General features: G+C 38.3%; 1 protein-coding gene across 1 annotated transcript; it reads right to left on the bottom strand.

Moving 5' to 3' along the window:
- Positions 1 to 27,091: 27,091 nt before the first annotated feature.
- PUS1 (tRNA pseudouridine synthase 1) lies at positions 27,092 to 57,159 on the bottom strand. Its single transcript, XM_035732537.2, has 9 exons — positions 56,634 to 57,159; positions 53,894 to 53,987; positions 52,081 to 52,149; positions 51,965 to 52,031; positions 48,887 to 49,106; positions 38,654 to 38,864; positions 38,202 to 38,321; positions 36,883 to 36,953; positions 27,092 to 33,105 (listed from the first exon to the last, which is right to left on the bottom strand). Exons 1-9 carry the CDS (start codon positions 56,843 to 56,845, stop codon positions 32,883 to 32,885), a joined length of 1,287 nt encoding a protein of 428 aa, XP_035587225.2. The 5' UTR covers positions 56,846 to 57,159; the 3' UTR covers positions 27,092 to 32,882.
- Positions 57,160 to 64,039: the final 6,880 nt, after the last annotated feature.

Here is a 64,039-nt window from a genome sequence, read left to right as displayed (position 1 = left end):
TGGGAGATCTAAACGCCAAAGTCGGAATAGACAACACCGGATATGAAGATATTGTAGTGTGGCGTCGATTCGCGATTGACTGTAATCACCATTACATGAAGACTACGTGCCAGTTAACCGATAAGACCCCCTGTAGGCCAGATATCAGAAAGCAGTTGATGGCTGTAGTCGAGATGTATTTGTTGGTGATCTCGTGGTATCGAAAGAATACCATGATCGTGCTAAAGGAGTACAACTGTAGTTAATGAGCGTAACCGAATTCGTGCAAGGTCATTAAACCAATTGCGTTCTCTTGATAAAAATAAGTCACTACAATATCATGGGACGACATGGACTGAGAGAGAGAAACGAAAATAGGGAAAGATTTACAAATCTGTGTACATTCGACATATTGGTCATAGGCGGCATACGTATAGACCGAGCTACATGGATCTCACCGGACCACATCACAGAGAACCAGATGGATCATATTTGCATCAATAAAAAATTCCGAAGGACAGTGGAAGATGTGAGAACCAGGAGAGGAGCTGACATAGCTTCAGAACACCACCTAGTTGTAGCCAGTTTAAAACTGAAGCTAAAGAAAAACTTGACAACTAGACAAACAGCGCTACAAAGGTTCAATACAGCCTTCCTTCGAGATACAAACAAAATCAACGAATTCAAGATAGCTCTCAACAACAGGTTCCGAGCCTAACAGGATCTACTGAAAGAAGAAGAAACTACTATGGAGGAAAATTTGAAAGGCATCAAAGAAGCATTAACTCCAACGTGTCAAGAGGTTCTGGGCCTAAAAAGCATCATCATAAGGAATGGATCTCTATAGAAACACTGGGCAGGATCAAAGAAAGGATGAACAAGAAGACAGCAATTAACAACAGACGAACGCAAGCTGAGTACACAGTGAAGAAGAGCATTAAAGCCGACAAGCAGAAATACGTGGAACAGCTAGCAACGACAGCGGAAAAAGCTGCAACCGAAAGAAATACGAAACAGCTTTACGATACAACGAAGAAACTAGCAGGGAAATATAGTAAACTATAGAGACTGGTCAAGGACAAAGAAGGAAGACCAATCACTGGAATTCAAAGACAGCGGAACAGATGGGTAGAGTACTTGAAGGAACTCTTGAATAGGCCGGCTCCAATGTATCCACCGGACGTCGAAGCAGCACATACAGATCTTCCTATAGATGTTAATCCAGCAACGACGGAAGAAATCAGAATGGGCATCAGACAAATCAAGAGCGGGAAAGCAGTAGGATCCGACCATATACCAGCTGCAGCACTGAAGTCAGACATCGAAATAACTACAAACATGCTTTACCTTCTATTCAAAAAGATTTGGGAGGAGGGACAAGTGTGGATGGACTGGAAAGAAGGACACCTCATCAAGACCCCGAAGCAAGGAGATTTGAGCAGGTGTGAAAACTACATAGGCATCACACTACTGTCAGTACCAGGGAAAGTCTTAAACAGAGTGTTGCTGAACCAGATGAAAGACGCAGTAGACGCCCAACTTCGAGATCAACAGGCTGGATTCCGTAAGGATCGGTCGTGCACAGACCATATTGTGACACGGTGGATCATCGTCGAACAACCAGTTGAGTGGAACCCGTCACTGTACACCAACTCCATTGACTATTGAAAGGCATTTGACAGTATAGATAGGAGGACGTTATGGAAACTTCTTCGACACCACGGAGTTCCTGAGAAGATTGTCAACATTATCCGGAACTCATACGACGGACTACAGTGCGAAGTCGTGCATGGAGGACAGCTGACAGATGCATTCCAAATAAGGGCCGAAGTCAGACAAGGCTGTATACCCTCTCACTTCCTCTTTCTTCTGATGGTCGACTGGATTATGAAGACCTCGACATTTGAGGGAAAACGCGGAACACAATGGACAGCTCATAAACAATTAGACGATTCGGACTTCACAGATGACCTGGCATTCTTATCCCATACACACGAACAAATGCAGATGAAGACAGCCAGTGTAGCAGCAGTCTCTGCATCTGTAGGCCTCAACATACACAAGGGGAAAACCAAGGTTCTAAAATATAGCACGGAGAAAAGCAATCCAATCACACTTGATGGCGGAACTCTGGAAGATGTAGAATCCTTCACATACTTGAGCAGCATCATCGATGAACAAGGAGGATCAGATGCAAACGTAAATGTGAGGATTGGCAAAGCAAGGACTGCAGTCCTACAAATGAAGGACATATGGAACTCAAAACAACTTTCAACCAATATCAGAGTCACAATCGTCAAGACGAACGTCAAAGCGGTCCTACTGTACTGAGCTGAAACTTGAAGAACTACAACAACCACCATCAAGACGGTACAAGTATTTATAAATGGTTGTCTACGCAAGATACTCAACATCCATTGATCGGATATCATCATCAACAGCCTACTGTGGGAGAAAACAAACCAGCTTCCAGACGAAAAGGAAATTAAGAAAAGACGATGGAAATGGATAGGACATACATTACGGAAATCATCGAACTGCATCTCACGAAGCAAGCGCTAGCTTGAAATCCTGACAGGAAACGGAAAGGATGAAGACCAAAGAACAAAATGAGCCGGGAATTTGGAGCAGGCATCAAAAGGATGAATAACAACTGGAAGGACCTGGAAAGGGTTGCCCAGGACAGGATTGGACGGAGAACTCTGGTGAGCGGCCTATGCTCTTTCACGAGGAGTGAAAGGCGTAAGTAGGTAAGTAAATCAAGCTACATGCAATAACTTCTTATGGAAAGTTTATAATGAGTCATATTCCTGCCTGAAGTTTCATAAGCAGTCTCAACTTTAAAATTATTTTTCTGGTCTTGTTCATTATTTTTAAATTGTCATACACGTCAGAAACCTGCATGCTAACCTGGCCCGTACGTGCGTTGCACTATATCTTCATGTCTTCTAAATTTAGGAATCATCTGAATCGCCTTTAACATTTATCAATAAACCCATCATAGTCGTTGTTGCTAATCGTATTTGGATTTATGGATTGGTTTATCATATTAGCAGCCTAAAATGCGAACATAGTTTAAATAATAAAGTTACAAGTTTAGGTGCTATCAACCGCACTAGTATAATAACTAAACTCTTAGGTAGTTGTTGGCTAAACAAACATTTAAAATCAAAACACCGGAACCTACTACTAAAGTTAACATTAGACGTATATTTTTGAATTGAAATTTATAATATAATTAGGCAGGTCGGATTCCTTAACGTTACAGATTTCTGATAATTTCGAATCAGCTAAAGCAACAATACCTACTTTTCCACTGTCTCATCCTCAATCAACACTATAACTAGTTAAACATAATAGTTTCAGGATATCGTCATAAAGCATTGTCATGACTTGACAATCACGTAATATGACTGACAAAATTGATGAAACTATTAACAAAGTCGGTCAAAAAATTGACTTATAATTATCATTAAATAGTGTTTTCTCGGTATCTTCAATCACTACAGATGATTAGAGTATGCTTCTCTATCAGTTGCTCATTCAGTAATTATCTCAAAACCTTGTCAGTCTAATTGAAGGTTTAGCGACACAATCATGCATGCAAATAATCAGTATAAGCAGTCGAGCAAATTTCCTGCAAACTGAAAACATCAATGTCGAATTTACCCCAACACTGACTAAGGTTCAAGCCATTATCATAGACATGAGTTGGGAGTGTACTCCCCTTGGTTACAACTTACGTACTCCCTGATAATCACATGAGCATCAATCACTGTTAATCATTTTGTAAAAACTTATTTAGCCGAATACATCTTGCAGTACCACATCACCTAGAAATGTGGCACATAGGCTTAACTGATTTCAGTAACTTATAATCACCATATCTCAATTGAATCTTGTTCCGTCTTATGATAAACTGCATACTTGCAACTAACTTGTATGCACCATCAGCCGGCAAGTATAAATATAAATAAATAGTTTATGGCAACGCAGAACATTGAGTCTAGAGCATGTCTCTTACGAATACACTCACGTTTAACGATTTGTTCTTAGCTATCTGTCCAAAACTCATATAATTATCACTCACGTATTTAAATTTTGTTTTGATAACCATTCATGCGTATTAGTAGTATTACTAAATTCTACCACGGTCAAGTAGAAATGATGTTGCAAAATCTCTCCGTAACTAAATAAACCTTATCAAACTAACTGGAACACTAGTTGGAATTCTTCTCCACGGTAATACTTTTGTTCCTTCAGTTAGCGTACTAATACAGATGCAATTGGAAATCAACTCATATGAACAACTTACTAGCATAATCGTTATTCGATTTCATAATTTAAACCAAAACTAATACCAATATTAACATTTCTACAATATTGATTGCTTTTAATATTTCTAAACACAAAATAATTACTACCTATACGTTAAGTTATTAACCAACGGCTATTAACACGCATATTATTATTATTATTATTGTTATTATTATTATTATTATTGTAATATCAGTTTATAAAGAACAAATAATCTTCACCCCAAAATTTTATTTTAAGAGTGCTAAGCATGAAAGCAGATATTTCAGACTTATAAGTCGTATTTGGCGATCAGAGGCTGCCGCCGCCATTTTAATATAACTTTCAGTTTATCAGTACATGGAGGATACCTATTATTCATGACAAAATCCGGCGCACGAAAATCTGTGGAATTAAGAATTATTTGAAATATAGTATGAACTAAAAATCCCAGAAATAACGTAATCGGATCAAGAAGTACTAGATGAGCACAAACGAATGTATTGTATTTAGAATTCGAAATCAAACATTCTACAAGTACAAAGAAATCATCAGTTCATTCAAACACCACATCCGCCACAGCTTAAATTGGAGTCTTAGTGCTTGTAATTGATTGTACGTCTTCTCCTTAAGTTCATCCTGTGTCTGTCCGAGTTTGTTAAATAAAGACTCTGTATTATCTAGAATTCACTCATTAGTATTAGAATTAACAATCGAAATCGAAACAGACTCACTTGCTTCCTGGGATTGTGTATAATCCCCATGTCGGTTGAGTACTGAAACTACTGCTACCTAGAATTTGAGCCATAGAAATTCAGACTATCCTCCCCCACGAAATAATGTCGGATCTTCATATCCCCAAGTTATTAATAATGTGGCTTCATTTAAAAAATATTTCTTACATTGATTATAATATACATTGGAAGTGAATTTGTGATAAGGATGAACAGCATTTGATATGAAATCATCTGAATTGTGATCAAAATCGAGCTCACTTAATACTCGTGCTTCGCATTGAACAAGATTCCCACAACAAACAAATGCTTTATGAGGACAAATAATATTCCATATGACACCAAGATTTGATTCTTCTGAAATAGTTTCCTCAAATTTATTAACAATGTCATTGCAGAGCAAAGGATCGTTAGACAAATAAGCATCTATCAAAACTACATCAGATTCTCGATCATAATTATGTTCACTCAACACATTTTCTTCAGATTTGTAAGAAATTTCATCAGAAATATGTGAATCATTATGAAAAACTATATTTGGTACAATAACATGAGAAGTCTGACAAATTGATTGATTAGAAAATGTTGTCTCACAAGGATTCTGAGTTTCATTTAACTCTGAACTGCTATATGACTCTACACTGTCTTTTGAAATCGTTGATAAAGACAAATGACCATTATAAATACTCAACTTAATAGAATCAGAATTACAAGACCTAATATTAGTTGCAGCAAGATGAACAGTAATGTTTCAAACTGACTGAATATGCCCAATATCGCCACATTTAAAGCACTTAGAATTACGAAATTTACATGAATTAAAAGAGTGGAACTTGCCACAGGACAAACATTTGTGGAGATATGACTGACAAGCTTATTTTGTAAATAGTTTTCAATGTTATTTCTATTTGTTTTGTCAATTTTTCACTGTATGTACATTTATCATTAAATGACTGTACGTGTTGTTTTAGTCAATGACCCTGAACACTTTTTCCGTTGTAATTCGAACATAGCGTGACATATACTTACTGGCTAACAAATACATTACTACTCACACATCCCTCGTTCTATTTCCATTTGTGATTGAATTAGCTGAATTCTAAATCAAATATTATCATTATTTATAGACTGTAATTGGAATACATCACATTCTATGTGGGATTATATCACTAGAGAGTTCGCCAACCTGCTTGGAATTATCAAACATTTATAATTGTGGATTTACATTACCGGACCTAATCAGAACACGCAGCGTTTGGTCAATTTAAGTAACGTCCCTAATTTTTATTGTATTTGTAACAATTAACTGTATATATTAATATTACTATTGATCTTTAGTAACTTTGTTTATACTTTTTGCGTTCATATTTGTCTGGTCCACCACAATTATTCGGTGAGCCTCGATTATTTTTTTATAGACATTTACTATATATATCTACATAATTTTTTTATTATTATTAATCGGCACGACACCATATTTTTGTTTTTGTCATTATGAACTCTCCGGGTAAACTTATTGATATTGATAGTTCACCGACCAACCTTCTAAACTCTCCACAACCAGAGGATAATGTTTTAAACTCAATCAACGCTATCTGGGAACTAAGATTACCAACGTACGGTGTTAATAATCCTAGGATCTGGTTTGCACAGGTTGAGGCATTATTTTTGTCGAGAGGTATACGCTCGCAAGCGACAAAATATGCATACATTGTTGGAGCATTACCCATAGAGGTGGCAGCAGAAGTCGGAGACCTGATAGATAACGTACCAGAAACGGACCCCTATGACAAAATAAAAGCCGCAGTAATCCACCGTACTTCGCAGTCTGATGAAAAACGCTTACAGCAACTACTCACCGCATGCGAGTTAGGGGACAAAAGACCTTCACAGTTGCTTAGACATATGAGACAACTAGCAGGTTCATGCAAGTTAGACGAAGCATTACTTAAGCAGATGTGGTTACAAAGGTTACCTTATAGCGTCAGACAAATTCTCAGCGTATCAGGAGCCTCTGTTAGTCTTGATGATTTAGCAGACATGGCCGATAGGATGATAGAAATATATCCCGATAGTCGGGGAATTTACGCAGTACAACCCGCCAGTAGAGATGCTATGAACCCTACTCTTGACATGCAGCATCAAATGGCACACTTAACACGTCAGCTAGCATCACTGCAGGCGACTATCTCCACCATCCGTTCTCGACGCCCCAGATCTAGGTCCAGAAGGAGATCATTATCCAGACATCGTCATAGGTCACCTAAGCGGGCAGCTGGGATGTGTTGGTATCATTCGAATCATGGCGAGAAAGCACGTCGTTGCACAAAACCGTGCAACTTCACGACAAGCAAGTCAGACCATCAGGGAAACGAAGTGGTCAGACAGTAATAGCGGCAGCTGTTACTGGCCAACATGTCAGCCGCCTTTTCCACATCAGGGATCGTATTTCTGGCTCAGACTTTTTAGTCGATACGGGAGCAGAAATCAGCATCATCCCACTCTATCTCTCACGCAGACAACATACGATAAGCACTAAATTGTCCTTGGTAGCAGCTAACGAATCAGTTATCAAAACTTATGGAGAACAATCTCTTATATTAGATCTCGGGCTCCGTAGAAGATTCACATGGGTATTCATAGTTGCTGAAGTCAAACGACCCATTCTCGTGGCCGATTTTCTTAGTGCGTACAACCTTTTAGTTGATATGACCAACAAGAGATTAGTCGACATAAACACACGTTTACAGGTAAATTGTACACTCTCCAACGACAACGAGATCCATGGTGTTCGAATAATGAAACCTGTGAACAATATCTTCAACGACATTCTAACAGAATACCAGTGCATTACGAAACCAGATTACCAAAAGGAAGGTAACCCACAGCTGGTACAACACCATACCACTACCACCGGACCACCTATTAGCGCCAGGGCGAGGAGATTACCACCAAGCAAGTTGCAAGTAGCGAAAAGAGAATTCGAACACATGATGCAACTTGGTATTATCAGACCATCCAACAGCCCCTGGGCCTCGCCGTTACACATGGTACCTAAGAAGGACCAAGATTGGCGTCCGTGTGGTGACTATCGACGATTAAACAACCAAACCATCCCGGATAGGTATCCTATTCCACATATACATGACTTCGCGTTAAATTTACATGGTAAATGCATCTTCTCGAAACTCGACCTCGTGTGTGCATACCATCAAATTCCAATGGCACCGGAAGACATTGAGAAAACAGCCATAATAACACCTTTTGGTTTGTTTGAGTTTCTAAGGATGCCATTCGGATTGAAAAACGCTGCGCAGACATTCCAACGATTCATGGATGATGTCACAAGAGGTTTAGACTTCGTATTTGCCTACACCGACGATGTTCTCATTGCAAGCTCATCTTTAGAAGAGCATATCCAACATGTCCAGACCCTTTTTGATCGTTTTAAAAAACACGGCGTCGTCATCAATCCTTCGAAATGCATATTCGCAGTCCCAGCCTTAGAGTTTTTAGGACATTACATTGACTCTCAAGGCATCAAACCACTCCCAGAGAAGGTTGAAGCTATTACCAATTATCCCGAACCAACCTCGGTGAAGTCATTACGACGCTTCCTCGGTATGTGTAATTTTTATCGCCGCTTCTTACCACATTGTGCTGAAGTATTACAGCCATTAACCGACCTGTTGAAAACCGACAAAAAAGGTACGAAGATAGAGAAGAGTCAGACATTCAACCTACCCCCTGACGCCAAAACAGCGTTTGAAAAAGCAAAGTCGATGATAGCTAATGCCACCATGCTACAATATCTAAATACTGACCCCACAACCCACTTAATTCTGTGTACCGATGCATCTCAAAAAGCAGTCGGGGCAGTATTACAACAACAGGTAAACAATATGACTACCCCCATAGCGTTTTTCTCCAAAAGATTGTCACCAGCCCAGGAACGCTATAGTACCTTTGGACGGGAGTTACTTGCTATCTACTTAGCCGTTAAACACTTTAACTTTTTACTACAAGGACGAACTTTTACCATCATGACCGATCACAAACCTTTATGTTACTCATTCCACACATCGTACGACCGACATTCACCTCGCGAAGCACGACAACTGGATTACATATCCCAGTTTACGACAGATATACAATTTGTCAAAGGACACACCAACGTCGTAGCTGACGCATTGTCACGTAAGGACGTAAATACCCTGTTACGTAAACAAGACATCGATCTAGAAACCATCGCAAAACTACAAGTAGACGATGCAGATTTGAAGGTCTGCCAGGAGAAGTCTAACTTGAACCTTAAACCAGTACCCATTCCTTTCTCAAATACATCTATCATTTGCGATGTTTCAACGGGTAACAATCGCCCTTTCGTACCTCTAGCATGTCGTCGACAAGTATTTCGTCAACTGCATGACCTTTCTCATCCAGGAATCAGAGCCACAATCAAATTGGTTACTGAGCGTTTTGTGTGGCCAAAAATCAATTGAGATATAAAACGATGGACGCGAAGCTGCCTACAATGTCAACGCAGCAAGATTCAGAAGCACACGATCAGTCCAGTTGGCAAGTATCCCCTGCCGGAAAAACGTTTTCAGCATATCCACTTAGACATAGTTGGTCCATTGCCACCATCTAATTCATTCACTCATATTCTCACTGCGGTGGACAGGTTCACAAGATGGGCCATAGCATGCCCTATTGCTGATACTTCTGCAGAAACAGTAGCCAGCGTATTCCTTGACCGTTGGATAGCAAATTACGGAGTACCTTCTATCGTCACTACCGACCGGGGTCCCCAATTTCAATCTGTCCTTTTCCAGGAGTTTACTAAACTTCTAGGGGTCAACCACATTAAAACCACAGCTTACCACCCAGCAGCTAATGGCATGGTTGAAAGATTCCATCGCCAATTAAAAAGCTCACTGATGGCGCAAGCTGACTCATCAAAGTGGAGCGATGCCTTACCGCTTGTACTCCTTGGTATTCGTTCAACTATAAAGGAAGACATTGGATGTACAGCCGCCGAGTTAGTCTATGGCACAACTCTAACGTTACCCGGCCAACTAGTCAACTATGAACCTACAACGCACGGGGATTCTACTCACTTCGCAAGCCGCCTATTACAAATGATGCAGAACATTAGAGCAATACCACCTCGAGAATACAGCAACCGAGTCCATCTCGATAAACATTTAGAAACATGCAAGTTTGTCTTTGTTCGAGTTGATGCTGTTAAAAAGCCATTGAAACAACCTTATGAAGGACCATATCAAGTAATTAAAAGAACGACCAAACACTTCATAATCAACAAGTGTGGAAAGAAAGAGACTATCGCTATCGATAGAATAAAGCCTGCTTTCTACGAAGCACAACTTGACAAAGAACATACTATTTCACTGAACCAACCCCGTCCAGCAACCACCACTTCAGCAGACATGGAAGAAAAACTGAGTATCAAACCTACTTGTTTAACGCGCTCAGGCAGAGCTGTAAAAAAACCCAAACACTATGTACATTTCGCCGTATAAAAAAAATCTAAACAAACAATTACTGATGTACTATACGATTATACTCACCCGATTGTTCCCAACAAAACCCATGATTTTTTTCTTTTTTTTTACAGTGTACATAATTAACCATATTTTTTTCCCCCACAATTATTCGTTTTGTCACATTTTTTTTTATAGAAAAAAATTTGTTACAATAATAAACGAGTAAACTCTATTTAATTATTCATTTGTGGTACACACACAAAAAAATAATAAACAGTTCATTTTTTTTGGGGTTCAGTAACAGTTCTGTACATTAGTGTCATTGTTAGCAAACGAAGCTTTTAAATGACGGTATTCTCATTACTTTTGTTTGTCATGCTATGCCACATCACCGCTATTTTCACACAATAACACACTGTATATTATTAACGTACATGTCATACGCATCTCCATATTGTTTATTGGTTATTATTGTAAATAATAATTTTTTTTTGTATAAAAATTTTTATTATAGTTATTGTAACCAGTGTTACCTCCGGACACTCTGGGGGGAGCTATGTGGAGATATGACTGACAAGCTTATTTTGTAAATAGTTTTCAATGTTATTTCTATTTGTTTTGTCAATTTTTCACTGTATGTACATTTATCATTAAATGACTGTACGTGTTGTTTTAGTCAATGACCCTGAACACTTTTTCCGTTGTAATTCGAACATAGCGTGACATATACTTACTGGCTAACAAATACATTACTACTCACACATCCCTCGTTCTATTTCCATTTGTGATTGAATTAGCTGAATTCTAAATCAAATATTATCATTATTTATAGACTGTAATTGGAATACATCACATTCTATGTGGGATTATATCACTAGAGAGTTCGCCAACCTGCTTGGAATTATCAAACATTTATAATTGTGGATTTACATTACCGGACCTAATCAGAACACGCAGCGTTTGGTCAATTTAAGTAACGTCCCTAATTTTTATTGTATTTGTAACAATTAACTGTATATATTAATATTACTATTGATCTTTAGTAACTTTGTTTATACTTTTTGCGTTCATATTTGTCTGGTCCACCACACATTGACCAAACTTGTGAACTGCATCCAAACTCCTCAATGAATTATATGCACAACCTTGAGTATGCACTGGGTTGGGATGACATGATCTCATGTCATGGCTTGACCATGCAGGAGTGGTCCCTGCGGAATGTTATCTCATATCTTTTATCCATATTAAATATATTGTTCTTTCTCTAGCCTAAGCTTGTTCCGCATCATGTATTGGTAGTTGTTACGATACAGTGAGTTGTTGTAGACGATGATGTTACTTCCACGTAAGATCTCCTAGATTAGGTAGTTATATCATGAAAAATCTACAATATTAGGATTAGGTCTATTATTAGAGCAGTACTAATATCATAGTAGAACATTGTGGTGGACCAGACAATATACGAACTCAAAAAGTATCAACAGAGTTATTAAGGACAAATAGTAATGGTAATATATATAAGTTAAATGTCATAAACACAATAGAAATGAGGGAAATTACTTAGTTCACCAGGTTAGTGCGTGTTCTGATTTGATCTGGCGCCAAATATCCACAATTATAGATGGTTGATAATTCCAGTAAGTTTGACAAACTACCCAGTGATATGATCCAACGTAGGATGTGATATATTCCAATTACAGTCTATAAATGTAGATAGTATTTGATTTAGACTTCGGTTAACTCAATCACAAGTGAATGTAGAACGAGGGGTATGTGCGTAACAATGTATTTGTTAGCGGTCAACAGAATGTCATGCTATGAAAGTTACACAACGGAAAGTATGTTCAAGGTCATACACTTGAACAACACGTACAGTCATTTAATGGTAAATGTACATGCAGTGAAAAATTGACAAAATAAATACAAATAACATTAAAAACTATTTATAAAATAAGCTTGTCAGGCATGTCTCCACACCATAATTCTACAGTTGTTCCCTAAAACTATAAGAATACATATTGACTCAATTGCAATACAATGTTTTCCACTAAGGGGAGTGAAATTCGGCAAGGCGAATAAGCTCAGTTAAGCACAAGATTTTTATCATGTCCACCGCCAGAATCTGTGAGATAAAATGAAAGGGATGCAACAATCATAGCATTCCCAACGTCAGAAAGTCGATTCCAAATTTATAACTGTAACCAATATGATAATAATTACTAATTAACTAAAAATTAAACAATTTATTTGTAGAGACAGTCGATAACAAGAGACAAGAAATGAAAGGAAAAATAAGAGGATAGTCATGGAAAACAACATGTATATAGGAATTGTTTAATAAAGTCATACAGGTACATGCATGTGGACTCTACATTAGCCATTTTCGAAGCATATCTCTGCGTCGCTTCATTACTGGCTGCTTCAGGGATCCTTTAATTAAAATATATTTCTAGCAACAGCGTCATCGAATAATGTATATTCGTCATATTTTTAATGGTGAGGTCAACGTGGTCCGGTGCATCAAGTGATACTCTGTGAGTCCATCACTTGTCTTAACACTATTTTTGATGAGTCCCTCCTCTAACCATATAGGACGATGTGACCGACTGATGGTACGGTGCAACTATATTAGCTGTTTTAGTCGTTAACTTGCTTGCCTTATTTCCATTTCGATGATTGCTAATCATTTGTGAACTATATAGAAGTGATTGACAATTCCTTGCAATTTGGTAGCACATACAGAGAAACTTAACATGGGTAGTTATGCCTCTAACTTCTTCATTCCCTTCATAATTTTTTTTCCATTTGACGTTGCTTGAGTCAGATATTTACCACTCGGATTCGATTCTAGCACACCGATTCCTCCATCACACGCATACTTTATATGAGACACTTGTTAACCATCCTATTGTGTTGTAAACTTCTAAGAAATTTTTATTAGACGTGGAAAGTCACTCGATTTGATTGTCTGCGATTTGGGGGTCATGATAGTTGTGGTAGAGACAACACACATGAATATCAACTCTTTTCCAATTACTGTTTGTTTGTGTGCACTAAAGCTATCCAACCTTACTTCGGTAGGATATTTTATCCAACCTGTATAGAGTTGAATTTGAGTGTCACCATATACATTTGTAACTGGCTCAACCAGCTTTTCGTGCGTCAATTTTAAGTTCATTACTAATTTCTCTTTTACTAGCTTTTACTTTACAGATCATATTTTTCTGATCTTAATTTTTCTGTACACCAGCTATCCAATCTCTTTAATTGTATTTTTCAGCTAGGTTTGGCAATATTCTATTCTTTTTAAGTTAATCTAACGTCATTTGTTTTCTGTTATCAATTCGTAATATAATAGGTCTTGAAGTGCTTTGCACTGTTTTACGTTTATATTCGTCTTTCTGACACAGTTTTGTAGTTACTAGTTCGTAGATCAGGGCGGTTATTACTAAAGATTCTGTTTTCTCCTTCGTCGCAAAACTGATATTATTTGACCATGTGACTGAACTTGTTTTAATACTCATACGTTTTGCTCCATATTTATCTTATTTTACAATCTCATCTGTGGGACTATCTTTCTCAAAATAGGATGTTAGGCACCTAAGCAGGTTTGCAATTTCAATTATCCGACTTTTTACTTCTCTCGACTTTGCATGCGTTTATGATCGTTGACTTCGCTTTCTCATGCGACAAACTAATTATGATTTTTATAAGTGATATTGAAGATCACATAATACTTTAATTACATGACGAACTTTTTTGCGATAACGCACAACTCATCTACATATTCAATATGGAATAGGGTTTACATTTTTATATTTTTGTTCATTATCTTTATTCCAAAGTACATTTTATCAAATCTTTCCTTGAGAAATTCTTGAAATAAAAGACTGAATGATACTTCCATGTCTAAAACTCCAACTCATTTTGGAAAAGGAATTCGGCCCTGTTGAATGCCTTTCAAATAACCATATAAACTACCAAAGATTCTTCAAAGAGCCACAAAAAGATCAACCATAAATTGCAACAGTGAGGAATTGGACTGGGTAACAAATATCCGATTAAAAGAAGAGTATACTCGTTTCTTATAGAAATTGAAAAATTTGCAAACGGAAAATCGAACGGAGGAAAGATCCGAACTAGATAAGAATGAAAAGCGCACGTAAAACAAATTTAGCAAAAAATAGTAAAATGACGATAAGAAAAAAAAACACAAGACTAACATAGAAAAGAAAAAACAGCGTAAATGAAGATGTTATATTCACAAATGATAAAATTGAATTAAGCAGAATGGGCATATATGGTAAAAAGAGATGAGCAAACAGATAGACAATGTGTTGAAGCCCAGAGCGAACAGTACTGAGTTCGAGTGTCCGAGTGGCCATCAACTCTGAGGTGCAGGTACATCCAGCTGACGAGTCCCAAATACGACGAAACGTGCCTCCTGTATTCCACTGCTACTCACCACCCATCATCTCTGTTTAGATTGCTTGTGACTTAAGGCAATATCGGGGTAATCTGGATACTTTGTCATTTTCTTGTTTATAATCATTGTGAGTTCAAGCATCGGTACTGTTTTTTAGTCATTTCTTCAAGTATTTTCGAGTTTTAGCCATTTCTACAATCTAAAATACACAATTCATTTAGCTTGCGACTCATATTTATACTGATACTCAAATCCAGTGCTAATTACCCCCAAACAATTAAAGTGTGATTAGATACAATATCTACCTTAATTGCATAATTTGTTCGGATTTACATTGTTTTATTGGCGCTATATATTGTTTTCCATTTAGATCAGAATGCTAGATGTATGTTAATAACACTTGGACGACATTCCAGCAGGAAGTACTTAGGGTGCAGACTGCTTAACGAAGATACAAATTGTCTTTAATACAAATTGGGATTTGTTAAATGCTTTTGGATGTATTAAGACTAAAAATCTTTTGTGATTCGGAACTTAAATACAACAAATTAATATTTAGATTGAGATCATGAACCGATTGATGTTAGACCACCATTAGAAACCTGGAAACACTGGACGGTTGTTTCGTCCTGTCGTTGGACTCCTCAGCAGTGGGCATCTACGATTGTTTGAGGTTAGACATCGACACCATTGGATGCTGGCTCAGTGGTCCAGTAGGTTGAGCGTTCGAGCGCGGGACTGAAGGCCCTTGGTTCTAATTCCATGAGCGGGATCGTAGGTGCGCACTGTCGGGGAGCCCCACAATAGGACGAAACGGCCGTCCAGTGTTTCTAGGTTTCCAATGGTGGTCTAACATCAATTAGTTCATGATCTCAATCAAAAACTTAATAATCTCCACAACCCCTATACTGAAAATTAGTATTTGTTTAAAAAATTGAAATTAAGTATGTTCCGAACAGGACAAATAATTCTCGAAGTTCATAATATGTAGTATTATATATGTAACGACCGAAATGCCAATATTTGGTTTAAACGCATAACTAACGACCCAAAATTAATTCGATTAGACCAGGGAAAGTTCTTCTGTATAACGTGCAAAACGTTTTTGAGTTACTTGTCTTAAATCAAATCAAAACACAAACTCTGTGCTCATTTTAAAAAGCTCTAATTTATGAGGACAAATTATATCGAAAATAAAAAACACTTCAAACGATACGGCCTGTGCTATATAGTCAAGGGTTTCTCTCGCACAAATGGGAGTGCCAAACGACAAACGAAAGAGTTAATACACGAGAGTTCAATACCTGAGGATCACTAAGAATATTCCCAACAAGATAGGATCAGATATCTATCTGCGGGGATTCCAGCAAGCTCCCCAAGCAGACAGTAAAAGGTTAACAGTCAAAAACTGAACAACGCCGTGACCTTGAGCCTAGTCAAACGCGACCGAATTGTCTATAGTCCGGCAACACGCAACTAAAAATTAGGTAACAGAAGGCAAGTCTTTAATCAAAGTCACGTAGTAAAAGTTCAGACGAGGAAGAATGAAGAACACAAAGTGAATAAAAGAGATCTGGATAAAGGTTAAAGTACACAACAGGAAGAAGAGACAAAAAAATGATAGTACTGCCCAACGAAGTGCTGTGGGGGGATTTCTAGCGTTTTCTTTCCATTACAATATCTATACGTACAATTTGAGCAATAAATTAAAAACCTCCGATGTTAGCGCTTTCCATTGAAAAGTTTGTCGCAAACAAAGAATCGTGGCTAATCGAGAGACTTCAATGACACACAGGAGCAGCAGATCTATTCACTCAGAATACAAAAGACTAGATGGCTGTGAATGAGTCTCGTAACCTTTCAGGTTTACCATGAGAAACATGACAATCAATCATAAAGTTGGTTATTGCAACAAAAAGTAGTAGCTATGGCCACTACATTATCACTTATGAGAAGCTTTATTTGCGCATTTGACAAAAACGTGTGATATCACTCCGTTTTTTTAGGGATGTAGATGATTTCTTTGTTATCAAACCGCACGGACTAAGTTAAATGTTTAAACGGGTTAAGAATATACAGTATGACATTAAGTTGATCAAAAAAATGAAACCTGAGGACTATTAGTAGCAGGTTATAGATTGAACTAAAGCCTGTTCCATACAGGATTGTATTGGAGCTCTCTGGTAAACCATTTACTTGCCAGCAACACTAAGCAATAAGGACAACTGGGTCGTAATAAAAGAGCTCCTAACAATCATAAAATAGCATTTCTCGGCTATTTGACTGTAAGGTGTAAAAATAAATGTACTGAGGAAATCAATGCATCTTAAGAGATATCTATATCACAAGTCGTCACATGCTCTTTTATTAAAGAAGACCAAGGCCGCCAGAAAATTGACAAACAGAAGCAGTGAATTTGTTAACGAAGCAGAAAACAAACAGGTCAAATTGTAGAAGAACTTTCGTCTAAAACTGGTCGAAGGGTTTAAAAGTATTTGGGCGCCGAGTTGGTGTGAGATATTAAGGAGGAAGAATTCTATTGTAAAATGTCGGTGAATGAACTATATTTGATCCTGTTTACACGTTAAACTAGAAACTACTTCAAACTGTTTCTGGAAAATATCATTACCGAAAGACTGAAAAGGCATTGTATGTTACAGGAGAATCGAAGATTTTTGACTGATTAAAGCTTTTATAGTGAATATTATTAATTTCACTGTTTTTTTGGATGTATTTAATCTACACAACTTCTGAATCTGCTTGTTTATGTCAGGATTTTCAGACATTTTGGTATTTGAGAGTTTTTACTCGGAGGACCTACAAAATTGGTTTGTTTTTATAATTGTTATAATTATTGTTGGAACGACATTTGGGTCGACTATTTGTAAATTGCGAATAAACTTTGGCACCTAGATTGGGTCTTTGTTCTGTTGTTAATTTGGGTTCGTAAATTGCAAATAGATCGATTTACCGTACTTCAGTAACAGAAGAGAGAACAAAAACTTGAATGTAACACTTTAGTCATCTCGTACCGCAAAGAAACATCTGAAGAAATCAAAATAATTATTTATAAACATTATACAGGTGAATTTTCAGGCTAGTGGTACCATCATGTCCATATTAGTAAAAGTGATGAGCAGAAAATCAAGTGATACCGCTAGAAAATACATGGCTAAGTTTTGTGTTGGATTTAGAAAATATACGAATAAACTAATGATGAAGCAGTGCCATTATAAGTATAAATGCGGTCCAATACATTGAAATAGGGGCAAAAGTGTCTTGGTTTAAACGCCACAGAAACAGTTGAACATAGAACGAAGCTAATTAATGCAACTGATTGAATAACATGCAGTTAAACAAATTCAGATGAAGAGATGATAAGTTAGATTGAGTAGACGTTTTTGATTTAGTTCACTGTGAAAGTGATAGATTGTAATCAATGTTCGCTACACTCTTTAAACCATTTTTTACAGTTAAAAAAATCTCCATTGCAAAAACGCTGTTTAGAAGACACTTCCTAGTTTGTTACATTTGTGGTCGAAAATTCGGTACCGCTTCTATTGGAATTCATGAACGAAATGTTTAGAAAAATGGCATGAAAAAGAAATTTTTTAGAAGGAATAGGACCACCCGAGAGACCTCAAAGAACATTTTAAGAATCATCATCGAATAGTCATAGTGGTTATCGAATTGATTTACCATCAGAAATTACAGAATAAGTGTATACATTTATTAAAGCCGCGGAACTCGTAGCTGATGCAAATTTGACACCATGTTCAACATATGATAGGAAGCTTATTCCTAATAAAAATGAATTCCATAAACGTGTATGTAAACCATCAACACAGTACAGTTCGTATAGAGAGTACTAACAACGCAACAATAACAACAAAATCAGACAATTTAACCTTGAAAAGACGACACTTATTCAATAATGACACATTTAAGTCATCAAACAGGACCACGTAAGCTCAGTCACAACAGCAGCAAGGAGGAGAAAAGGAAGCATATCAAAGTAGACATGCTAAAATGATGCAAAGGAATCCGGTGATAGTAGTGTGTTATGTACTTAAACGTGGACATAGCATCTAGTCAATAATTAGACCATAATGTTTTAAAAAATAGCATAGAGAAAACAATAAATTGCCACCGTCAATGACAAATAAATCACCAAAACGACCATTCGGTGTACAGATTAAAATTTTGAATAATTGTGATCTGGGGAAATATAATGACGAAGCATTGGAAGCTAGCAAATTACTATTAGTTGGCTGTAGCTTATGTAAACGAACATTTAGTCTTAACAAGGTTTAAGTGAGTGAGAAAATTTTCCAAAAACGCCAACACTGATTTACGTTAAAGAGACTTTCATAGACCTTCATGATTATTACTTTGGACTCTAGTCGTTTGTATACTACTTCAGTTTCATTGATGTTTCTCAGTCCACGAGATTACATCGCACATAGCATCTGGAACCAGGATAATTCAAATGAATCACGAAACGGACAATCGAGCAATGTTGGGACACAAGTGGATGGGTGACGGTATCATTCTACTGAGATTGTTGGGACATTCCCAACCACGCGATGTTAGCTGCTGTACAAGTAAGTAGGAAGATTAAGATTCTAAAGTTTAACGGGACACCGATCCTTAGAGTCAATGTTCGAGCTGTGTTGATAGCGACAGACTACTTAACTGAGGTCTGCGCGATAAGTGAAACCAGTGGTTAGATACAAGGCTCAGAATCCATCACAGGGTGCAGATGCGTCCAGTCTTGATATTGAGTTCCGGTATTCTTTCATACGCACATCTTTATTGCGTCTTATCAAATCATATTTTCAATGCTTAGTATTTCTTAGCATGATTGCTACTAAGGTTTTTTTGAACTTCTTTACTACTCATCTTGTTCATTTCACTCGGGTTGGAGTGTTGTAGCTATGTAGACTGACTCACATTTGTATAAGGTTGTGTCTACTATAACTGACCGACTTTAGATTTGTAGTGTGGCGTCGAGTCACGTTTGACTATGATCATCACTACAAGAAGATTACGTACTAGAACAGGCTAAACTTTCGAGTAAACCAGAAATCAGAAGGCGATTGAAAGTCGTAGCAAGATATATTTGTTGGCAATCTCGTGGTATCGAAATAATACCGAGATCCGTACCGAAGGAGTACAGGCAGAACTACTGAGCAAACGTAAGTTCGTGCAAGGTCAAACCAACGGAAGACAGAATGTCTTTAGTACAGTTAAACAAACAAGTACAGCAAAACAATCACTGGTACAGTTGGTTATAATAATAATTATTTCAATTATACCGATCGCGTTCTCTTGATAAAAGTAGGTCACTACAGATTCTTGAGCGAGGCAGGGAAATTTTGGTTGCAATAAACTTTATGGTTCCAAATATGTATTACTGAAGAGTTCTGCATCGGGACGATACAGCGGTCCAGTACACTATGAGATCGATTCAGTGTTTTTCCCCTCAGCGTCAATTTTATGTTCTTAAAGCCCCAGTTCGCGTACTAATTTGACAGTTTATATATGTATATACTGGTAGGATTGCCGTACACTAGAACCCTTTCGAAGAGTATGATGATTATGAAAGATGGTGTTTTAGAAAACATTAGTCAAAATCGTTTTCCTGTGACCATTATTGGGGTAATTGTCCGTTTTTATTTCAAACTTGAACGGCCAGTGATTGTGAATAGTCAGATTGCAATACTTTTATTTCCCGGACTATTCAAGATCTCAGCTAATCTAACTCCTGACGTGCAACCACCACCATTAAAAATTTCCAATACTAAACCATCAAAGCTGTGAAATTTTGGTTCAGCGGTATTTTTTAGACAAGACCCTAACACCACTTCAGAGTAAACAAATTTTCGATAAAATTTTGACCAGTAAACCCCTAACTTGACTTAAGCGGTTTCAGAGGGTTGTAAAACTATTCACGATACACTCGAAAACAGGTAAGACGAGTTAATGAGGGATTCCTATGAGAGTGGAATAATCGCAGGATTATTCATATCATGTTCTTAGAAAAGAGGAACATTGTATAGGTATATATAAAACAGGAGTGTTTACAATACCTTCAAAACTCTCGTATGTCAAACACTTTATTTCTAATCAATATAAGAATTTTATAGGTTCAAGGTGAGTTTATTTGTTTTATTTGAGTGAAGAGAGACAAATAAGCACATCTGCGATCATCATGAATTAATCATAAATAAGTTCTGTAACCTTCAGCCCTTGACATGTTTGCATCTGACCTGAAGGTGCCTCGTTAGGAGAAGTAAATAAGATTCTCTGGAAGAGAGAAGAACAAGCGGGAAAGCGACTGGACAACTCAGTAAGCAAATAGAATGCATCTGCGTTTAATAACGAGAGTAGTTGACAACAATCGGCAAAAATACGAGAATGAGATTAAGACAATTCGACAATAAAAACAAGAGGTTGATAGTGTTGTAGTGAACAACTCGACCAGTTGACTGAATTTGGCGTTGGAGAAAATCTCCCGATGAGATGTGTGTATATTCTCTAACAAGATTTCGAAGACGATAAGATAGAAACGATCTTTGATATGAAATTAATTGTTGATTGGTTGAATTAATAGATTTTATTGCGCAGTCGCAGTTAGCTGGAAGCTAACTGAGTTAAGAATACATACGCGTCTCATCGGAGGATTTACTCCAGCCAACTGATCGAGTCGCACATTACATTTTTGGTAAATGTGTAGAAAAATGCTCTGGAACCTCAGTATACCTAGAACAAGAAAAACGGATTCAAATGTGAAATCTGAATCTACTACCGTAGCGACTCTAGTACTACATAACAAAAACTACGTGAAATAATATCAGTGTTAAAATAGGAACAATCAACTAAACCACAAATCCAACCACGTGAAAAATATCGTCCAGTCAAATCATTTTCGGTATGGGGACTGCAATGTCGTCAATACTTGATGAAATTTGTCAGCAACTGACATACGTGCGTACTAGGCGCCCTCTGTCTTAGAGAAGCGTTATAGGAGCTAAAACGATCAGATTTTGAGATTCTACCGACAAAAGGCATAAATGGTCTTTATAATAAAATGAGAACAGTATTCGAGCTTTCAAAGGTTCTTGTTTTGTTAAGAAAAGAGTTTTTATCATTCTCAGAACAATGAAGCAGAAAGGTCGGCTGCCTTCATTGGACGACTTTAAGGACTGGTAACGGCAGCATTCCTGATTTATTCAAAAACAAAACTCAAAAAGGTTGTTCTCAATAAATTTATCAAGGGCAGAAATTTAGAAATGCTATGGAACAATCTCCTGAAGGCTTGAAAGCTGCTCAGCGACAAGCAATTTTGAACAAACAGTTATCCGTGATTTCACGCTTTGAATAGTCGAGCTGCCGTGCAGGCATAGTAAACAAGAACACCAAAGGGAAGAGTCGAATAGATTTAGCACAACCTTACAGAGTTACTTGGTAAAATAGAAAAACCTTACTATAATACTTAATTTGCAAAATGTTCAATAATTGTCTCGAACTTCATTGTTCTTGCATTTCCATACTAATTGCTTTCTATTCCCGCTCTTCCTTCCTTGATCTTCCCCATCTTCTGTTGCTAGACATTACATTCCTGACTCGCGTTATATACTACTTATATCAATATAAGTAGCACGCACCACAGTATTACAAAGGTTTATGGGAGAACTGTTTATGTTAGAAATACCCAAGAAGTGAGCATTTGTTCAAGAAGAATTAAACATTTATACTTCAACTTTAACAACAGGCATGCGAGATGGAGCAAGAAGAATTCGACGTCATGTATGTTACATATTCCATTAATTTTTTATGGGAACATAAATCCTTCGCTCTATCATCGTATAGAGAGTTATTTCATCGTTCAGTTATTATTTTGTTAGATTTGAATGCAGCATATTTTTAATAAATAGTACTCTCATTCCTAAAGATGAGTCGCTTATAATGTACGTCTGTACGTGGCCAATGGGAATTCGATGGTTGTCAAAGGCAAAATAGCACTGTGATGGACGCTTGACTAATCGAATTTCATACATGATGCTTGTCGTTCAGGACTCATCATGGGAAGTTATTTTAGGCACAGACTTGTTAACTAAGTGTGAAGGATTTCTAAACTTAAAGGAAAATATATTTGCGGTTCGGAATTCGGTTTGAAAATTGGAGAGTCACAATGAGAAAGACATTCCTAGTTCTAAAATAACGATCGATGTTATTCAAATGGAAGCAAACGATATGTCGCCTTAACTTGCGAACTGCCCTCAGTAGCATTTTGACTTATTAAGAAAGTTAAAAAGTTTTATGATGCAATCGCCTGTAAATCTAAAGATATCGGACGCACAAGGGCTGTGGGTCATCGGATAGACCTATTCGTCGTGTACCTGTACAGTTCAAAGAAGCTCTTACTGATATAATACAAGACGTGTTAGCAAGTAACATGATCACGCAGTCCACATCTGCTTAGGCAGCCTTAATTTTCTTGGTAAACAAGAATGGGAACTTAAAGTCTCAGAACATGATTCTTTCCAATTGCCACGAACAGATGATACTTTCGATGCATTGGTCGGTTTGAAGTGGTTCTCAACAATAGATGCAGAATCTGGCTATTAAGAAATAGAAGTACATCCAGATGATCAACACAAGCCGGTTTTCACCACACCATCAGGTATATATGAATCCCAAACGATTCCGCTTGGTCTAACTAGTGTGCCTTCTACTTTCCAACGGCTAATTCATACAAAGCTGTCTAGGTTGGTGCCACATCCTTATAAGGTGTATCTGGATGACGTTATAATACATGGAGCAACTATTCAAGAACATCTAAAAAATTTGCAATAATATTCAAATGCTTTCAGAAATTTGGTCTAAAAGTACAACCATCGAAACGCTACCTGTTGAAGAAGCAAGTTAAATTTCCAGGTTATATCGTTAACGATCAAGCAATACACTCAAATAGCGAGAGTCGATATTATCCGAAACCAAGTAGTCCCATAGAATGCTAATGAACTCTGCAGCTTATTAGGCTTAACAACTTATTATAGGTTTGTAGAAAGATTTTCAGAAATTGCAGCTCTTCTTCATATCTTGCCAGGAAGGTATGTTAACTTTGAATAGATTGATAAGTGGCAACAAATTTTCAAACCGATTAAAAGAGTTATTGTGTTTGACATCAATTTTAGCACATCCGGACTTTTTACATAATGTTGGCCGTTTCATCCTAGATACTGATGCAAATGACCCAGCTGTCGGTCCTGCATTATCACATGTTTCTTCGACTAGAAAAAAAAGTTACTGTGTATGGAAGCCGAAAGTTACATAAGTGAGAAAAAATGATTGTACACCACACAGAAAGATGCTGGAAGCTGCTTACTTTGTGCGCCACTTCCGACATTGCCTAATGAGACATACGTTTGTCATTAACATTGATCATAAAGAGTTAATACGCTTACGGAATTCAAGAGATTCCGAAGGGTAAATTGCTTAATGGCTAGAGCGCTTACAAGAATATAACTGCGACTCCATTCATAGACCTGGTAAACAGCATCAGAACGTGGACGCCTTACTATATAGGGCAGCTAAACCACATCAACAAATATAACAGGGTTGAAAATTATGGGAGATATTGAACGGGCTTATATTCAGGCAACAGATCCAGGAACTTCAATAGTGTATGACGATTTAAAAAACCGGAGTTTTCGGCCGTCTTTTAGAAGAAATCCAAGGTGTGAGTTGAGATGGTAGGTTTCTATGGAAATTCTTAACAATGATAGATGGAGTATTACATTTTCGTTATGGACCACACTATTCGAGATAACAAGTCTATGGTCGGTGGTGTCTTGGATAAAGTTTATAAAGATATGAACAAAAGAAACGAGAGATATACAAAATTATGTCAGAACTTGTAAGATCTGACAAATGACTAAGAGACTAAAAGACGACCAGCTAACACCCTTGATAAATATTAAAACCCGAAAGAGATAGTTGGGATTGACATTATTAAGCTGTTACGGGAAACTAACAGGGAAAATAATTAAGCTTTGATCATGGTTGATCACTTTATAAAGTGGTACCAAGCAATTACCTTGGAAAATATGGATGTCCAAAGTGTAGCTAAAGTGGATGCTCGTTGGGATGCCCTAGTTGAAAAGTACACTGACTAAAGACCTAGCTATAAACAAATGTTTACAGGTATCTGGCAGTATCGTTCACAAGTCAACCAGAAATACAATTCATCTACTATGGACAGGAAGGGATATGAGGATTCCTTAGGAGATGCTAACACGTACAATGAACCAAGACACTTTATTAGTTTCAGATATGGTCATGAAGCTTCGAGGTGATACATTGAGGTATCATAATATGGCCAGAGTACAGTTGGGTGTAGCACAAAAATATCTGAATGAGTATTATGATAAGGAAAGTCAAGAAGTACCATTACAACCAAGAGCAGTAACTAAGCTACACAGAGAATAGATAAGTTTTTAACAGAATATACAATTGAAAAAAAAGACACCAAAGATGATCCTAATTTACAAATATATTATTTATTTATAACAATCTACCAAATGCTCAATTTATTCGAAATTATCGGATCAAACCTTGGTAATAATACCTACTAATTTACCTATGTTCGTTCACTAAAATTGTCTAAAACTAGAGTAAGACTATATATATGGTTAGCCAAAGCTTGCATCTCACTTTTTAAAAAATTGATTCACGACTATGTTCTGTTTAATGTTTTACAGGTCTCAAAGTGGGAAAAAATTAACTCTTATCGTTGTGTAGTTTCACATCATATCCTGCGTTCCGAGGAGATTGCTAAGTTAGGTGTTCCTACTAAATTACTATTGCTATGTTCCCATTGAAATGTTAATATTTCAATTAACACACTGCTTTGGGATTGTAGCTTTTTGTTACTTCAAGAAAATGTTTTCGTATGTAGAGATTATTGAAAGCGATTGAACACAGCATTAAGGAGAGGGAAGCGGTGTAACATTATCAACACGTTAAGATAGAAACGACCTTTGAGCTGGGAATATACACACATCTCATCAGGGGATTTACTCCGACGGCAAACACACAGCGAAACCTCTCAACTCTATTTGTGACTTTGGCTTAGCAACAGTTTTAACTTTTCTGAGCATATTGCATCTCAAGTATCCAAAGCTAGAAAGCTCATTGTATTCATAATGACAAACATCAATAACATCGAAAAGACTATTAATAAGCAAAAAGGTATCTTACCCGTTCTTGAGTATGGTATTTCAGTTTACAGTAATTGCAAGCATAATGAAATGATCAGAATTGAAGGTGTTTAAAGATTCACTAAAGTTGTTTTGGGATATTCCGACAGCAAGGAATATCATCAAAGATGTCTATGACTCAAGTTAGAACCTCTCTGGATCAGGCGTATTGAATTAAACCTTGTCTTTATCTATCAACCTATAAATTGTATTTCTTATTATTCGACATCCAACCCTACGTAATCTATGATGTCATCCCACAACCTACGCAATAAAAAATATTCTACCAATTCCGAGAACCTACACAAACTCAACCATATGGAACAGATTCCTAATGAACCTCCGTAGCAGTAGAACTATAACCCGGCTCGGAAGTCTCCTTGATGATTTACTTTCCGAAAGTGGGTTGTCACCTATTAAATATCAGTGTTTAGTAATGATTTATACAAACAAAGGTATATAACACGTAGAAATTGATATTTGAATATCCTTTGCAATTAATTGTAACTTTCATAACATCGTTCAAAATCATTATCACATAAAAGTTTGTACTAATATCAAGTTTTAATTTGTATCCTATTACATAAATTTACATATATTCACCCGAATGCAATAAAAAAGTAGGAAAAAAATAAACGGTTTATTTCGGAGGTCGATATTCATTACACTCTTATTATCTCATACTTTTCCGTCTAAACACTAGTCTTAAGTATCCGAATTTTGTAATTAAGACAATATCAATAAAATTTAAAAAAATTCAGATTCATTTTATCTTCACTACGTATATATAACTCATATAATGGCTAATATTTGAACGAAGGATATTCTTTTCGATAAATTCTTTTCACGTTCCACAATTATATATGCAAAAAAATGGACAGATTAAGGGCAAAGCACATCGTTTAAAGTATTTTAATTTAGGATTGTTAAACAAACGACACTAAGACCTATTCTAGATAGGTATAACTCTCCTTACCATACTATAGCTAAATGGTTGTTAATTCTATTGAAACCTCTCCATGAAAAGCTTGTAAAACAATGTTCAGGATGTATTCCAATTTGTTGACAAAATCAAAAATGCAAATACGTTGGGATTAAAGATGATGTTATTGGATGTAACATCGTTATTCACAAACGTCGAAATCATTGAGACTGTGGAATACATAGGTGAACAACTGATTGAAAATGAAACTGGAACTACTGTTCCTATGAATACCGTGAAAGAGTTATTACTCAAATGCACCACGTATGTGAATTTCAGGTTCAGCGGTGAAATATATTGACAAACAGATGGTGTTGCAATGGGTTCACAACTGAGCCCTATACTAGCTGATATTTTTCTAGCCAAACTAGAAAATGGTCCGTTAAAAAAGATTATTCAGAACTTCACATTTTACTGTAGATATATGGATTACATGTTCATCCTCTGTAAAGATAATACTTTACAGCATGAGGTTCTTAGGCGATTTAATGAGGAACATCCAGCCATTCAGTTTACATCTGAAGAGAGTGATGGTCGAATAGCCTTTTTGGACGTTCTCTTAACTAAAAGTGCGGATGGATCGTTAAAAAGAAACAAACAGAAAAAGTACATGGACTGGGCAGTATCCGTAATTCCTTAGCTTCGTACCTCTACAGTACAAACGAAACTTAATCAAAACCCTTAGTTACCGTATACGCACTATATGTTCTGCTCATTTAATTCAAGATGAGCCTAACGCCTTGCGTAATACTCTCAGGGAGAATGATTACCCTAGAAAATATATAATTAAATATATGATCACGAAAGTAGGCGGAATGCAAACAGTGAAGAAGTCCCAGTTAATGCGTCTACAATTCAGAGGGGATATGGCTAGTCAAATGTTAACTCAGAGATTACGCAGGACAATACAAAATTCTTTTAACGCCCAATGGTGACACCGAGGCCATAAGATGAATTACCTAGAATGACTACCTAATTTTGTATTTATCAGTTCGACTGCTCCTGTGGAGCGAGTTCTATTGGTCGAAGTTCTAGGAATTTTCATGCTCGTGAGCACCTCCCAGCGCACCTAAACACAAGTTTGATGAAGAAAGTGAACAGCTCGATATTGGCCCATTTAGTACGAACTGGTAATAGTGACAGTATAAACCACTCTTCTTCAACTATTCATAAGGTCAGTATTTTTTGCCAAAGCTTGTCAGACTTAAAGCCCTTCAAACGGCTGAAGCAGTAGCCAACTGGATGAAGAAACCGGAGGTATGAGTACAGAAGATCTATCTCCAACCACTCCTCTTACCCTGACCAACAACAGGTCAGTGACATAATTCGACTACGACCTTTCATAGTCAGCTATAATTGCATCTGTTATCGTTATTCACAAATCTTTGTATTATTATTACTATTGTTTAAGCATCATTATTAATCTCCCCTATACATGATTCATTCACTATGAATTTATCCCTCCTTATTACGTTTTACTAATTTTTCACACAATATAGCTTTCCACTAAACATTTGACCGAATTGTAATTGCACTATTATTACTCTCACCCTATCTGACCCATATTTCTTCCGATCATGGATCTTAAATTCCACATATACGCAGATTCAAGTTAACATTCTATCTGAGTCATATCAACATTAACAATTTTATTGTATTTTGTTCAACAATACTAAATTCACATACGTTAAACGACGAACTTTGACTTAACCTGGCCATTTTTCGGATTATTAATTTGGATACATAATTGTAGAAAAGGATATTCTTCGTTCGAATATTAGCCTTTTTAATATAGGGATCTTTAAACGATCAAATATAATGATATTTGATTATCCTTTGCAATTAATTGAGACTATTGTAGCATCACTCCAAATTACTACTACACAAACACATACACTACTATCAAATCTTATTGCAATAAGCATTTATTTTTAATCTTTTTGTTGTTCATTTGGCGATATACACATAGTCGTTTATTTTTGTTCTGTGTTCACTAACACCCTTACTAAACTATTAACGGGTTTCGCGTTTCCTTCATTTCTATCCCCGTGATTAGCCTGCCTACAACATAAATATATTTCCACACCGAAGACCCAACACAATCCAACAACAATAAACAATCAAAAATACATATAAGGATCGGGAATACAAAACTCATCTGACACCTGTCAGACTATTTACATATCTGACTAAACAGACAACCAATCACGATCATTCTCGCCCATACATCATAAACCCATTGGATCTATGGTGGATAGAAACGAATAGATTCGGAAGAGATGTTGCTGTACTCTGGTCACGAGGAAGAAAATGCTCCGCACACACAGGGAGTTGTTCTGATGACATCCAAAGAGGCACCTAAAGCACTCATAGGATGGGAACCTCGTGGACCCAGAATCATCAAAGCATCCCTCAAAACAAAGAAAGGGGGAATCACAATGAATGTTATTCAATGTTATGCACAAAACAATGATAGCAATGACGACGATAAAGATCAGTTTTTTTAGAGGCTGCAATCGATCTTAGTGAAGTGCCCAGGAAGGGACCTGACCATTCTGATGGGGGGCTTAAATGCCGAATTCGGGCATGAAGATGTCTTGGGACGACATGGACTGACTGGAAGAAAGAAACGAGAATGGTGGAAGATTCGCAAATCTACGTGCATTCAACAAAATGGTTATAGGTGGCACAATATTCCCACACAAACACATACACAAAGCCACATGGGTCTCATTAGATCACACTACAGAGATTTAGACGGATCATATTTACATCAGTAAAAAGTTCGGAAAGTCAATGGAAGGCGTAAAAACCAGGAGAGGAGCTGACATAGCTTCAGATCACCACATGGTGGTAGCCGAAATAAAACTGAAGATAAAGAAACATTGGACAACTAGAGAGACAGCATTAAAAACGTTCAATACATCCTTCCTTTGAAATACTGACAAATCCAAGATAGCTCTCAGCATCACGTTCCAAGCCCTACAAGATCTACTCAAAGAAGATGAAACCACTATGGAGGATAATTGAAAAAGGATCAAAAAAGTATAGTGGACAGCTTGCATGCAACTAGACGATTTGGATTCCGTAGATGACCTAGTGTGGTGCGTGCTACTTATATTGATATAAGTAGTATATAACGTGAGTTGAAGGAACGTAATGTCTGGCAGCAGAAGATGGAGAAGATCAAGAAAGGAAGAACGAGAACACAATGGAATTTGTTTGGTGCTTTTCTTTGACAGAATAAACCTGGGTTTTTTGATGATCTCCAGGGATGAGTTCAAAGGCGTAAGTCTTAATCTTAAACCGCGTAGGTGTCTTTTGCGACATAATAGAGACAAGATGCGCAAATTGGCGAAAAAACACCCGCAAATATAAAATCGATATCGCTATGCGTAAAAACAGAAGGAATATGTAATGTTCCAGGTAACAGACTCACATTTTATGGTTTGGTGTACCGGATCACGTCAGGCTCAACACTAAAGATGGAATAGTTGCTCATAGTTTGACAACGCCTTTACATGTAACACCATTATAGTTAAGGAAACCAACCTAATCAAATCAGAAATGATGGGGATCGAAGATATATTTGGAAGGCTGTCAATATATCGAAAAGTGTTTGGTCTGAGCTGGCTATTCGTCACAAGGGATGGTTAGCACGGCGTACACACCCGCGATCTGATGCAAATTCGTGACAGAGTGCCTTAAGCTAGAGTATGTCCAGTAAAACAAATGAGGTCAGCATCAATCTCGAAGACTTACTAAACTATTTTGATTTTATTACCGTTACTGAGGAATTCCATTACTACGTTTAATTCTTCGCTTAATGTACGAAACGATCGTTCTGCGTAAGTACAGCTATCGTGTGTCAACTGTCTTTCGTAATTAGTGCGACGTCCAACAATAATGCTTTTATATATATATATCAGTTTTTGTAACCACATTTGAGTGATACGTCACTCGTTATCAAGAAAAAGCCCGAAACATGCTTTCAAAACACCATAGCATATTTCGGTATTCTATAACGATCCATGAAGTGCAACGTGATGGGCTAAGTGTTGACCATGGACTTAACGGTAATGACCTAGAATCTGGCTTTAGACTTATTTCATTCGTTTTCCATTACCCCATCCACGCTGACGGATCAATTTGTTGAAAGAGCACAGTCTCTGATTGCAGGAATGTTAGCTCGTCAGATATTGGGATAAGGTGGAACAGATACATACTGTACAATGTGTCCGTAACCTAAATTATAGTACGTGATCAATGTTAGCTGGTTAGAGTAGGTACTGAATGTTGATAACATCATCACAGCAGTATGAAGAAAAGGTTCAACAACGATGGTTCATGTTTTAAGTCAATAATTCCGTTTTGGGATACAATGTACAAGTGTTCATTAAATAAACTTGATAGCAGGCTACCATCAAAACATCCACTTGACGTTGTAAGTCCTATCTAACTGATGTGCCACAACAATCGGCTTCACGACATGTGCAAATATAACTTCGGACAAAGTCGTCAGTAAGACAACGTTAACTACGGTATATTGCTTCTATAGTCACTAACACATGTTTAGATTTGATTGTACAAATAGCTTCCTTATATGTGCTACTACTGTGTGTCAATAATGTACTCAAAAGTAATTTTTAACATATAACGCCATGCCTCCTCCATTGAAATTTATTACCCTATCATTTCTAGTACAAATGTATCCTGCAATAATCTAAGCACGGCCTACATCTACTATAAGCAACACTTTAGTGGCAAATATACCGAGTTAATTCTTTTAACATTAGGCTGGACAAGGATGTTATATTTCTGATATAACGAGCGTTTGTGTAGCAAAAACCCAACGTCCATTTGCGAGTTAATTGTTTTACCCATATTGGTCTTGGATGCACAAAGATGCCTGAGCTTAAGTACAAAGATACTCGATATACCGAGTCACAAAGTATCTTGTGTTCACGTTGTAAGTTATATGCAAAATAAAATAAGGGAAGTTAATCGAACTATGGGGGCTCCATACACATCCCTACAAGCATCTTTTATCCTACATGTAATTGTAAATATACTGTGACCTTATTTTGGCAGCACTAAGCAAAAGGGCTTCATCTACTCAGGTTTATCGAGAATAGGGAACACAATAACGAAATAAGATCGCAAACAAAAACAAAAACTTAGAACCACTAAACACACTGATAAAGGGTCAAAGTACATAAGACTATTAAAATAAGTAGTGAAAATCTCGAAGAAACAGCAAGAGCATAAATTATGAATACTTTGAAAGGCATACGGACTAGTTTACAGTAAAAAAAATCAGACAACTAGGTTACTTTATTTATTGGGAAACATATGGATTAAAATTAAGAGGACAATCGACCAGTGAGACAAATGAATGACAAGTTCACTTGCTTCTATGATGCTACATTACCGATAACGATTACTGTCTTTGTTTCTAACCTATCAACCACATTCAAAGATAAAGAAGTTACAAAAATTTGGGAGAGAATCACTTTGAAAATAGATTGTAGATGGAACTCTATTTAGAATGGTAGTATTTATATTTCTTTTTCGCATACATTTGGCAAATATAAAGCAAAACAAAAGAAGAATACAACATTATGACTAATATAAACAATTTATTATAAAACCACTACTTGACATAAAAGGAAGAATTAAACAGATATCCTCTCACAATACCAACCTTTCTTTTTTAACAGGTATATCACACTCTGGAACATCATTCTTATTTAGATTATTTTTAGTGTTGAAATGTGTGCGAGTGGTAACATAATCTTGATTGGTTATCTGAGTATTATCGGTTTTCGAAACATTATCAACAACAATCAGAGGAGATGAAGAATCTCTCAAACTATACGTATGATTATCCAATGTAGAAAGCCATTGGAACATACTGAACATTAACAATAGAATTGACAAAAGTTAAAGAAATTGACAGTTGTTGGAAATATTTTAACATCTTAAGGAATACAACGAACACATGGAATTCCGCGACAAGCAAAAACATGGTACAATCACAAATAATGTTGCCAGATCATAAGTGGAAGACCAGGTTGCCTATTGTGGTGACTAAAATAAGGTCATATTGGCTTGGGTATTTGATTCTTTATATATTATCAACATAGACAAGTAGGTTGGAGAGGGAGCAACGACAAGAGAACCATATTTATGGTTAGAGAGTGATATGAACAGAGAAACAAGAAGCCTTAACAAACTACGGAAGCTATTTTTGGGGACGTTACTTCATTTAATTCAAAGCTTGTAAAACAGTAACATTTATTTTTGTTTCTAGTCTATTCTACAGATTATAAGCTTTCGTCTGATGTATAGTTCACTGCTGTAGCCCGTTTTGTTCCAAAGCTATTGTAATTTAAACGTATTATTTTGTACTCTATTTTCTACGCTCATCTCCAGTTTTGGACAAAATTGTATTTTCATAATTATTGTACGGTGTGGTCGGGTCCGAAATCGGGAATCAATAGAAGTGTTCTAGTTGACTGTCTTCTCTCACTCGCGTGCGTGTCAGCCGATCAGTTGATAGAATAGTTTTCTGCTCTCTACCCCACTTCGAACTCATACATACTAACCTCAAGGTGGTGCTGATTTCTCACGATGGGTCGAATCTAAAATTACACAGCTCACCTTGTTTCCCGGATTACCGTCGAAATGCGAAGATCCAATATTCCGACATCTATTGGCGAAACGGACATGTATAACAGATATAAAGTAGTTGTACTTTGAGTTTTGCGGTCTCACTCACAGGTCATTAAGTTGCAGAGGACAAAGTCTCGAAGTATTCTTCCATTAGGTGGGCACCAAAGAAATAACAACTGTCACCATACGTTTCACAGCGCTGTAGATCACAATGACAACTATTACTATCGTGACTTGTAGAGTTGAGTAAAACTATGGGACAGTCCTAAGCATATGCCAGAATGGACACCACGCTAATCTAAGACTTAAGAATCTCGTTCAGTCAGTCAGCTACAACGCAGGACCAAGCACTTATATGCATCGGTCTAAGTTGCCATACCTCATTAACACAGCAAGATGAACACCGGATGCATAAGAGTAGTTAATTCAGAGGTGGTAATATATAAAAGGAAGATTGCAATAAGGATATAGTACAGGAAGAAAGAATTAGTTCGTAGAAAGAAAGATATGAAGCGATTTTAATCTCTTAGTTTAAGGGAGGACAGTGAGTGTATACACCTACGCCATTGTGATCGATTCTGAGCCATGTCACCAAGAGTCTCCAGCCATTGGTTACGAAAGTCACGCGGACCCTAACCAAGTAGTCTCCATCTACCAATATGGCTAAGACTAGAAGTTAGCGACTTCAAGCACTGATGCCACGTTTTGGTTTGGCCACCACTTACTTTCTTTCAACCATCCCCTACCCCGGTTAGCATTACACGTCGTGGTAATCGGTGTTCAGTCATACGTAACACGTGACCCAACCATCTCAGTCGATGAAGATTCACAACCTCATCGACTGATTTACCATCATTCCCTAATACCCTGCGTTTAACCTCACTATTACTTACTCGGTTATCTCAGCAGACGCCAGCAATATTTCTAAGGCATCTGTGGTCAAATACTAGTAGTTTACGAGTGTCTTCTACTCTTAAAGGCCATGTTTCGCTGCCGTAAAGTAAAACAGAACGGACTTCCGCGCAGTATACTCGTCCTTTTATTGATAGACGGATACTTCGCCTACGCCATAGGTGACGTAAGGTGGCAAAAGCGAAGCGAGCTTTTCGAATCCGTGCTGAGAGTTCGTCCGATACCAGCCCATTGGGGCTGATCAGACTTCCAAGATAAGTGAGGTTGTCGACGCGTTCGACTACTTCACTCCCTATCCTTGGTTCAGGTGTCTGATAATTATCGAGGTTAGTATTTTAGATACTATATTTGTTAAACTAATCCCTCTATGGTTGTCGAAAAATGATTTGACCCTTTCTTATATATTGGGACGATAAGTGATTGCGACCAGTCAGAGGGGATAACGTTTAACTCCCAGATCTTAGCTAAAATATTAGTCAACTTAATCGCTAAAATTGGACCACCATCCTTAAAGACCTCTGAAGCCAATTCATCTGAACCAGCTGCCCTTCCTCGTTTCAGATTAACTATAGCTTTCTCAACTTCAGCAAGAGTTGGGGGACCTACTTCAATGTTAAAAATAAACGATTGTCTGAGCACAGTTGCAGCAGACGATCAACATTATCCGTTCGTTGTGCTGGAATACAAAACACCCACCTAAATACCTTAAACTACCAATCTGGGCATTAGAGTCACCCCCTACGAGTACTATATCTGAACGTTTAGGTTTCTGAAGAAGTTCAGATAACTTTACGTAAAATTTATCTTTCACTTCATCTGAGTTGCAGTCGGTGGGAGCGTAGGCAGAAAGGACAAAAAGGCAACAACGTGTGTCCCTATCCTTCCGAGTCCTTACGGAGCCGTTTAGCCGAACAGCACATAAACGACTGTTAACGGGGATCCACTCTAACAGTGCTTGTTTCACCCTCATGCATGGTGCTATGTCTACACCTGCCAGTCCACGAGAGCTGCGCGTCGGGTCACCAGATACACGGAGGGTGTATCTCGTTGGCTCTCCGTTTTGCCGAGGTGAGGTCAAGTGAATGACCACACTGGAATCCTGTATGCGTGTTTCGGAGACACAGCATACATCACTGGTAAGAGATTCTGTGGTTTTAGCCAAGGAAGCCTGCTGACCGATTTGACATAGTGTTCGTACGTTGAAGGCTCCAATGTGTAGTTTGTAGCGAGGTTTCAGTAGACCTGGGACAGCATTTTGCGCACTAGAATCGTTGGCTATGGTGACACTTGAGGTGGAAGCCGAGAGAGGAAATTTAAAGTTGAAAGTCGATGTAGGAGGAATAATAGGAATTGAAGAGGAAGGTTGATTATGAATACAGTGGTCTTGAGTGCTGTTAGAGGTATGAGGGCGGTTTTCACTTCCCGGTTGCCCACACCGTGGAAGGGTTCTTCTGGAGGTACCTGAAAAGGAATTTGGATAAAAAGGTGGTCTTAGTGACCTGACAGCGTGACCGCAGTGCCCAAGGGACAACTGCTTGAGGTCGGTCACACACGACCTTGTGATGGGTAATTTTTGTGTTAGCTCCGTACTTATTGAGACATTATCGCCGGAGACGGATATCCGTGGGATAAGGCGAGGTGTGCATTTTTAGGGTCGACCTTTTCTAACCCCACCCCTCCTTGTGGGAAGGCAGCATCGCTGTCATGCTGGTTGTCTGAAGGAAACACCATACTGCTGTCAAACCTCTGTACATTCAGCAGTACGACTTCGCTTTCGGACCTTGGGTTTGCTGCTCTTATCGCTCTTCAACCGACCTGTCTGACATGGTAGGTGCATCGATTCTCTCTCTAACTCCAGACTTGCTTGACGAAATATATAAAGACAGTTACTAGTGTGGACATGATCACTTTTTACTTGATTTTTCATTAGGAAGTGATTGCAAAGAAGGACAGAAAAACTATCAGTGTTACATAACCACATTTTCTAAGAAACCACAGTTGCAAGGAAATAATTATACACTGAAACTTAACTTAATGGGTACATGAAAAACCGTGGTACGGATAACAAACTAATATTGAATACTTCATAAATGTGAAAGGATACGACTTTTCCACTGACTCAATTCGATCAATATGTTCATATACATATTGCATCTTGAATTCGTTTCTTTGCTCCTGTTAATAGAAAGGAAAAAAATAGGCAGAGAATATTATTTAAAATCTAAAAAAAACACATTAGCTACACATTAGATTAGCATCAGCGCTAACGATTAGAAAAATATAGCACTATTTAATATTACTGCTTTGTGATTAGTGTGTGAAAAATTCAGTCCTATGATAGGTTAGTTGGCGCTGGAATAGCTCTGTAGTCACTTTTGTGATCACTGACATTGAATTCTCATAAAGAGCACCATTTTTCTTAAGAATAAAGATATACTTTGTTGACGAGTTTCAGCAAGTCAGTAAGAACGTAGAACTTCGTACGTACGTACATCAGTTCAAGTTGCCATACCACGTTAGAATATAGCTGTAGTTGTCGATTCAAATCCCGTAGTGGTAGAGGTAGTAAGAATATAAGCAGTAATCGGAGACACTAGGGTTTGAAGATGTTATTCAAGGAGTATAATCCAGTGAAATAAATTTGGAAAAAGAAAAAAGACAAGGAGTGAGTTTCAGCAAACAAGAAACCTAGGAAAAACCGACGTTTTGCCTCCAGTTATCTAAGGATACAATGAACAAGTAAAAAATAACTATTGCATCATATTTAATACTATCCGAATGCTCTTCTTTAGATAAACATTTAGATTTTAACTCGTGAAAGACAAAGAAGTGTTGAGTTATCGAGTTTGTGCATGAAGGTTGACTAAGGTGTTTTGTGGAAAACGACAGAACAATTGTATAGTAAACTTTTATTACAGACTTACGTAAAAGTCAAAGAACTATTGTGAGGGATAAGATACTGCTTAAGTGCCACTCCCTGGGCCTTTGACCGTAAGGTCTAATCCACAAGGTAATGGAGATAGTCTTATGGTTGCCGGTGATCAACAACAGGCTAATACGCCATTTGTCCCTTTAAAATACTGGAGCCCATGTGTACATTGGTTTGTAACCAGAGTTTTGCAACTCCCGTAGGTGGATCCTCCATGTCCACCAATCCGGTTAAAGCACCCGAGTTTCGCTTTTCGTCCTACCGATTCCGTAAATAACACCCTCACCGCGAGAATGAAATAGCTTCGTACATAAGGCTAAATCCAGACTTTTAACTAATTTGCGATATAGTAAACCCCAATTTATAATGTGATATAAAAAACAACTATCGAAAACCTCACTGGAAATGAAAATAGTTCACAGACAGACTTCAATAAGAAAGTTTATTTGTATCAAATTGATAAAGCAAGTAGTAGAAAGATTCGAAAAACTCACTTCATATTTACTCCAATCAATTGGTTGATGGATACCGTCATTTTGATATTTTGTATTATACTGACTAAAGTCCACTCGGTTAAGCATAAGACCTAGTCCTGGAGCTTTCGGTATATCTACCTACATATAAATGAAAGAGAGCATAAACGTGTCGACAGTCTATTTTTTCAAATCTAATGACAAAAGTTGGAAACTGTAAATAGGTTGTTAGTTCTTATACCACAGAAACACACAATTAAACTCGCGGGGCTGGGACGCGTCAGAATCGCTAGCTTATTGGTCTTTGGTCAGAGTCTTTGTTCCGTTCTCAAATTAAGTGAACTCGTAATCGCTCCAAACGGCAGATAAATTAAATGGTTAGGAGACAGACTAAGAATTCGTATGTAAGCATATAAATAATCAACAACTATAAATAAACACGGATATTTATACAGTACACACTTTATTCTTACTCTTTCTTTACTGAACACAATATCAAATACTGCTTCTGTTGCATAACCACGTAGAACAGCTAATGCTAAACCAATCATTTTACGTATTTGATGCAGCATAAACGACTGACCAGTAATACGTATAATAGTATATTGATGCTCACCGAGTAGAAATGTTGGCATACATTTGGCTGATATAATATATCGATTACAACTGCTATCCGTTGCAAGTCTTGTGTTAAAATTAATCAAAAGAAAAGTTTAAATGTCGAACTGAAGAGTACGAAAATAGACTAACAAATAATTGAAAAACAAAGATATAGATTAACACACTTTTGACTTATTGAAAAATATTTTACATCACCCATATATTGGATGGTTGAAGGTAATCGGCAAAACCATGGTTCACCAAAATCTCGAGATAGTTGCTGCTCCTCAAGAAAGATCGTGTAATTTTAATAGGTCTAAAGATACTCGTGATCTTGGAGTACATGTCATTTAATATCACGGTCAGTTGTGATATTGACACGCTAGTCAAAGTATTCAGTTTGAGTCACTACTGTCTATCAATTGTTAGAAGATATTACGATGTTATGTTCTGACTGTGCATCAACTTAAAAATGCATAAGGAAGGAGCACAATATATATAACTCAACAATTTAGCTACAATTGTTAATCAAAGCAGTATAACCCATCGGTTTTGTAAACTGTTACATGTATTAACTCACTGACTGATTTGTATCAACTATAGCTTCGTTGTTACTCACTGTGTTATATTTTAGGATCTTTCCTTGATATACTGGGCATAACTCATAAAATGATAAATCGTATAGTAGTATTCCATAGATCGAAACAAACATTACGATAAGAGGAACACGAATACGAATAGTTTAGCTACTTAACAATTATACGGTCCAGAAATAGATTCCAACAGTTACCATTCATTATTCTCATCGACACGAGCAACAGGAGGTCAACAGACTGAAATACTAAGTTATCTGTTTGTATAACTTCATTTTCTCGTTGTAAAATATACTCAATCACTAGTAAGCATACAAGCGGTCCATACTATGAATGGATACTTGATGTGTACCTAGAACTGCACCAAACATGACAAAAATTACTGCGCGTAACCAACAATGTTACACAGCATATCACGAACATGTGGCCACCTGTATTTCTGAAAGTGTGCCAACTAGCTCCCGAAAAGTTAGAAATTATTCCGCCAACGAACAGCACATGGGTATCTCCCTTGCACATGGTTCCTGAAAGGGACAGCAATGATTGGCGTTCAACTGATGATTGTCGGCGAGTGAATACGGAAATCACTCCTGATTGCTATTCCTTGTAGCACATTCACGATTTGACAGCTACCCAAAAAATGACTTTTTCCAAAATCGATCTTGATAGAGCTTATAACCACATTTCCCATGGCTGCTGACAACATTCCTAACACCGCTACCATTACTACATTCGGACTCTACGGAATTTTGCATACGCGTTTCGGTTCCTGTAGTGCTGCTTAAACTTCCCACAGATTCATCGACGACGTCTTTAGAGTTCTCAACGTCGAGTATATATGTATATATATACGACTGCTTGATCGCATTACCGGATGGAGAGTCTCACCTCCAGAATCTGGACCTTGTTCCGATACAACTACAAAAACACGGCATTAATGCAGCTATTAAGTGTTAGATTTGAACCGACTCTCTGGATCTTCTCGGACACACTATTGATGTTCAATGCATCCACCATCTGAAAAGCAAAATAACGGCCATTCCGGGTCACCCAGAACCAACCACAGTCAAGCGAATACGTACGTTTAACGGCTTGGTCAGTTTTCATCGACGGTTCATATTGAGTCGCGTCTCTCATGAGACGCTTAACAGATCAACTTTGTGGAAATGCGGAACTCATTAACTTGGACGCCAACGCGTAAAAAACATTTTCAACAGGTAATGAATGTATCAATAAATCAACTACTTACGGACACCAGGACATCAAAGCACCCCTTGTGGAACATAGATCACCAACTAGGAATCCTCAACCAACACTGTCTTGGGCTCTTCTCCCTGGAACTTCCCAAGTGATGTCCATTCTTTTGGTGTGTCTGAGGTTTCAGGGGCAATGTGTTCTTTGGTCTACCTCTTTTCCTTTTACCTTGAGGATTCCAAGTCAGAGCTTACCATGAGGTGCAGTCTGATGGTTTCCGCGATGTATGTCCTACCCACTTTCATCGTCTATTCCCAATTCCCTCTTCAGTTGGAAGCTGGTTTGTTCTCTCCCACAGTAGGCTGTTGATGATGGTATCCGACCAACGGACATTGGGTATATTGCGTAGGCAACTGTTTATAAACATTTGTACCTTTTCGATGATGGTTGTGGTAGTTCTCGAAGTGTCAGCTCCGTACAGTAGAACTGTCCTGACGTTCGTATTGATGATTGTGACTTTGATATTGGTTGACAGTTGTTTTGAGTTCCATATGTTCTTCAACTGTATGAATGCTACCCTCGCTCTCCCAATCCGTACCTTCACACCTGCATTAGATCCCACTTGTTTATTGCTGATACTGTCCAGATACGCAAAAGTCTCCACCTCTTTCCAAGCTCCATCAAGTGTGATTTATTTGTTGCTTACTCTTTCTTTTTCTGTTGTTTGTTGAGGCATGCTGCTACTACACTGGCTTTCTTCACCTACATCTGTTGATGTGTGTGGGATAGGAAGGGCTAGTGTAGTGCAGAAGAACACGGGTGAGGACAACCAAATTGTATTTAGCACAAATTACAGAATTACTTGGTAAAATAGAAAAACCATATAGTAAATCGTCAATTTGCAAAATATCATCCTATCATATCAAACCGGACTGTTGCTGTTGCAAACATCAATCCATTGTCTCACATTTCATTGTTCATGCGATTTCTTACAAATTCCATTGTGTTCTCGTTCTTCCTTTCTCGATCTTCTCCATCTTCTGCTACCAGACATTACGTTCCTTTAACTCACGTTATATACTACTTATATCAATATAAGTAGCACGCACCACACTCGTCCCCCCTTTTAACAAGTTGCCGTCGTAGTCTTTCTGATCTCCGTACCGCTGTGTCCTTCGGTGCTTTTCATGACTCACACCCATGATGATCTTGAAACCATCTCTGTAGCTGACTAGCAATCACGCGCTTCTGCTTGTCTTTTCTCCGGATCGTGTAGACCGAGACGCGTCTCTCCGTGATAACATACGGTTCTTCGCACTTTGGGGCCAGCTTCCCCGACCCTGCTCCCCCTGCTATGTTACTTTTTTGTTCTCTACACTTTACTAGGTCCCCCACTGCAAAGGGTTTCCACGTTCTCCTCTGTTGTTCCGCCTTCTTTGTGTCTGATATTTGTTTCTTCTCCACGTTCCTTATTGCCTCCCTCCTCTCTTTTCTTAATCTTGTTGTCGTCCACTTCTGTTGTTGTGGCCAGGTCTTATTATGCATTGGAAGTCGTGGTTGTCTGACATATATGAGCATGAAAGGTGACTTCTTGGTTGTTCCTTGTGTGGAGGAACGATGTGCCAGCAAAATCAATGGTAGCTCTTTCTCCCAATTTCCCCCTTTTGATGCTAACCATTCCTTTAACGTCCGGTTGTTTCTCTCTGTAAGTCCGTTTGTCTGAGGATAATACGGTGTAGTTCGTATTCGCTTGATGCCAAACTGCTTGAAACGGGCTTTAAACTCGTCACTTTCAAAACAGGGACCCTGGTCAGCTAATATCATCTTCGGTATTCCGTGATACGCTGAAATATGCCGGATTACCACCTCGGTCACTGTCCTTGCCCGCTGGTCTGCAATGGGTACGGCATCTACCCAACGTGTAGCATGTTCCGTCATCACTAACAGGTACTGGTTACCGCTCGCCGTCTGTGGAAACAGTCCCATCACATCCACCGTCTGCGGTTACTGGGATTGACTGTAATGGCGGTTGTGTGTATCGATCGCTTTTCATTAGCTGACACTGTTGGCAGGTTAACACGTATTCAGCCACATCGTCTCTCATGCTAGGCCAGTATGCACTTTGTCGTAGTAGGTCCGTCGTTCTTGCGATGCCTGTATGTGCTACCTTGTGACACTCGTGTATCACTTTACGCCGCCAGTCTTTCGGGATCACCGCCACCCAGTTCTCATCATCGTCCTGCCAGGTCAGCACTCCATATGAGTTCACTCTCAGTCGTTCCTTTTGCCGAAGCAGCGTTATTACCTCCTTGTCCATTGTTCGTTTATCTACGTCTGCTCCCTCTCTTATCACTCGGATTACCTCTCGAAGGTTAGGGTCAGCTTTCTGCTGCCGGACGAGTTCTAATGGGTCTCCCTCTAAACTATTCACCGCGTATGCTGTTAATGGCAGGTCGGCTTCCATGTCTGGTCTTGACAAGTAATCCGCCATTACGTTTTCTTTTCCTGGAACATGGCCGATACTGAAATCGTATTCTTGCAGGCGTATCATCCATCGCGCCAACTTCCCTCGGGGGTCTCTTGCTGTTTTCAACCACTGCAGGGGTTTATGGTCGGTCTCAATGTGAAATCGTCTACCTAAGAGGTATGGTCTCCATTTTTCCACTGCCCACACGATCGCTAAACACTCCTTTTCGATGGTTGAATACTTCTGTTCAGCGGGTGTGAGGACGCGACTCGCGTATTCCACCACTCTATCAGCCTGACTCAACACAGCACCTATACCATGATCACTCGCGCCTGTGGCCACTGTAAACAGTCTTCCCGGTTCAGGCAGTCTGAGCGTCATCTGGCGATCGTCTAGCATGTTTCTGATTCGGTTGAACGTTTGTTCGGCAGTGTCAGTCCACGTAAGCTTGGTGCTGCTCAATAACTTATATAAGGGTGCTGCTATTTCGTTGAAATTCTTGACAAATCGACTGTAGAACGCCGCTCTTCCCAGGAACTGTCTCAGCTTCATTTTCGAATTAGGTACTGCAATATTTTTTATGGTAAGAATTTTCTCCGGCAATGGTTTTATTTCTCCATTTCCCACTTTATGTCCCAACAATGTGACGCTACTTCTCGCTATCTGCGACTTGTCCTTATTATTCCGAAGTCCAAATTCGTCAATTCGCTTTAAGACCGCTTCTACATGCTTGATGTGATCTGTTTCTGTTTGACTGTACACAACTACATCGTCGCCATATACCTCGACATTATATAGATTCTTGAGCAGTAGTGTCATTAATCTTCTGAACGTGAACAGTGCACCCGCCAACCCGAACGGCATTCGTTTAAATTGATACTGTTTATCACGTACAGTAAACGCTGTCTTGCTTCGATCACTCTGTTTTATAGGCAGTTGCCAATAACCTGACCGTAAATCCAGCACTGTAAACACCGTGGCATTTTGTAGCCGATCTAATGTTTCCACCACTGTTGGCATTGCACAAGGCTTCAGGTCTGTTATATTATTCAATCCTCTGAAGTCGACACAAAATCTATACTTTCCATATGGTTTTTTTACCAAGAGTACCGGCGAGCTATATGAGCTGTCCGCTTCCTCAATTATACCTTCTTTCAACATTTCCTGGACCTGACGATTTACCTCGGCCTCTAAATGCATCGGGACACGACGTGTTGCAAATATATTTACTCGACTGTTCTTTATTGGTATTTTGTGCTTTACTCTGTCACAAAATCCATACGGCTCCCCATCTCCAGTGAACAGTTTCGCATACTTTTTGCATAACTCGTGAATGTTTGGTTTCTTTGACGAGACATCCGCTGCAACTCTTATTTCAGCCACTTCCCTACTTTCGTGTATTGTCAATGAAACATATTTCGTGACCACCTTACCGCTTCTTAAGTCAACTATCGTTTTTACTTCTCTTAGGAAATCTGCTCCTAATATCGGTCTCGATAAGCTTGTGGTTACCACGAACGGAAATTTTATCTCAGCATCCCCCACTTTTACGATACTGTTAGATACGCCAAACACCTCTAACATATGGCCTCCTATCGTGTGGACAGCTAATGTACACGGCTTGATTCTCTTACATTGCTCTTTGCCTATTAACGATACTGCTGCACCTGTATCAATCAGACAAACTAAATCTCGCTCATTTATGTTCACTCTCGTATATACTGCCCCTCTGTCTACTAAAGCAACAATCCCCAGATTCGTAGGATAGAAAGAACACTCGTTGTAACGTCTAACATATCTGCGTCTTCGTCTTGTTGGACAGTTTATCTTCCAATGTCCTGTCCCTCCACAAGCGTAACATTTATCGTTCCTTTTATTGTTCACTCGTATTGCTGCAATCTCACGCTCCAGCTCCTCAATCTTCTTCTCGACATTACTCATCTCCTGCTTTTCGCACCCGACTGGAGCTACTGTTCGCGTCATCAGCTGACGAGTCACCTTCGCTAGTTCACTGATATCCATTGGTTGCGCTGCGTTCACCAGTTTCAGCTGTTGGGAGACGGTGGCAGGCACACTCCCGATAAACTGTGACGCCAACAACTGTGCCTCCGACTTCTCATCCAGACTCGGCAGCGCACGGCGTAACAATCTGGTAAGCTCCACAGCCAGCACCAGTGGGTCACCATCGACCGGCGACCTCGCCAACCGGAACTTCTGCAGCGCGTCCTCTCTGTCCACTGGGCTGTCGAACTCCGCCGCCAACCGCTCCGTGACTGTCTCCCATGCCGTCTTTCCGCCAGCACCGTCCAAGCTGTCATACACAGCCTTCGGCCTGCCTCTCAGCAGCGTCCCCAGCACCACCAACTTTGCCTTCGGCTCCTTCACTCCCACCAGCTCCGCCACGGCCTAAAACTCCTTCAGGGAGCTCAGCACATCTCCGTCCTCAAACTCCTTCGGCCATGGAATCTTCATCCTTAGTGGAGGCAGCGACACCAAATGTAGTGAAGGAGAACACGGGTGAGGACAACCAAATTGTATTTAGCACAAATTACAGAATTACTTGGTAAAATAGAAAAACCATACAGTAAATCGTCAATTTGCAAAATATCATCCTATCATATCAAACCGGACTGTTGCTGTTGCAAACATCAATCCATTGTCTCACATTTCATTGTTCATGCGATTTCTTACAAATTCCATTGTGTTCTCGTTCTCCCTTTCTTGATCTTCTCCATCTTCTGCTGCCAGACATTACGTTCCTTCAACTCACGTTATATACTACTTATATCAATATAAGTAGCACGCACCACACTAGGTCATCTACGGAATCCAAATCGTCTAGTTGCATGCAAGCTGTCCACTATACTTTTTTGATCCTTTTTCAATTATCCTCCATAGTGGTTTCATCTTCTTTGAGTAGATCTTGTAGGGCTTGGAACGTGATGCTGAGAGCTATCTTGGATTTGTCAGTATTTCAAAGGAAGGATGTATTGAACGTTTTTAATGCTGTCTCTCTAGTTGTCCAATGTTTCTTCTAATGAGACCCATGTGGCTTTGTGTATGTGTTTGTGTGGGAATATTGTGCCACCTATAACCATTTTGTTGAATGCACGTAGATTTGCGAATCTTCCACCATTCTCGTTTCTTTCTTCCAGTCAGTCCATGTCGTCCCAAGACATCTTCATGCCCGAATTCGGCATTTAAGCCCCCCATCAGAATGGTCAGGTCCCTTCCTGGGCACTTCACTAAGATCGATTGCAGCCTCTAAAAAACTGATCTTTATCGTCGTCATTGCTATCATTGTTTTGTGCATAACATTGAATAACATTCATTGTGATTCCCCCTTTCTTTGTTTTGAGGGATGCTTTGATGATTCTGGGTCCACGAGGTTCCCATCCTATGAGTAACTTAAAACAACTTATTAATAAAATTATGTATATGGTAGGTAATCCTACCGTACTATCATCATACAAGCTGTTAGAGGTATGGAGGCACCTGAAAAGGAAATTGGATAAAAAGGTGGTCTTAGTGACATGAGGGCGTGACCGCAGTGCTCAAGGGACAAGTGCTTGAGGTCGGTCACACACGACCTTTGTATGGGTAATTTTTGTGTTAGCTCCGTACTTGTTAAGACCATATCGCCGGAGACAGCAGCATCGCTGTCATGCTGGTTGTCTGAAGGAAACACCTTACTGCTGTCACACCTCTGTACAGTCAGCAGTACGACTTCGCTTTCGGACCTTGGGTTTGTTGCTTTTAGTCTTACAGCTCATCAACCGACCTGTCTGACATGGTAGAACCTTGAGGAACGGTTGTTCCAGCCAGTATAGCTCGGTTGCTTTATCACGATAGGCAAGCCCGACCACCACGTCAAGGTAGCAACAACGATCGGGAATCATACAAGCAAAAATAGTTGGTTTCTACAGTTGTGATATTAGTGTTTCGTCAAGGGTTAAAGGCTACGGATGGATGAGAAATAAAGCGTAAAATATTTCAGATCAAGTGAAATTCCTGCTTTAGTGTTTTCGTGAAGGGATAACATGAAATAGAGACTTATATATAAATAATTTATCTGAGATTTAATATTTAGTTTACTGATTCAGTATGTATTCAAGACATTTTGGTATTTATTGAACCGATATCTATACTTAACCGAATTTCCTATAGTCAGCAGACGACTTATACTTTTTGTGAGTGGGAGATAATGATACTAAATAAGTAAAAAATTGTTTAATCTATGATTCAAATAATCGAAAATTTCAGCGGATGCGGAAGAAAGTTAGGGGCGGCCAAACCAAAACGTGGCATCAATGCCTGGAGTCACTAACTTCTAGTCTGAGCCATGTTGGTAGATGCAGACTACTTGGTTGGGGTCCGCGTGACTTTCGTAACCAATGGTTGGAGACTCTTGGTGACATGGCTCAGAATCGATCACAATGGCGTCGGTGTATACACTCCCTGTCTTCCCTTAAACTAAGAGACTAAAATCACTTCATTCTTTCTGTCTACGAACTAATTCTTTCTTCCTATACTATATCCTTATTGCAACCGTTGACCTAACCACTCCTATGAATCCGCTGTTCATCTTGCTGTGCTAATGAGGTATGGCAACCTGGACCGATGCACATATGTGCCTGGTCCTACGTTGTAGCTGACTGACTAAGAAAGTACACTAACAAAAAAGTTGTAATTTCAGCACGACTATGAGGAATAATTATCAGTGTGTCAGAACTTAATATTTATTTTGATGCTAAATGCTGACTAGCTTAGGAGTAGGTTAGAGGAAAACGAAGGGTGACCAAACCAAAACGTGGCATTTATTCACAAGGAAACGGACTATCGATCTGAACTATATTGGCAGCTGCAGGTTATGTAGATGAGGTCCAAACGTAAGCTGTAATCATTGGTTAGGGAAATCAGGTAACATTATTCAAAAAGGACTATAACGACGTAGATTAATTTATTCTTTATTATCTTCTATATCGCCTGATAATGCAGTGTATTTCCATTTACCGAGGCTGTGTATGTATGTATACGTATACCTAACCACCGGCTAACTAGACGAATTATGCTTCCTAATGTAGGAGTATGCTGTCAAACCAAGGCGATATCAGTTCATTGATAAGTGAACCGAGCAGTGAAGGCAAGCGCAGATTACCTGGTTGAGATCCGAGTGATCATCGTAACTAGTGGTTAGACTTTGAGTGACATGGCTCAAAGACGTTTCTAATGGTACACATCTATTCACTCTTTATCCTCCTTCGATTCTTGAATTATGAAATCTCACTAAAACTTTTCGTTTCTTTTTCCTATACCTAATCTTTTCTACTACTTTGAGATTGCTAATTTTATTTCGTTGCGGTGTGGCAACTTCAACCTACCTATAGGTTCTATGTTGAATATGGACCGAATTTAGGGAATCTCGTGTATTTTTTAAGCAGTTTCGGCAAACAGAAATAAGATGTCTGTAATTGGATGCAATTATCAAACGTAGGTTTGTGCATACATTTTGAGTGTTACGGCTGATGATATCACCTCGCTGCGAGTGGAGTGACATTTGAGACTGTGATCTACTATTGCTTTCAAGGCGTGCTTTAACCACTAATCAACCGACATCAGATGATCCCAAGCATCAAAAATCAGGAGTTAGCAAGGTTACCTCAAAATTGCAAGTATATGACTAAATTTATAAATAATTTAATTCTCTCAATGATAGTGACTGACTAATCAGGAACAGACAAAAGGAATTACTTTGAATATTCAAATAATGACTAGAGATGATCTAATCTTTTGAAAAAATCATAAACACAACGAGAAGTTGAGAAACTGTGATCCTATAAACCATAACTTACCTTCCTGAAGTGAAATTATAAAAATTATGAGTACCCATATACTTTTCAAGTAAACGATTAACATGTGTAATTTGTTCAACTGTTAAACGATAAGTCCAACAAGTGGAATCGTTTAATAATGAAGTAGCAGGTGATAAGGCGAATGTAGGTAATAGATAATCATAAATTCGATGTGTACACGAACCGTATGAAGAAAACCCACGAGTTACGCGAATAATATCTAAAAGGCAAAAACGAAACACAAAGCTGTACACTCAATATATATATATATATATATATATATATATATATATATATATATACTTTCTATCTTGTTACTCAATACTGGATGCTTGAAGGGTTGTGTTGTCACCTTTACTATTCCAGGATTCGACCTAACACCTTTATTTTTCTGTCCTTCTTGGGTACGGCAACTTGAACTGATGTACATACATACCAGCTTCTACGTTATGACAGATCATTTCAGTTTTTTCATCTGCTACTAATTATCATCTTTTTAGTCTGTTTGTAGGCCACGGACTATGTGATTAAAACGTTCGATGTCCAGTTTCTAAATCTAGGATTTGAGCCTTGTTTTTTGTCGAACTAGGCCTCACAAGTATGGGAGTGGAAGCAAAGTATCAGAGCATTTGTTAATTAAATTTATTGGTTTAAACACATAAACATTGGTACAAAGGGGCACCAAACAGATATGTGCCATATAAATCAATTGATTTGTGTGTGGGATGTGATACTGCACGGGCGACTAAACCGAAGCAGGTGGCTTTGTTAGGGGGCCACACCCGGAACATCCGACCTAAAGGTTTAATCCACAAGGCAGTGGAGCAACGTCAGAAGATGCAGACCCATGGTAGCCGGTGATCAACAATTGGTTCATACGCTACTTGTTCCCTCAGGATACTGGAGTCCATGTGCACTACTGATTTATAATCAGGGTTTTCCAAATTCTTGAAGTGGATCCTCCGTATCCACCAGTCCGGTTAAGGCGCCGGACATTCACCTTTCGTCCTCTCAACTTCGTGAACAACACCCCCCGCCACGATAGGCAGTGAGTAGAAATTCCTTGGGAGTGGTTGTATACGCGTGATCATGTGAGAGCGTTTCGAGAGGGAGAGCTAACTCTTCCAACCCTCGGCAGTACCAGGGCATTTGGGAGCATGGAGAGCCAGTCAGACAGTTAGTAGCAACATAGAACCTCGTACGTACGTACATCGGTTCGAGTTGCCATACCAAATTAGCACAGAGATGTAGTTGTCGATTCAAATCCTGTAATGGTAGAAGTGGTAGAGTATAAACAGTAGTCGGAAAGGTTAAGATTTGAAAATGTTATTCAAGGAGTATAATTCAGTGAAATAAATTTGGAAAGAGAAAAAGAAAGGGGCATGAAGAATTCAGAAGATGAAAATTTTGGTAAACACAAAGTGTTAATACACCTGCGCCATTGCAAGCGATTTTCAGCCCTGTCATTTAAGGTCTCTAACCATCGGTTGCTATCATTTTGCGGATCCCAAACAGGTAGTCTACACCTACCAACATGACTCAGTCCACTTGTCAGTGACTTCATGGATTTGTGCCATGTTTTGGTCTGGCGGCCCCAAGCTTTGTTCCAGCCTACTCCGACACCATAAAACATCGCACGTCGAGACAGTCGGTGGTTGGGAATACTTAACGTGTTCCAGTCATCTCAACTGATGAAGTTTCACTACCTCATCAATTTCTTTGTCATCCTTACCTAGTGCCCATTTCCTAACAACTGCATTACTGACTCAGTGGTCCCAGGATAAACGAGCAATGTTTCGAAGACACTTATGGTCAGATACTAGTAACCTACGAATATTCTCTACTCTTATCGGCCATGTTTCACTGCCATAAAGTAGGACGGAACGAACTGCTGCACAGTAAACACGTCCTTTGGTTGATAGACGGATATCTCGCCTACGCCATAAATGACGCAAGTTGGGAAAAGCTAGTCGAGCTTTCTGTATCCGTGCTGAGATTTCGTCACACACCAGACCACAAGGGCTGATGAGACTTCCAAGATAAGTGAAGCGATCGACACGCTCAATTACTCCACTCCCTATCATTAGTTCGGGTGTCCATGCAACCTAATCCTGAAGCAACATTTTGCATTTCGAGGGGAGAATCGCATCTCGAACATTCGTCACCGTCTATAGAGAGCAGGCTGTTCCTCGATAAGCTGGTTACCTTCCGAGACATCATTGGATGTCACCATTTGATATCTCATCAACTTCATAAATTGTTTCATTCACACTAGACTCTGCGTCAGTGGCTCAGATAGGTTAAATAGCTTTCCGAAGTTGCCAGATGCTGGAGTTGTTTCTTAATTGATAGCATTCTTCAACCACCAAATTTTTACACGAAATGAAATTTTCTCAAGTAGGAACCAACGTTCATCATCAAAGTTGAGATTAGCTAGAGCAGACCGACGTTCCCTCAAGATTTGCTGGGAACTTAATGATTGATTACGATATGACCAACCTGATTTCAACCCAGCAACTTCTATATCGTGCATTGATTGCCGGTGCTGAGGTGGAGTGGGAAAAGAGGAAAGGTGGTCAATCTATGATATGGTCCAGTAGTGTGGAAAAAAGCTTTTCAAGATTGGCATCTGCCGCCCTACTATGAATCACTGGATAGGGTTTTATAGATATTACAACTCAGTGACTTAAGACGTTATCAGATATTGCTCAGAATTAGAAACCAGTGGTGGATCCCGCTCTAGTTTCCTTCTATATTCCTCATAAAACAGAGAACTTCAACTGAAAGGATCCTTCTTATTAGTATCTTTTTAAAACTGACTGCCTATTACAATTCATCCTCGTTCACTCATTTCAATTCATTTGTTCAGTTGACCATCCTTCCATTCCTTTCTCTATCTCCACACACTGTCGTTTTCTTATTGGTGTGGGGCAAATTTATTTTGGCGTCCAGTTGTACTAGTATTTATGTGTATAAATAAATGAGTAATAAGTACTAAGTTCGCTCATACAAAGGTTGGGAAATATACTGTTTATGTTCTTCAGAAAAGGTGATTAACAAATGAGCCTGTGAACTTACCAAGAACACGAATATTTTCAGGTAGGGCTTTGTTTAATTTATTTAATAAATCTGTGTCTTCGTGTAACTTCGGGGGAGAATAAAAATTAGTTTAATCCATTAATAAAGAGACCTACTTGCATGGAACAAACTTGTCCAAGAGCGGAAACGGATTTGTCAGTTTTAGATGCACGTTGAAAATGAACCTGAAAGTCGGATGGAAATAAACAGAAGGATGAAATGCTGTTTAGCTCTTGTCACATATACTAATATATAATTATCAATAATTGAATGGTAGCCAAAAGCATGTTCGATATCGAGCAGTATTGTCCAATGTTGAGCAGAAACTTATTGAGTTGGAAATGAATGTAACAAGCATTAATTACCTTAAAGAAATAGGTTGTTTAATATAAAACAGATGGTAGCGATTGAAATCAACAACTGTCCAGTCACCAGAAAAGTGAGAAAATTGCTCAGATTATTTCATAATATCACTAGTTTTGTGATGAACACGCTGGGATAAACATCGTTTCGATAACTGATGAAGACAGTGTCTCAACCAACTTAATTCAGTCATAGGAGAGGTAGCTTGGTGGTTAGCATATCTGGTTTTAAACCAATGGGTCATAGGCTTGAATTTCGCTTCCTATATTTTAATCTAGACAACCAGTTAATATCTCCAAACCTTGTACATTGTAGTACGAATATATATATATTAGTTCTAAACAGCTGATTATACATGTGGTTATAAATCAGTTAGTCATAAGTAAATAAGATTAAAAACGGGTTTTGTTGACGGGATGATAAACAGAATAATAAAGTAATATACATTGGACGCAAGTATACAAGTATATGTAAAGCAATAAACCTCACACCATCAGGTCAGAGGTGCGATTCTTGCTTCATTTACTTCAAACTGAGCGATGAGGTAAATACACCAGTTCATAGACAATATTTTTATTTTATTTTAACACATAGATATTGGTACAAGAAGGCACCAAACACATATGCGCCACACAAATCTCATTTGATATGTGTGAGGGCTGTGATACTGCCTGGGCGCTCAAACCGAGCAATATTGGTGGTTCAGTACAAAAATCTTTACATGGTTATTGAGCTGCGGTACGAAACTACTGGTTTACATCTTAGGCAAATCATATCTATTTTATCGCGTTGGCTTTTATGCTAAAATTTTGTTTGTTGAAGGCCGGGTGATTATCTGACAGTTTGAGACAGTAGCATGAAATAAACTGTCGAGTTTCTTTGGCACGTACTGATGTGCCCTGATACTGTTGAGTAGTAGTTCGAAAAGTTGACAGGTACAGATACACATAAACACTATTACTAAAGTCATACACAATTATTTATTTGAACACAAATATTGATACAAAGGGGCACCAAACAGATATGTGCCACATAAATCAATTGATTTGTGTGTGGGATGTGATACTGCACGGGCGACTAAACCGAAGCAGGTGGCTTTGTTAGGGGGCCACACCCGGAACATCCGACCTAAAGGTTTAATCCACAAGGCAGTGGAGCAACGTCAGAAGATGCAGACCCATGGTAGCCGGTGATCAACAATTGGTTCATACGCTACTTGTTCCCTCAGGATACTGGAGTCCATGTGCACTACTGATTTATAATCAGGGTTTTCCAAATTCTTGAAGTGGATCCTCCGTATCCACCAGTCCGGTTAAGGCGCCGGACATTCGCCTTTCGTCCTCTCAACTTCGTGAACAACACCCCCGCCACGATAGGCAGTGAGTAGAAATTCCTTGGGAGTGGTTGTATACGCGTGATCATGTGAGAGCGTTTCGAGAGGGAGAGCTAACTCTTCCAACCCTCGGCCGTACCAGAGCATTTGGGGGTAGCATGAGGCCTCGCCGAGAACCTAGCTCAGGTCGCTCGATATAACAATAATTTTGATAGGAATAGTTGTTGACTTACTCTTTTATGTTCTTCACCTGTCAGATTATCGAGTTGACCACAAGTAAAGAGAGCTTTAGACAATTCTCCTTCAATAGTTGGAAAAACAGGGCATCTGATTGGAATTTTATTTACACAAACACAAAGACAGTAATAAAACACTACTGAAATTCCAAATATATAAAATAATCTTACAATTAGGAATTGCCAAACGGTTAAAAAACATATGGGCGTGTAAAAATAAAATTCTCATTTAAGCGTTTTACAAAAATTGTTCTCAACATACGAAGATGTAATTAGGGTAATAAAACATGTACCCCATGAAGATACAAATCAAATGTAAAAATTGAAGAATTGGAAGGAAAAACGGTGTACAAAGTATTAAGGTTAAACGTGAACTCGTATCCTTATATGGAAAACAAAAGTAAACTATATTTGTACAGACGATTATGACTCGACAGTATGTCCGAAAATGTAAAGATGCACGAGTAATCTCCACCTGAAAAACCCCTGTTATCAAGCTTGACAATCAACCTAAGAGTTAACGTCTTAGGAACTTAACAGTCTAGACAGTTTAATTAAAATATTTGGTCCTCAAGAACCAGTATAAGATAACGACTATCAGTCAGATAAACCAAACGTGGAAAAAAGGATTTGTCAAAGTTTCCACACTACAGCGAAATAAAATTAACAATCTCAAAGTAGTAGAAAAGATTAGGTATAGGAAAAAGAAACGAAAAGTTTTAGTGAGATTTCATAATTCAAGAATCGAAGGAGGATAAAGAGTGAATAGATGTGTACCATTAGAAACGTCTTTGAGCCATGTCACTCAAAGTCTAACCACTAGTTACGATGATCACTCGGACCTCAACCAGGTAATCTGCGCTTGCCTTCACTGCTCGGTTCACTTATCAATGAACTGATATCGCCTTGGTTTGACAGCATACTCCTACATTAGGAAGCATAATTCGTTTAGTTAGCTGGTGGTTAGGTATACGTATACATACATAAACAGCCTCAGTAAATGAAAATGGGTGGAAGATAGTTAGGGGCGGCCAAACCAAAACGTGGAATCAGTGTTTGAAGTCACTAACTTCTGGTCTGAGCCACGTTGGTAGATGCAGACTACCTGATTGAGGTCCGAGTGATCATCGTAACTAGTGGTTAGACTTTGAGTGACATGGCTCAGAGACATTTATAATGGCACACATCTATTCACTTTTTATCCTCCTTCGATTCTTGAATTATGAAATCTCACTAAAACTTTTCGTTTCTTTTTCCTATACCTAATCTTTTCCACAACTTTGGAATTGCTACTTGGTTGTGGTCCGCGTGTTTATCGTAACCAACGGTTGGAAACTCTTGATGACATGGCTCAGAATCTACCACAGTAGTGTAGGTGTATACATTCTTTGTCTTCCCTTAAACTATGAGATTAAAATCGCTTCATATCTTTCTACGAACTAATTTTTCTTCCTGTACTATATCCTTATTGCAATCTTTCTTTTGCATATTAGCACCACTGGATTGACTGCTTCTATGAGTTCGGTCTTTACCTGTTGTGCTAATGAGGCGTTGCAACTTGGACCGATGCACATATGTCCCTGGTCTTACGTTGTGACTGACTAACTGACCACATCTATCTTATACCCTATGTCTAACCTCAACACTTCAGTTGTCCTAGTATATATGAGCAGTGAACTGGTTTGACTTATCGTTTAATTGAGAAATGGAAAGGAAGATAGTCATGAGCACTGGATATGATTTTGAGTTAAATCAAAGTTGATGAGCTGGTAGGAGCTTTAGTATTAGGTCCATGACACTAGTGACACGTCTGATAAAAGCAATTCAAGTTCGAGTACGCAACCTAACCTTTTTTGTGGATAATTTAGGAGATTGTATATATACAAGAATACTTTTAAGAGTTGGAATCCACCTGCGGTTTAATACTGCCTTTTTACTAATATCTGATATTTCGTGAACATATATGAAAGTAGAGCGAGCTGCTGGTCTTTTGTTTGGCAAACAGATGTCTCGATTACATCACAAGTGATGAAAGTTAGCACAATTCAACCGAGCCTTCTGAACCCGTGCCTAAATTTCGCGAGACATCGAATTTAACACAGGTGATAGGAATGATTGTTCTGATGACGTCATTAACTTGACCCATTAATCCGGTCTCTTTATTGCATTATGACGAAAGACATAATCATGTCAACCTAAAACTTTTTGCATAGTGGCAAACTACCTAGATAAGGTCTTTTGACTCTAATAGGTCAGTTAGCAGTGGTTTACGCAATGAATACAACTAAAGGTTCCCGATCTTTAGTATTTTTATCATCCTAGAAAAGCTGTTTACGCTTTTATGTAATATGATTCAGTTTATAGAATCAATCTCAGGTAATAGTATTTTCGCATTCCTCGAAATTCTAAATCATCATTCACTGAACCCGAATATTGTAAATGGCACGTACTTCTAAGGACACTTCTAGTGTGTATAAAGAAATGTATATACTTTGTGCAGCGATATAGGAAATGTCCACGATGATAGAAGCAGCTGCCCTCACCATACAACATAGGATATGAAATCGCTCTTATTAGTCGACAACTGTTTCCGTTAATCTATATTTTGTAAGGAAGTTTCGGTCAATGATACAAACTTAAGGCATGTAGCATGTTAGCGAATGTTTACGTATACAAACACAATAAATTGTTCACAATCAAAAAGTCGAATAAATTGCGCATCAGATTGTCAACTAACCTTTGCATACCGTAATAACCCCAGCCTGAATACATCAACAAAATGGCATTATTCCTACGTCTAGGTCTGGTAGAATGATTGGACGAACCAGAGATTGATTCATCAACAATAGGTTTTGAAGATGGTTGTTTTAAATTGGCAATTTCGTAAGACTTCAAGACGGACATCATAGAAAGAAAGAAATCACCGAAACGGTTTGACAACCTTTTCATAAAACTTCACGTGAAATATTGTCAATCTCTCAAACCAAGCTCTTTTTCCCGCTTCTCTTTAAAAATAAGTGCTTTCGCGTAGTCTTGTTGCTGTTTTTTGATAATAGGTCGTTTAAATATATAATACTGGGCTAGTGAAATAACTGTGTACCCTGTCAGGACTACACCGAACATAAAGCAAGTGAAGACTGCACCACGATGAGCAGTCGTAAGAACGCGGTTTAATGTGCTTCTTTGGTAACTCTTTTTCTGCATAATAGCATAACAGCACGACCACGCCGTAGCCACTATTTGAAAGCCCCCCAATGTGTCCAACATCCAATATACAATATTTGAAAATAAAACGCTGTGTAGGAATGATGAAGTTGGATAAATCACCAGCTTACCTAGTAAGTGAAGAGTGATTTGATCAATGTTAATCAAGTGCAATTTGGAAGTTGGTTTTCGCAACTAATCCATGACACCCGGAAAAGAGGTGTGGTATTTGTTGTAGATAACGTAAATTCATTCCAAAGAACCACAGAAATAGTTGAAGTCAAGTCCGTAAGTGATGAGTCTTATTGATTTTGCGGCCATTGAGGCGGTAAGTTGTCATGAGTTAGTTATAGGGAATTGCTGAAGACTATTTTTAAGGGAATTTATAGGCTTGGCAGGAATATTCTTATAGTCTTTGTTAGTAAATGAGTAGACTCAGGGCCGGAATTGCGATTGCGGAGTTTTGGTGGATGTGGTAAATCTGCGTTTTTAATAAAACATTAATACAACGTCCTGTCATTAACTGTCCAAATTTTTGAACACTACAATCTTTCTGAATATTATAAGTTATTGAAGTGGGTAAGCGGTCCCAGCCAAGTTTAATGTATGCGGCATAATGCATTATTGTCTGCTTCACGTAATTTCGAGCAAACACTACGTGTTTGACAGACCTTTGATTTAAGTAATTAGGTATATTAAACTTTACGGGATTTTGCATGCACTGGGGTCTGTTATGATAAATAGTCGTTCGTTCTTTTAGTTTCATCCATTACTATGGTATTTCATCTTTCAGGTGTTATGACGAAGTGGCCGTAAGATGATTAGTGACGTATGGGATGCACCGAGCTAAACCATCTCTAGAGACTAAGAGCAGAATTTTTGGAGTGAAGTGTTGGTACTAGATTTCGGGTGCTTGTTCACAGTTATTGAGTTATCGTTCTGCTTATGTCTAGATAAGTAGTGAGCGTTGCTATCAGTGGAACGCACCGGACAAAAGCCAGCTCAGAATTGAACTCACCGCTTTTTGTCTCAGCGAGCTTGAAAGGCTTGCGTTAAGGTAGTCATTTCATATTTCAAGTACACGAGGTCAACTACGTGTTTGTAGGCTAGCCTAACTTAGTAGTATATGCGCATTTAGACCCGTATGTTGAAACTAATGCCGAATGACGCATAGCCATCTGTGTAGTGTGCTTTTGTCTAATTGTTGTTACCAGTAAAATGCGTGTCTACCTTAGTTATACAGATGCTTAAACATCTATCAGAGAAACTGAATCATACAGATATATTTCACAATTACATGAAACAGAACGTTATTACCGTATTAACAATATTTTTACAAAACATCCAATAATCCCTAATCACTTATTTTCATATTCTCGGAAGTACGAAAAGGTAGACCGGTATTGCTGACGTATACAGATGCGTGTGTAACAATCTTACGGTGTATACTGAATTTATCCAGATAAGTCAGTAAATTTTTATGTCACCCAAAGTTAACACTGTTTGGATAACTTATTATCCTAAGGGCATATATATAGTACATCTAATCCACAACACAAAGTGCCTGTCTTCTTACCACTTAGATTGGTACTTCTTATGATAACTCAATAACTGTTCATTAACGTCTTCATTAGACAGGAATTCATAAAATTATCTATAGGAATAATTAAAAACCTTAAGAAAAGCATTATATTCTCTATGACCAATGAAACAAAGATCACAACACTAATAGATATCCATTTAAGATATTCTGATTAACGACTGTTAAGCACGGATGACAGATATAGTTACTTTAGAACATTGATCTTCCCAGAGAGGATAACATAACATGAATCCTTCATATAGAGCAGGGACTGACTTACTGTCTAATGAAACAATATGTTTAAAGTAAATATTGGTATTAGACAACCTATAGTGTTTAATAAGGATATATTAAATGCATACGGCTTCATTTTCATTCAAATACTGCTATTATCATAGTCCATTTGTGTCCACTCGTTGATAATATTCAATGACTGTTCATTAGTGCTGTACATGCTATTTGATTCAAATACTTACAATCACATTGAGGAACATTTGTATTCTAGTTTTTAACTCATTTATTTACTTTCAGTCATCTGCCATAAAATAGCGAATACAACATAACTTTGTCTCATAAATAACATACTGTTCTTTGAATTGGCCATTAACACGTAGACTGTATAAGCGTTCTACTCGAAACAAAGCAAACGAACAGGCAGTCACAGTTTATATAAGTTATCACTGTGGTCCTAGATTTTCATCACTTGCCATCACAAAGGCTATATATTATACATTAGTAGTTAAAACACTGATGATTTAAAAATACATGTCAGTTAGCTAGAAATAACCGATATTGTTACCACCGTCTGATTTGGGATAAAGTTGTTGATGTTTACCACGTGAAAGTCGAGCTTTCGTTAACACAGTTCAATAAACAGAGAATGTTAGTATTTTACGTCACGAACGTTAAATGTCAGGGGCTAATTTCATCGCTTTTTGGCTTCAACAGATAAGATCTCGTCAACCGAGTATTTAAGTAGTGTCATGAATTTACTCAAGAATGTTCAAACGATAGAACAGCAGTTGTTGTGGTGCTGTATTGTTAATAGTCAGTAAGATCCTCAACCACGCAAAAGGCAAGCTTACCGGGAAGCCAGAGTGCGAGTCGAAAAATCTGTCTGTAACAAATAAGCGTTAACCAATTGTGGGGAATTTGCAGATTACCTGCGTAAATAATTAATGGAGGAAAAGATGAAGATAAAGGCGCAAACTTGCGTTTAGTCAGATGTGTAGTGGTATTGGTCCTGACCACTCAATCCTCAAAGCTGAACATGACACATCTGGGAAATTAGTTATTCAACACTTAACACTGAGGAAGGCCAACAATGGCGAACTCGGGAATATTGGGTTAAAAGAAATGGCACGGCTCAGACTTGCAGGCGTGGTCATTTTGTATAACTTGTCTTTACACTTAATATATTATTCTATTTTTAGAACCTCCATGCCTCATATTGTTAATTGTTACAATACGATGAGTCAGTGCAGAAAGTCATGTGACTTCCACGTAGGAACTTATAGATTAGGCAGTCACATCATGACAAGTCTACAATTTTAGGATTAGATGTATTATCATTATGTTACCAATAGCGAAGTAGACCATAATCCAACAAACTCATACTTCAACACAGAGTGTTAATTGTCTAATTTGCAACAGGTGGGTGATAAAAACGCTCTGCGCTCAATATATAAGCTCCCATCCAGAACATTGGTGTTTTTCTCGTAATATCTATGTTTGACAAGGAGATCTCGCTTCCAAACTAGATGTACCACTTGGTGTGACTAGCAAGCGTTAAACTAGAACAAATGTTTATATGCGTTGAAATGTTACATATATGTTTGACACAAACGGATCGCATAAAATTAGGATGTAAGCACAATTAAGATCAGTGAAGCCAATAAAAAATAATCGTAAAACTAATGATACTAGTAGGAAAAGAGAACTTTTGTGCATAAAGGTCATATGAATGATCTCGTAGTTTTGTTTAGATAAAGATGATGGTTGTCAAGTACCTATCTGACCAGTGTACTATGACATTAGTATGTAACAGCTCAGGTTGGTTGGTTAAGAGTTGACCCCAAACAACCAAGCATATGCCAAAACAGTATTGTCCAAGTATTCATTCACTTCCTTATTTTTTATAAGCGTTATATTCCCTATTATCTTATATTAGATGTTGAGAGCCTTTGTTTGTCTGAACAGATAATCCCACGCTCTACTGTGACTGCGCGAAGATGGAAATAAAGACCTATTCACTACTTCTCTGGTTTCTTCTATCACTAGCACGAGGGTTACCTTAAGGCACGAAACTGGTGAGCCCTTTTTGAACACAAATTTAACCTCATTTCTGTTATTAAAATATTTTACTCAATCGTAAAAGTAGACCTGATTATCCGTAAACTAAGTTCAGTATATAACTAGTTTATCCCGTATTATCTTAAGTTATTCGCGTTATATTAACCATTTTTCGTGCTAACTTCATTGCTATATTTGTCACATACCTCATGTCAGACTCAATAGAAACCCATAATCTGGAGGATTTGTCACCAGTGGAGATAGACACTGTTATGACTACGAAATCCCGACTTCCAGAATTTGATCGTAGTGATCCTGAGTTGTGGTTTGCTCAACTAGAGCATTATTTCACGAGACACAATATCAAATCTGAAGGGATTCGCTATAGAGACTTGTGTTCTATCCTTCCTCCTTCAGTCGCCAAAGAAGTCCGTGACTTGATTTTAGATCCACCATCACCACAACCATACACCATCTTAAGACGAGAGATAATGAACCGTTTATCATTATCAGATAGTCAAAGAATCCAAAGACTTTTTCAAGGTGAAACACTAGGTGATCGGTCGCCGTCACAGTTTTTACGTCAACGACCACGATCCAAGTCACAAAACAGGTCACAAATGTCCAGACAATCTGGGCAGTTTTGTTGGTACCACTGGAAGTTTGGTGTCAACTCAACCAAGTGCATGCAACCATGCGCCTGGCCTAAGCATAATTCTAAGACAGCGGGAAACGAGTAACCCCTCCCCAGGTCGCGACGACTGAGGAGGGGCGCCTAAACAGTCGCTTGTTTTATGTTAGAGACAGAAACTCTGGCTTGAATTTCTTGGTGGATACTGGCGCTGCTCTTAGCATCATCCCTCAAAATAAAACTGAGATTAGTCGAGAAACATCATCAATTACACTTCAAGCTGCAAATAAAACTAAAATCGCGACATTTGGGCAGAAAACTTTAACCCTAGATTTGGGGTTCAGGAGGCAATTCCCTTGGGTTTTCACGGTAGCCGACTTAGATCTGGCAATACTGGGGATGGACTTTCTAGAGTGATACGAATTTCTAGTTGGCACCAAGAAATGGCGATTAACACTAAAAGAAACTTCGTATTACACAAAAGGCAAAGAAAGTCACATCAGCTCTCTTAACTTGATCCAAACTCCTCCAGTAACAACAGCGAAATTCCAAGATATACTCGCGGACTTTCCAAACTTAACTAAACCAAACCCACAGCCTTCCAAAGACAAACTAAAAGTAAGTCACACTATCAAAACCGAAGGTGCACCGGTTTTTGCAAAACCCAGGAGACTAGCACCAGATAAGCTCAAAATCGCTAGGGCCGAGTTTGATTATATGCTACATCTGGGTATTATCCGTCCCTCTGATAGTCAATGGGCATCCCCTTTGCATATGGTCCCAAAGAAGAATGAAGGTGACTGGCGACCGTGCGGGGATTACAGAGCCCTCAACCGTCAAACCGTACCAGATAGGTACCCAATACCGCATATCCAAGATTGCACAAACGGTTTACAGGGTATGAACATATTCACTAAAATTGACTTAGTCAGGGCATATCACAATATCCCAGTGGCTGATGAAGATATCCCCAAGACAGCTATTACAACACCCTTTGGCTTATTCGAGTTTGTACTCATGCCATTCGGCCTGAGAAATGCGGCACAGACATTTCAAAGATTCATAGACAACCTACTTCGAGATATGCCATTTGCGCAGGGGTATATAGACGACTTGTTAATTGCCAGCCCCGACTTGCAATCACACGAACAGCATGTACAAGCAGTGTTGAAAAGACTGGATGAACATGGAATAAACATACATCAAAGTAAGTGTGTTTTCGGTGTTCAAACTTTAGAATTTCTCGGTCACACAACGCGTGCGCGCTACGGACTGGACGTTACTTTCAGGCCGAGGTTTTTAGTTTTATTTTTCTAGGATTCTCGCAGAGCTGGATGAATTATTTTTTCTTGGAATTATAGAAGTTAACTCTATTCTTAACTATTAACATATAAACTGTGAATTTCATGCCATATGATAAGTTCTGAGTTTAACTTACGGTATTTATGACCATATTCATACAATAATTCATTGTAATCTAATTACATATATTCATTTTGACCATATGATCAAACTATACTCTGTCACTTTGAAACCATATATAATCATATTTGACGAAGATTTGTATTTCATATCTGTATTCTATTCCTTAAGGAATATATGGTTATATCGTATTTGAATACTTTAACCCACGTACTTTATGTATCTACAGGATCTATTCAAACCTCTACCTAATATCAAGAAATATATATAACCGTGTATGTTAAAGGACTGTATTCACTATTTTATGAACTATCATTTAAATCGTATTTGGATACTATAAATCATTTAATTTTCGAAGCTACCTGTCCAATTCGGTAAGTCTGTCATAGTTTTTTTTTGACAGTATTTTTTTTCCAAAAAGCTGTTTCATATATTTGTTCAAGAAGCAACATAATAATCTTAGACGGTAATAATCTTCTAAACTACTTGTCTCTGCACCTCCCAATTTTTACTAATACGGACTTTCAGTTTATATATATATCACGTACCGTACTTTTTTGATTGTTTGTTACTAATTATTAACATTTCTAAATTACTGTACCATATAAGGCTATCTTTCATGTCATATGTGTTAAAATTTATACAACTTGCTCCTTTATATTCTATTTTGCCTCCACACAGATACTGACATAAATACTTCATCTCCACTACTATCTTCCTGCCATTGTCATCTTTTGATTTTAACACCACTAGTCCTCACGATACATTGACCCTTGGTTAAAACATAGATTTTGATTTTTAGACTAACTTGAGCCCTTGGAAATGATTTTTTTTTCACCCCTTTCTATTTGCAACATTCTGTTCAATCCACTTGCTATACGTCACTTTCTTATCATGCCACAAAAGAAAATGGAGACCCCTGCTTCTAGGCGTCCAGCCAAACGTAGGAAAACGACACAATTTACCACTACTACTGACACGATTTCCAACAGTTTCAATGAGACGAGCCACT

Source organism: Schistosoma haematobium, chromosome 4, assembly GCF_000699445.3.
Source record: "Schistosoma haematobium chromosome 4, whole genome shotgun sequence".
Classification (NCBI taxonomy): Eukaryota; Metazoa; Platyhelminthes; class Trematoda; order Strigeidida; family Schistosomatidae; genus Schistosoma; species Schistosoma haematobium.
This window is presented reverse-complemented; position numbering and strand designations above follow the sequence as displayed.

What these genes read in the sequence shown, in the direction of transcription:
- PUS1 (XM_035732537.2), bottom strand. Translation starts at nt 56,845, where the DNA reads ATGAAAAGGTTGTCAAACCGTTTCGGTGATTTCTTTCTTTCTATGATG. An exon ending in TATAATTTCACTTCAGGAAG is followed by an intron (nt 38,865 to 48,886) that starts GTAAGTTATGGT and finishes TTTTAACACAAG; the next exon opens with ACTTGCAACGGATAGCAGTT. An exon ending in TTGTGTTCAGTAAAGAAAGA is followed by an intron (nt 38,322 to 38,653) that starts GTAAGAATAAAG and finishes ATTTATATGTAG; the next exon opens with GTAGATATACCGAAAGCTCC.